Source organism: Leptodactylus fuscus, chromosome 8 (assembly GCF_031893055.1).
Source record: "Leptodactylus fuscus isolate aLepFus1 chromosome 8, aLepFus1.hap2, whole genome shotgun sequence".
Taxonomy (NCBI): Eukaryota; Metazoa; Chordata; class Amphibia; order Anura; family Leptodactylidae; genus Leptodactylus; species Leptodactylus fuscus.
The window spans coordinates 14,160,883-14,231,529 of record NC_134272.1 but is presented as its reverse complement, the minus strand read 5'-3'; the positions used below and the strand labels follow the sequence as shown (position 1 = coordinate 14,231,529).

At 43.3% G+C, this 70,647-nt stretch overlaps 1 protein-coding gene across 1 annotated transcript; it reads left to right on the top strand.

The window, feature by feature from the left end:
* The first annotated feature begins 41,450 nt into the window (after positions 1 to 41,450).
* C1QTNF8 (C1q and TNF related 8) lies at positions 41,451 to 52,547 on the top strand. The gene is made up of 4 exons (XM_075284198.1): positions 41,451 to 42,574; positions 42,708 to 42,770; positions 50,928 to 51,167; positions 51,865 to 52,547. Exons 3-4 carry the CDS (start codon positions 50,948 to 50,950, stop codon positions 52,410 to 52,412), a joined length of 768 nt encoding a protein of 255 aa, XP_075140299.1. The 5' UTR covers positions 41,451 to 42,574; positions 42,708 to 42,770; positions 50,928 to 50,947; the 3' UTR covers positions 52,413 to 52,547.
* Positions 52,548 to 70,647: the final 18,100 nt, after the last annotated feature.

The window sequence follows — 70,647 nt, the reverse complement described above, 5'->3', positions numbered from 1 at the left end:
GCTGCACTCACTATTCTGCTGGTACAGTCTCTGTGTACATATATTACATTACTTATCCTGTACTGATCCTGAGTTACATCCTGTATTATACTCCAGAGCTGCGCTCACTATTCTGCTGGTGCAGTCACTGTGTACATACATTACATTACTTATCCTGTATTATACTCCAGAGCTGCGCTCACTATTCTGCTGGTACAGTCAATGTGCACATACATTACATTACTTATCCTGTATTATACTCCAGAGCTGCGCTCACTATTCTGCTGGTACAGTCTCTGTGTACATATATTACATTACTTATCCTGTACTGATCCTGAGTTACATCCTGTATTATACTCCAGAGCTGCACTCACTATTCTGCTGGTACAGTCACTGTGTACATACGTTACATTACTTACCCTGTATTATACTCCAGAGCTGCGCTCACTATTCTGCTGGTGCAGTCACTGTGTACATACATTACATTACTTATCCTGTACTGATCCTGAGTTATATCCTGTATTATACTCCAGAGCTGCGCTCACTATTCTGCTGGTGCATTCATTGTGTACATACATTACATTACTTATCCTGTATTATACTCCAGAGCTGCGCTCACTATTCTGCTGGTGTAGTCACTGTGTACATACATTACATTACTTATCCTGTATTATACTCCAGAGCTGCGCTCACTATTCTGCTGGTACAGTCACTGTGTACATACATTACATTACGTATCCTGTATTATACTCCAGAGCTGCGCTCACTATTCTGCTGGTACAGTGACTGTGTACATACATTACATTACTTATCCTGTATTATACTCCAGAGCTGGGCTCACTATTCTGCTGGTACAGTCACTGTGTACATACATTACATTACTTATCCTGTATTATACTCCAGAGCTGCGCTCACTATTCTGCTGGTACAGTCACTGTGTACATACATTACATTACTTATCCTGTATTATACTCCAGAGCTGCGCTCACTATTCTGCTGGTACAGTCACTGTGTACATACATTACATTACTTATCCTGTATTATACTCCAGAGCTGCGCTCACTATTCTGCTGGTACAGTCACTGTGTACATACATTACATTACTTATCCTGTATTATACTCCAGAGCTGCGCTCACTATTCTGCTGGTACAGTCACTGTGTACATACGTTACATTACTTATCCTGTATTATACTCCAGAGCTGCGCTCACTATTCTGCTGGTACAGTCACTGTGTACATACGTTACATTACTTATCCTGTACTGATCCTGAGTTATATCCTGTATTATACTCCAGAGCTGCGCTCACTATTCTGCTGGTGCATTCATTGTGTACATACATTACATTACTTATCCTGTATTATACTCCAGAGCTGCGCTCACTATTCTGCTGGTACAGTCACTGTGTACATACATTACATTACTTATCCTGTATTATACTCCAGAGCTGCGCTCACTATTCTGCTGGTGTAGTCACTGTGTACATACATTACATTACTTATCCTTTATTATACTCCAGAGCTGCGCTCACTATTCTGCTGGTACAGTCACTGTGTACATACATTACATTACTTATCCTGTATTATACTCCAGAGCTGCGCTCACTATTCTGCTGGTGCATTCATTGAGTACATACATTACACTACATACACTATAGTCCACCCAGCTTTACCTGCCCATCATTCAGAACTGATAATTGAGCTAATATAAAAATGAGACCTGTTTCCCAAGGGCATAGCAGGCTTCGCCACTAGGGGGCACCGTGTGCTTGCAGCGATCCTGATTGTGGGTATTTTTGTTTTGTCTCATTTTTCCTATTATGTATATTTCTTTCTGCCAATAAAATCCACATTTATTAATATCTCCTCCTAGACTGGGGTCTGTCTTGTCAGTTTCCTGCTATACACCCAGTCTGGCCTAATCACAGCGCTATTGAGACTGAAATAATCGGCTGTTGCTAGACTGGTGGGCACAAGCACACAATGGGTGCAATCTGCCTAATTATTAATCATCTCTAATGCTAATTAGCGCCATTATCAGGAAAGCAGAGATTTGGTGTTTGCATATAATACGAGCGCCGTAACATTCCTGACATAACACTGCAGGATCACTTTGTGACTCCTGGAGAGCTGGGATGAAAATGAGTATCCCTGGGTAGGCACGGCCAGCAAGGGGTTAAATGAAGTAATTAATCTTGAGCCGCCATCATTGATTACAAGTGCTTTACTAGAAGTCACAGGTTGTGCCCAAACTCATTATTTACTTACCCAGCGAAAATGAGTTTGACAGAGCCCGGACTCCACGCTGGAAAATGCGCAGAATTCCACCCTGGCAAATATAAGGACATTGGCCACCATTCCCTGTAGCTAGGTGTATTGGTGCATTGTATGTAATGTAATATGTCAAACCCTCTGGTTATGCCAGGTATGGTGGACCATCTAATGTGTATGGTGGTATGCCAACTCTCCACTGACAGCATTTCGGAGAAAGAATGATTGGGCTTGTTGGATTTTGATATGGTGATCTATTGGTGATCTATCGGATACATCCCCTCTTTGGATTGAGAACATCTGTGTTCAAATGAGTCAGGAGTATGGGGATAGTTGGGAGGAAAATTTGCTACAGAACTTCCTAGAAAATATCACCAAACCAGCCATTGTGTAAGTGACCTCTCGTGTTTATACTTTAACCCATATAATGATCTGGACTTTTCTGTAGGGAGACAACCAGGTTGCTACCTCTTGGAATGGTCCTAGTGTTTGTGACCACTGACCAGGCAAATCAGGGACTATGGTGTGATATAACAAGAGGACAGGCAAAATCAAAGTCTGAATACAGGCAGAGATCGGGGTTGCCAGTATATGTGCAAGATCAGAGACCAGGTGTATAGTCAAGGCAGGCAGAATTTGTTCAGATTAAATAAACAGATAGGAAGTCAGGACTGGCCTCTTGTAGGGTCAGAGGACAGACTTATAGTCAAGACAGGCAGAGTGTGTTCAGACAAAAATAAACAGGAAGGGGCTCAGGGCTGGCAGCGCATGCGCAAGGTCAGAGGACAGACATATAGTCAAGGCAGGCAGAGTTTGTTCAGACAAAAATAAACAGGAAGGAGTTCAGGGCTGACAGTGCATGTGCAAGATCAGAGGACAAACATATAGTCAAGGCAGGTAGAGTTTGTTCAGAAAAATATAAACAGGAAGGGGTTCAGGGCTGGCAGTGCATGTGCAAGATCAGAGGACAGACATATACTCAAGGCAGGTAGAGTTTGTTCAGAAAAATATAAACAGGAAGGGGTTCAGGGCTGGTAGCGCATGCACAAGGTCAGAGGACAGGCATATAGTCAAGGCAGGCAGCGTTTGTTCAGAATAAATATACGTCCAGTAGGTCGCAGTTGGTAGCACAGGTTCAGTAGTCAGGAATAGGCCATGGTGATGGCCGAACAGGTTTGTACTAGCCAGGTTCATTATGAATTTTCCAAAATTTTCAAATTCAGCAAAACCCCAAATTTTTGGGGTTCATCTGTATAAATGGAGGCCTAGGAGAAGTACATATCAAGTAAAAAAGATACCCCCAGGGCGTCTTCTTTCCTGTCTTATGCTCTCCATCCACATGCTCTGGTGGTCCCTTCCAGTCTTCCAACATCCTCTCTGTCTCGGTCAAAGTACGATGACGTCGGTGTACCCCATATGATTCCATGTGGCCATGTACGTTACAGGAAAGGTGACTGAACCCACTGATTTTGGCAGGGTCAGATATATATATCCTATATGTGTGGAGGTGCCCCAACCTTACCTTAATGGCACTTATGGAGAAAAAGAAGGATCAGACATGTTTGATTTCAACGTGTCCGATCCTCTCTTGATACTCTTTGGGGTGGGGCTGTACTCTATAACGTCCTGGAGTCCATTTGGACGCTTTTCTGTCCATTAACTCACCATTCATTGCCGTTGGGTGAACAGAAGAAGGGTCTCCAGTATGGCCGCTCTTAGGGACGCTTATATAAAACCAAAAAGATTTTTTTTCTACTGACATAAATGTAATTTATGAAGTTGATCACACAAGACATTCCCTTTAACCATATAAATGTCCCTTTATGGACGTCCCTGACCTGTGCTTGGACCTGCATCAGATGTAATTGATGGCCATAGTCTATTATGGATAAGCCACAACCTGCGGAAATTCATTCACTGTCAGTGACTAGTTTAATAATGTAATTAGTGTTAAGAACAAGCATGGCCGCCGCGGTGGGAGCCGGACCAGCCGCACATCCGAAAATCCATCCAAGTGATTATAAAGTGTATGAGTGATGACTGGGCCGAGCGTAGAGGCCGATGTATTACTGGAAAACTGATCAGCTATGTCCTCGACGTTTATTAAATATGCAAATCTCCCACTCCCCACCGACTGCAGCGTCCGGCCGCGGTCCATTTACTAAATAGGAAACAGTTAGTCAGTGGTGACAGGAATTAAACTGGCTGCAAGCGCAATGATTTAGTAATAAAAGTCGCCGCCTGACTATTGCTTACAGGAGGCTTTGTCTAGGAATTGGCGCCAGATATATAGGAAAGGTGATATGGCAAATGGCATTATGGGTGAAACCGTGGGAAGGTCTAAGAGAGTTACAGTGTCAGTCACTTATACTACTGCTATCTACAAGAATATAACTACTATAATACTACTCCTATGTATAAGAATATAACTACTATAATACTGCTCCTATGTACAAGAATATAGCTACTATAATACTGCTCCTATGTACAAGAATATAACTACTATAATACTACTCCTATGTACAAGAATATAACTACTATAATACTACTCCTATGTATAAGAATATAACTACTATAATACTACTCCTATGTACAAGGATGTAACTACTATAATACTGCTCCTATGTACAAGAATATAACTACTATAATACTGCCCCCTATGTACAAGAATATAACTACTATAATACTACTCCTATGTACAAGAATATAACTACTATAATACTACTCCTATATACAAGAATATAACTACTATAATACTACCTCCTATGTACAAGAATATAACTACTATAATACTGCTCCTATATACAAGAATATAACTACTATAATACTGCCCCCTATGTACAAGAATATAACTACTATAATACTGCTCCTATGTACAAGAATATAACTACTATAATACTGCTCCTATGTACAAGAATATAACTACTATAATACTGCCTACTATGTACAAGAATATAACTACTATAATACTGCTCCCATATACAAGAATATAACTACTATAATACTACTCCTATGTACAAGAATATAACTACTATAATACTGCTCCTATATACAAGAATATAACTACTATAATACTGCCCCCTATGTACAAGAATATAACTACTATAATACTGCTCCTATGTACAAGAATATAACTACTATAATACTGCCCCCTATGTACAAGAATATAACTACTATAATACTACTCCTATGTATAAGAATATAACTACTATAATACTACTCCTATGTACAAGGATGTAACTACTATAATACTGCTCCTATGTACAAGAATATAACTACTATAATACTGCCCCCTATGTACAAGAATATAACTACTATAATACTACTCCTATGTACAAGAATATAACTACTATAATACTGCTCCTATGTACAAGAATATAACTACTATAATACTGCCCCCTATGTACAAGAATATAACTACTATAATACTACTCCTATGTATAAGAATATAACTACTATAATACTACTCCTATGTACAAGGATGTAACTACTATAATACTGCTCCTATGTACAAGAATATAACTACTATAATACTGCCCCCTATGTACAAGAATATAACTACTATAATACTACTCCTATGTACAAGAATATAACTACTATAATACTACTCCTATATACAAGAATATAACTACTATAATACTACCTCCTATGTACAAGAATATAACTACTATAATACTGCTCCTATATACAAGAATATAACTACTATAATACTGCCCCCTATGTACAAGAATATAACTACTATAATACTGCTCCTATGTACAAGAATATAACTACTATAATACTGCTCCTATGTACAAGAATATAACTACTATAATACTGCCTACTATGTACAAGAATATAACTACTATAATACTGCTCCCATATACAAGAATATAACTACTATAATACTACTCCTATGTACAAGAATATAACTACTATAATACTGCTCCTATATACAAGAATATAACTACTATAATACTGCCCCCTATATACAAGAATATAACTACTATAATACTGCCCCCTATGTACAAGAATATAACTACTATAATACTGCTCCTATGTACAAGAATATAACTACTATAATATTGCTCCTATGTACAAGAATATAACTACTATAATACTGCTCCTGTATACAAAAATATAACTACTATAATACTGCCTACTATGTATAAGAATATAAGTACTATAATACTGCTCCTATGTACAAGAATATAACTACTATAATACTGCTCCCTATGTACAAGAATATAACTACTATAATACTGCTCCTATGTACAAGAATATAACTACTATAATACTACTCCTATGTACAAGAATATAACTACTATAATACTACTCCTATGTACAAGAATATAACTACTATAATACTACTCCTATGTACAAGAATATAACTACTATAATACTACTCCTATGTACAAGAATATAACTACTATAATACTACCTCCTATGTACAAGAATATAACTACTATAATACTACCTCCTATGTACAAGAATATAACTACAATAATACTGCCCCTATGTACAAGAATATAAGTAATATGACACTGCTATAATACATCTTTTCATTCTGTATGCATTGTTGAGATTTAGGTTATTCTCACCTCTCTCTTACTTCAGGCCGCTCCCCACAATATATATTTTCTTACACTACAGATTAGACACTTTTGCGGTAATCTGTCTCCGCCCGTTGTGAGGTGCGCGGCTATCACAGATGACGTTGCCATACACATCCTAGAAATCTCCCTGACATTGTACAGTAGACATCAGAACATACGGAGGCAGCGGCTGATGAGGACCCTCGTGGCTGGGAGGCAGCTGATGGCAGTAAATATAATGCTGCGGTCTGTATATTAGCGAGATGTACAGGAAATCTATACGAGGTGACAAGTCTGCGATGGGGAGTGCTCAGTGCTAGTTATCCTTAGATAGGTCTCCTTAGCCTGGCTTTCACTTCTCATTCCTCACCTGTAGTCAATGCCAAAATGAAGTAAAATCTTTAGATGTGAAAATACATTGAGGACGGACCTCATGGCAGCCTTCAACTTCTACAAGAATGATGGCCAACAACATGAAGAAAGTTCCTTGAGTTATGGACATCTGGAGAACGTGAATTGGAAATCAACGACTCTTGGAACAGCTACATGTTCAGTGAACACTAAGACACGATTCCACCATAAAATTGCCCCTTTGACCTGGTGGTGGACATATCTACAGGGTGGGACATGTACCTTGGTTGCTGTGTCCTGAGGTGGAACACCAATAAGCCATACCAACCAAGGTATTTAGAAACAAGGCTATTGTAGCGAACTATGGAACGCAAGTCATACATACAAACCATCCTAGAAATATTAGAAGGTTCCCCAGACTCTCAGTGGAGAAGGCACATTTCTTGAGTACTGCAATAGTCTTCTGGTCGTGCCCAGAATATTTCTCTGAGAAGCATGACACCTGAAAATTTTGGAAGACTCCCTGAAAAGAAAAAACCTCCTCAACCCTTAAAGGTAAATTTCTTGGACACTGTAGAAGTTTTCTACTGCTGGCTCGAGAACTGTTTTCCAAGGCAGGGCACTTGAAACTTTTGGAAGACTCCCAGAAAAGTGAATACCTCCCGACTCTTGGAGGAATTGGCACTGTAGAAGCCCCCTGGTTCTCCAAGACATGGCCCTGGACTTTCGGAAGGCTCCCTGAAAAGGACAAACATCTGCAACTCTTGAAGAGATCGATAATTTTTTTGGGCACCGCAGAAGCTTTGTGGTACTGCCTGCAAAGCTACTCCATGAGGCATGACATCTGAAACCTTTGGAAGGCTCCTTGAAAAGTGGAGAACTCCCAGACTCTTTGACTAGCAGGCAAATTTCTTGGGCCCACAAAAGCTTCCTGGTAGGGTAGAAAAGCCACTATCCAAGGTATGGCATCTGAAACTTTTGGAAGACTCACAGAAAATGGAAGACCTCCCTCACTCTTGGAGAAGTTGGCAGATTTCCTTGGTCATTAAAGGCTTCTAATGTTGCCCTGAAAGCAGCTCTTCAACTTTTTACAAGGGTCCCAGAAAAGGGAAAATCTTCCAGAGTCTTGAAGAAGCAGGCAAAGTTTGAGGGGTGCCAAAGAAGCCTCTTCTGCCCCAAGCATACCATCGCACCAGAATGCTGTATCAACCAACTCATCTCTGATGTCCACACTCTACATCCTCCCGTAAAGCACTTTACGAAAATTGCCAAGTACAAGGAGGGTCACACTGGCACTCTGAACTTGGTCAAGTACTATAAGGTGGCTTTCTTCCAAAAACAGTGCTGCCCCATCTACAGGTTGCACATGGCATTACAGCTCAGCCCTATGATCTTTGAATGGACAGCTGCAAATTAGACCCCATAGAAAGTTGGGATACCGTTTCAGGAACAAAGCCACCATGTTTTTTTTTTTACCCTTTAAACGCTATGTGGCCCTATTATTTTGCCACTGTATGGCATTATTGTGTAGGCCGGCACTGTAGGTTGCGATTTTGGTAAGAAAATATGTGTGGGCTTGTAATCCCTTTTAACTCCTTTAAGTGTTGGCTTATTGGGGTCCAGTGATGGCAGAATTTTGTCTTTTTACAGCAGACTGGTAACGTCGCCCCTGCTGTCTGTAAAGGGTTAAACATTGTATTACGCCGATAGATGAACACGTGCCTCATAGATTGGTATTCTTACCCCAGAGTAAAGCAGAGACGCTGTTTATGTGTCTTATGTATTGTGTACTTTCCGGATAATGACATATCTAGGCCGGGCCGTGCGATATAGACGGTGATGGATCCTGACTCAATAGTAATCCATCTACTTTTATTACCGGAGGATGTAGACGGGGTGATAAATGGTTCCGAAACTCATAGATAGGGCCCGTCTGGTGTTCTTCATACACGTATATGAGGTGATAATAAGTCATGGAGGCCTCCGGGCACCAGTGGTTGGTGTGGGTGTAACATCAGCGCTCTAATGGAGACTAGCTCAACAGGATCAAAGTCATTGCTAAAAAGTCTTTCACACCATATAATACTGATATAATGTGCGTCACGTGAAAAACGAGGCACAGAAAATCTAACCTCAGTAAGGTAGATAAGTAGTAACCTCTTCAACATGGAGATTGGGTCAATAAAGATAGACCCCAGGTCTGTGCACCATCAGATAAGATGATAAATCTAGTGGGTGAGGTGACCAAAATCCTTGGGGTGAAGGAGAAACTCATTGGATGGCTTCCTAGGATAAAATTTAACCACTAGGTTACCACGGATAGAAAGTAAACAACTAGACCACCATGGATGGAAAGTAAACAATTAGACTACCAAGGGTGGACAGGAATCCACTAGGGTTGAGCGATCGTGTTCGGAAAAGATCGGATTCCGATCGGCGATCGAGAAAATTTCACGATTGCGATCGGAATTCTGAACACGATCTTTTTAGGTGGGATCGAGATCGGTGATTATTAGCCTTCACACTGAGTATATGCTCCACTCATTCAGAGCAGAGTGTATACTCAGTGTGAAGGCTCTTAGTGTGAAGGCTCAGCTGTGGTTCCATAGGAATGAATGGAAGCAGCTGGCACACAGCCTTAACCCCTGTGCGCTGGCTGCATCCATTTATTCTAATGGGAGACTAGCTAACATCTCTAGTAGCTACTTACCTGCAGAGATGGCTGGTCCAGTGCCCGGTGTTCTCGTTCTTCTTCGCCTCGCTGCCCCGCCTCCCAGGTTAGTGTTTAAAGAGCTAGGAAGGAGGCGGGGCTTGTGACTTAGGAGAGTGTGGGCAAGTACAGGGCGGGGAGACGTGACATCTCCCCACCCAGTTCCCACCCACACTCTCCTAACCCGCCCACACTCTCCTAACCTGGGAGGCAGGGGGCAGCGAGGCGAAGAAGAACGAGAACACCGGGCACTGGACCAGCCAACTCTGCAGGTAAGTGGACACCAGGCGGGACTAAGTAGCCAGAGGATAAAAAAAAAAAAATCCTTTGGCTACTTAGTGATCGGATTTCAAAATCGATCCTGAAAAGTCAAGATCGGCTCAACCCTATAATCCACTAGAATATCTGGGATGGAAAGTAAACAGCTAGACCACCTGGAATAGAATGAAAGCCATTAAATCAACTGGAATGGAAAGTAAGACACTAGACCACCTGGGATGGAAAGAAAACCACTTGACCAGCAGGACTGTGAAGGAAACCAAGAGACCATGAGTGGTTTCCAATAGATTATCTGGGATGGAATAAAACGCTTGGCAAGCAGGATTGGTAAGGAAAGCAAGAGACCACCATGGTTGCGAAGTAAACCATCAGACCACCTGGCATGGAAAGTAAGACACTAGACCACCTAGTAGTGATTGTAAGCCACCAGACCACCTGAAATGGAATGAAAGCCATGATACCACCAGGAATGGAAAGTGAATCACTAGGCCACTTGAGATGGAGAGTAATCCACTAGACCACTTGAGATGGTAAGTAACCCACTAAAACATCTGGAATGAAAAGAAAACACTAGACAAGCAGGACTGGAGAAGAAACCAAGAGGCCATCAAGGATTAACAGTAAACCACGAGACTACCTGGGATAGAATGTAAACTTCTAGGCCACCATTGATGGAAAGTAAACCACTAGATCACCAGAGATGGAAACTACTAGATCATTTGGGATGCAAAATAAATACTGTACCACAATGGATGAGTGATGATCACGAAACCTCCTGAGATGAATGACGTGAAGGATTGGACATATTGAAATAATACAGATCCTTCTTCTCTCATTGGGTCCTCCTAGAATCTTAAACACTATTTTGTACTGGAAGATGGGTGATGGAGCGTCCTTAAAGGGATCCTATCATTTAGAAGGTATTTTTTGTCCCTAACACGTCGGAATAGACTTAAGAAAGGCTATTCGTCTCCTACCTTTCGTTGTCTTCTCCGGGTCGCCGTTTGGTAGAAATACCATTTTTTACCGGTATGCAAATGAGTTCTCTCGCAGCACTGGGGGCGGCCCCAGTGTTCAAATATCACTGGGGTGTCCCCAATGCTGCCAGAGAACTCTTTCCAGCGTCGCCTCCGTCTTCTTCAGGAACATCCTCTTCTTGTGTCTTCTTCCAGGATAGGCGATGAAATTTGTAGGCCTCGGGCTTGGGCAGAGTCGACTGCGCATGCCCGCGGCCACAAGAAAAATGGCCGCTTACACAGTAAGTGCCATTTTCTTATGGCCTGTGGGCATGCGCAGTTGGCTCTGCCCAGGCCTGAGGTCTACAACTTTGACTACAAGTGGTATAATATGGTCGACCAAGTCCAGCAGGACAGAAGCCGCCATTGCTTGGCTAGTAGTCTCAACTGGAGAACGATCTTCTCCATGACTCCTAATGGACACTTATCTACATGAGACCTCCTCTTTAATGGAGGAAGCTTTGAGACAGTTGAGCCCTACATTCCACCACAGACGTCCCAATGTAGCCATAGCTATACCGAGAGCGGTGCATGATGGGTAATCCTCTGTCGAGCTTTCATTACATATAAAGAAATTGAGTATTTTCAAGTGTAAGCCTCTTTGGGATCGGAGCCCTCAGCAATCTCTGCAGAACGTAAATTTCACTTTTCTGAGTCTTCAATTTCTTGCTGAACAGAGTCGCCACGCGTTTCGCTTCCCGTCTTGTTTTATTTCCCCTTGGATGGTAATTATCAAGCCGTAATTGGTTTGCCAAACAAATCAGGACACGGGACAATAAGAGGCGGCTAAGGATGAGAAGTGCGGCCGTCACACTGGGAAGACTGTCACGTTTAGGGATTTTCATTAGCAGACTTCTTCCTCATCTTGATGGCGAGAGGGGATTTTGTGCCAGGAATTGAAACGCGTTCATCCTGCGCCCGGAGATTGTTCGCTTTCTGATGACTTCACCTTGTGAATAGGTTAATAAAACCTGCGTCGGGGAAACCATCGCCCTAAAAGGGTAATTGAGGGGTAACCACCGTACCTGCAGTGACTGATCATTTAGGGATTCGACTATAATTCTCAATTATTACATCATCATCGACACAGTGATGTCACAGTACAGAGATAATACACACAGTGATGTCACAGTACAGAGATAATACACACAGTGATGTCACAGTACAGGGATAATACACACAGTGATGTCACAGTACAGGATAATACACACAGTGATGTCACAGTATAGAGATAATACACACAGTGATGTCACAGTACAGAGATAATACACACAGTGATGTCACAGTACAGAGATAATACACACAGTGATGTCACAGTACAGAGATAATACACACAGTGATGTCACAGTACAGGGATAATACACACAGTGATGTCACAGTACAGAGATAATACACACAGTGATGTCACAGTACAGGATAATACACACAGTGATGTCACAGTACAGAGATAATACACACAGTGATGTCACAGTACAGGGATAATACACACAGTGATGTCACAGTACAGGATAATACACAAAGTGATGTCACAGTACAGGATAATACACACAGTGATGTCACAGTACAGAGATAATACACACAGTGATGTCACAGTACAGGATAATACACACAGTGATGTCACAGTACAGGGATAATACACACAGTGATGTCACAGTACAGAGATAATACACACAGTGATGTCACAGTACAGAGATAATACACACAGTGATGTCACAGTACAGAGATAATACACACAGTGATGTCACAGTACAGGGATAATACACACAGTGATGTCACAGTACAGGATAATACACACAGTGATGTCACAGTACAGAGATAATACACACAGTGATGTCACAGTACAGAGATAATACACACAGTGATGTCACAGTACAGGATAATACACACAGTGATGTCACAGTACAGAGATAATACACACAGTGATGTCACAGTACAGGGATAATACACACAGTGATGTCACAGTACAGAGATAATACACACAGTGATGTCACAGTACAGAGATAATACACACAGTGATGTCACAGTACAGAGATAATACACACAGTGATGTCACAGTACAGGATAATACACACAGTGATGTCACAGTACAGAGATAATACACACAGTGATGTCACAGTACAGAGATAATACACACAGTGATGTCACAGTACAGAGATAATACACACAGTGATGTCACAGTACAGGATAATACACACAGTGATGTCACAGTACAGGGATAATACACACAGTGATGTCACAGTACAGGATAATACACACAATGATGTCACAGTACAGGGATAATACACACAGTGATGTCACAGTACAGGATAATACACAGTGATGTCACAGCATAGGTAGAATACATATAGTAACACTGCAGAGTTGGGGTATTATACACAGCAGGGGTAATCATGGACTCCATAGGATACCTTACTAAGGGCCACATTCAGTTTTTCACACCCTTTTCTAACATCCTTAGTCATCATTACTGCAGTGATCTGTCCTAGCTGTTGGGGGCGCTATTGCAGCTGCTTTGTCTATTAGCTCAGTAGTTATGACATGACGATAATAATGGGTATTAGTCCATCAGGATGGGTCAGACAGGGCAGAGGTGACTTGTGACATATAGGTGACCGATAGTATCAGTGATGGAGGAAGTAGCTAACTTCTCCTACATATAACGAGAGGACATGACGGATCTACTGTCCATTGCTCTGATTCTCTGGATTCAGGGTAGAGGTGTTGTAGATGCTCGGCTATAAACTACTTAAGGGTTAACCATAAACCCAGCGTGTACTACCATGCCGAGCCCTCACTCATCTTCAGGAGCCATAAATTACCGCCTGAGATATTAATTCGTCCCCTGAGCTCCGCTGATCTTGTTTCGCCTCCGTTGCAAAAAGTGACTTAGATGAGGAGAGGCTGTCAGGAGCTGACATGGCAGCTTAGTCAACATTATTAATCGCAAGGTTTGTAGACTCTGCAGGGGGTGCGTGGCATCTCCGTGAAGGTTATGGAAAGTGACAAAATTACTTATTACCCAGAAGCCTCTTCGGCAGGACAAAAAGACTTGTAAGCAATCCAGGAGGTGTTCACGTGTGCGGCGGCATCAGCGGTTTATACATTCCTGTGTCACACGTGGAGAGGGGATCGGACTTTTAGTGGTTTCATGTTTGGGGCTACAACTACAACTGTGGAGGGGGGATCACTTGCGGCTCATGGAGGGGCGCAGAATGGCCCCATTCCCAGCCCTTCCTTGCTCATTGTCTATGTACTTTCACGCACAGGATGACTGACTGTAGGATGGAAAGGCCAAATATTTCCCACAATGAACACCGACCTCAGATTAACCTCTAGACCACCAGTGATACTATCATACACCTCTAGACCATCAGTGATACTATCATATACCTCTAGACCACCAGTGATACTATCATATACCTCTAGACCACCAGTGATACTATAATATACCTCTAGACCACCAGTGATACTATCATATACCTCTAGACCACCAGTGATACTATAATATACCTCTAGACCACCAGTGATACTATCACACACCTCTAGACCACCAGTGATACTATCATACACCTCTAGACCACCAGTGATACTATCATATACCTCTAGACCACCAGTGATACTATCATATACCTCTAGACCACCAGTGATACTATAATATACCTCTAGACCACCAGTGATACTATCATATACCTCTAGACCACCAGTGATACTATCATACACCTCTATACCACCAGTGATACTATCATATACCTCTAGACCACCAGTGATACTATAATATACCTCTAGACCACCAGTGATACTATCATACACCTCTAGACCACCAGTGATACTATCATACACCTCTAGACCACCAGTGATACTATCATATACCTCTAGACCACCAGTGATACTATTATATACCTCTAGACCACCAGTGATACTATCATATACCTCTAGACCACCAGTGATACTATCATATACCTCTAGACCACCAGTGATACTATTATATATTTCTAGACCACCAGTGATACTATCATACACCTCTAGACCACCAGGTAAATCAATAATCTCTAAACCACCATTGTTACTATGATACACCTCTAGAGCATCATTGATATCATTAATACCTAAACAACCATTGATATTATCATACACCTCTAGATCACCAGGGATATCATTATCCTCCAGTCCACCATTGATATTATGATTCACTTCTAGATCAACAAGGATACTGTTAACTTCCAGACCACCATTGATATTATGATACATCTCTAGATCACCTTGAACACCATTAACCTCCAGACCACCAGTAATATTATGAGGCACCTCTAGATCACCAGGAATATCATTATCCTCCAGACCACCTCTAGACCACCAGTGATACTATTATATACCTCTAGACCACCAGGTAAATCAATAATCTCTAAATCACCATTGTTACTATGATACACCTCTAGAGCATCATTGATATCATTAATACCTAAACCACCATTGATATTATCATACACCTTTAGATCACCAGACCACCTCCAGACCACCATTATCCTCCAGACCACCATTGATATTATGATGCATCTCTAGATCACCATAAACACCATTAACCTCCAGACCACCAGTAATATTATGAGGCACCTCTAGATCACCAAGGATATTGTTAACCTCCAGACCACCATTGATATTATGATTCCTAAACCACCAGTGATATCATAATACACTTCTAGACCACCAGGAATACCATTAACCTCCAGGGGATTTGATGATAAACCTGTGTTTGTTATCCCCCAGACCACCAGGGATATCATTTCTTTAACCAGTGGGAAAATTATGAGTAACCGACTTCTAGAAAACCCAAGATATCGTAAAAGTCTAGTCCACCGAAGATAATATGATGACAAACCGCTGCGCCAGCACCATTGTTAACCCCTAGAACACCAGGGAATCAGAAACGGATCCACAAGAGAAGGCTCTGAGTCTGCTGAGGTCTTGTATTTCTTATTTTTTGCCTCTTCCCTCCCGGTGTAAATGTACGATGGATCTTTTCTGATGTCTTCCTGATTTGTTATGGACCCCGTCGCTCTATTCTGTGCAATCCCTCAGTGTGTTACTATATTATGCCGCTATGACTTTGTTCCTGAGCCTCATATCAATATACCGTTTTTAGGAGAAGATTTTAGAATCCGGTTTTCTGCTGAGAGCGTGATCACAATGGTAATGGTCGGCAGCGAAGATCTGATAGAAATGTTATATTATTACAAGTGTTATCCTCCATGATTGTAATAGCAGGGCTGGGAAATAATCTGCTGTTTCCAAATGGCTTCTGAATCTGCTGTAGGATGAAAGACGGACAGAAAGATCAGCTAGTAAATGAATAAAATGGAGAATAAACATATCAAACAGGAGCCAATATGTGGAGTGTCAGCCTGATTCTTTAGGGAGCAGGGGAAGTGCTGAAGTATTACACCGCAACTCAGTAATAGATTACAATACAGTCCAGGGAAGCTGCAGTGTAAAGGGATAAAGGACAGATATACTGTATATTCACATTGCACATCTCAAAGCCAGGGTCGGACTGGCCCACCGGGGAACTGGTGAATCCCCCAGTGGGCCTCAGCCCCAACTGTTAAGTCCTCATTTTTTCAGGGGCCCAATCAGGACCTGACCAATACATATGCATTTGCCTCAGCACACAGGGGCCCCATTAGCTGACACTGAAGCTGTACATGGTGTCCTCCTGATATACTGTATAGGGAAAGTATATATTGGAGGACACCATGTGCAGCTTCAGCATCAGCTAATGGCTGCTTGTAATCCTTTCACTGACCTGCTGCAGCTATCCCTGCTTTCTTCCCTGTCTGTGCTGCCTGAACTTTCCCCCTCCCCCTCATAAACTATTGCCTCATCCCTCACATCGTAGCATGTGGGGAAGACATTGAGCAAGTCTTCTACCATCCTTCACTGCTGGCAAAGGTGAGTATATTCTTATGGTAAAATATGTGTATTTAATATGTGTACATTTGTGTAAAGTATGTGTCTTGTATACTGTGTGAGTACTGTATGTTTGTATACAGGTTTGTGTGAGTATATACAGTATGTTATAATAATGTGTGTGTGAGTGTATGTATATATGTGAGTATATATAGTATTAACACATTCATATAAGTATATATGACATATATATGGTATATGAATGTATATAAATGTATAGGTGTGTATATATGCTACAATAATGTATATGTGTGAGTATATATGGTATATGTACAAGGCCTGCTTCACATCTGCGTTCGGTAATCCGTTTTGGGGAGTCCGCATGGAGACCCCCTGAACAGACTTCCAGTGTGTGAGCAGCATAGCTCCTGACATGTTATTAGCCGTCCTGTCTTGGTACTGCTGGTACGGTGGCACCCCAGAAACAATTCCACTGGTGGGCCCTAGACACCCCAGACCGACCCTGCTCATAGCTAACCATAATCACCATGTAAGGTGTATATACTTATCTTATACTAATCCTAAACTACATCCTGTGTTATACTCCAGAGCTGTGCTCACTATCCTGCTGGTACAGTCACTGTGTACATACATTACATTACTTATCCTATATTATACTCCAGAGCTGCGCTCACTATTCTGCTGGTACAGTCACTGTGTACATACATTACATTACTTATCCTGTATTATACTCCAGAGCTGCGCTCACTATTCTGCTGGTACAGTCACTGTGTACATACATTACATTACTTATCCTGTACTGATCCTGAGTTATATTCTGTATTATACTCCAGGGCTGCGCTCACTATTCTGCTGGTGCAGTCACTGTGTACATACATTACATTACTTATCCTGTATTATACTCCAGAGCTGTGCTCACTATTCTGCTGGTACAGTCACTGTGTACATACATTACATTACTTATCCTGTATTATACTGCAGAGCTGCACTCACTATTCTGCTGGTACAGTCACTGTGTACATACATTACATTACTTATCCTGTATTATACTCCAGAGCTGTGCTCACTATTCTGCTGGTACAGTCACTGTGTACATACATTACATTACTTATCCTGTATTATACTCCAGAGCTGCGCTCACTATTCTGCTAGTACAGTCACTGTGTACGTACATTACATTACTTATCCTGTATTATACTCCAGAGCTGCGCTCACTATTCTGCTAGTACAGTCACTGTGTACGTACATTACATTAGTTATCCTGTATTATACTCCAGAGCTGCGCTCACTATTCTGCTGGTACAGTCACTGTGTACATACATTACATTACTTATCCTGTATTATACTCCAGAGCTGCGCTCACTATCCTGCTGGTACAGTCACTGTGTACATACATTACATTACTTATCCTGTATTATACTCCAGAGCTGCGCTCACTATTCTGCTGGTACAGTCACTGTGTACATACATTACATTACTTATCCTGTATTATACTCCAGAGCTGCGCTCACTATTCTGCTGGTACAGTCACTGTGTACATACATTACATTACTTATCCTGTATTATACTCCAGAGCTGTACTCACTATTCTGCTGGTGCAGTCACTGTGTACATACATTACATTACTTATCCTGTATTATACTCCAGAGCTGTGCTCACTATTCTGCTGGTGCAGTCACTGTGTACATACATTACATTACTTATCCTGTATTATACTCCAGAGCTGTACTCACTATTCTGCTGGTGCAGTCACTGTGTACATACATTACATTACTTATCATGTATTATACTCCAGAGCTGCGCTCACTATTCTGCTGGTGCAGTCACTGTGTACATACATTACATTACTTATCCTGTATTATACTCCAGAGCTGTACTCACTATTCTGCTGGTGCAGTCACTGTGTACATACATTACATTACTTATCCTGTATTATACTCCAGAGCTGCGCTCACTATTCTGCTGGTACAGTCACTGTGTACATACATTACATTACTTAGGGTGAATTCACACTGAGTAAACGCTAGCTTATTCTGAACGTAAAACACGTTCAGAATAAGCGGCGTCTAAAGCAGCTCCATTCATTTCTATGGGAGCGGGGATACGAGCGCTCCCCATAGAAATGAATGGGCTGCTTCTTTCACTCCGTGCAGTCCCATTGAAGTGAATGGGGAGTGCCGGCGTATACGGCAAGCTCTGCTCATGCCGGAGCGTACACGCCGGCACTCCCCATTCACTTCAATGGGACTGCTCGTAGTGAAAGAAGCAGCCCATTCATTTCTATGGGGAGCGCTCGTATCCCCGCTCCCATAGAAATGAATGGAGCTGCTTTAGACGCCGCTTATTCTGAACGTGTTTTACGTTCAGAATAAGCTAGCGTTTACTCAGTGTGAATGCACCCTTATCCTGTATTATACTCCAGAGCTGTGCTCACTATTCTGCTGGTGCAGTCACTGTGTACATACATTACATTACTTATCCTGTACTGATCCTGAGTTACATCCTGTATTATACTCCAGAGCTGCGCTCACTATTCTGCTAGTACAGTCACTGTGTACGTACATTACATTACTTATCCTGTATTATACTCCAGAGCTGCACTCACTATTCTGCTGGTGCAGTCACTGTGTACATACATTACATTACTTATCCTGTATTATACTCCAGAGCTGTGCTCACTATTCTGCTGGTGCAGTCACTGTGTACATACATTACATTACTTATCCTGTATTATACTCCAGAGCTGCGCTCACTATTCTGCTGGTACAGTCACTGTGTACATACATTACATTACTTATCCTGTATTATACTCCAGAGCTGCGCTCACTATTCTGCTGGTACAGTCACTGTGTACATACATTACATTACTTATCCTGTATTATACTCCAGAGCTGCGCTCACTATTCTGCTGGTACAGTCACTGTGTACATACATTACATTACTTATCCTGTATTATACTCCAGAGCTGCGCTCACTATTCTGCTGGTACAGTCACTGTGTACATACATTACATTACTTATCCTGTACTGATCCTGAGTTACATCAGGCTGACAACCAGTATGGCTGCCATTACAACTATTGTTAGTTTTGTCACCCAACCTGCTAGTATCCCGCACAGCCATGTATCTGGTATATTGGCCTTCTTCGGTGATGTCTTTGTATATTAGGCCCCTGTTGGTATTGTGCGTCTCCACCTGGTAGATTATTTGCCCTCTCGGTGCCCCCTCTCTCCAGCCCCAGGACCTTATCACAGGGGCCTCACAGGTCACACTGAATGTCATTGCAGTTTTTGAATTCCTTCCCATTTTCTATCTAGATGAATGAAATTCTTTGTCTGTCGCCGCTCGCTCGCCGTGTGTCTCCTTCGCTCGCTTCCACCTCTATAGCTGCGTTTATTGCCTGCAGGTAAATTGAAACTCATAAGTCCAATGTCATGGCCGGGTCAGGAGGATTTGTCATTGTCCGTTATTGTTCAGGTAACAAAGTCTTCTGCGCTTTGTGTTAACAATGACAGCGGTAATTCAGGAGGCGGCCGTACGTCAGGTCACTGCGCAGGTTATACTTGTCTCTTCTCAGCTTAGATCAATACGTGACAACAAAGCGCCTTCACCTGCCAACCACCATACAAAGTCCATAGAATATAGAGGGCCTATAGCAATGATAAACCTCGGGCCCCTATGAGGAGGAGTATAAGGAGGATAAGGAGTCACTGACACTACTGACTCCTTACTGCTTGTAAGAGGAGGTCCTGCAGCCCCTACTCATATTCCTCCATATACTACACCACACAGCACAGATCCTCTATATACTACACCCATACCTCCCAACAGTCCCGATTTCCGCGGGACATTCACGATTCCGGCAACGTGTCCCGCGGTCCCCATTGGAGGGAGGTATGTCCCGATTTCAACTCAGATCTGCATCCAGAGGACGCAGATCTGACTTGAACACATACGCGGCTGAAGCAAGGAGCTGTCACAGTACAGCTCCTTGCTTTGCTGCTGAACGCCGCCTACTGGCTTGTAGACGCGATGTGATGACGTCACATCGCGTCTACAACTGTGCGAGTGAGAGAGAGAGGTGCGGAGAGAGCAGTGGGAGAACGAGGAGAAGGTAAGTGTAATGTGTACACTCAGGTGGAACGTGAAACTGGGGGCAGATGAAGGAGAGGACGGCATGACACTGGGGGCAGAGATGGAGGGGACATGAATCTGGGGGCAGAGATGGAGAGGACATGAATCTGGGGGCAGAGATGTGAGGACATGAATCTGGGGGCAGAGATGGAGAGGACATGAATCTGGGGGCAGAGATGTAGGGGACATGAATCTGGGGGCAGAGATGGGGGGACATGAATCTGGGGGCAGGGATGGAGAGGACATGAATCTGGGGGCAGAGATGGAGGGGACATGAATCTGGGGACAGAGATGGAGGGACATGAATCTGGGGGCAGAGATGGAGGGGACATGAATCTGGGGGCAGAGATGGAGGGGACATGAATCTGGGGGCAAGGATGGAGAGGACATGAATATGGGGGCAGAGATGGAGGGGACATGAATCTGGGGGAAGAGATGGGGGGACATGAATCTGGGGGCAGAGATGGAGGGGACATGAATCTGGGGGCAGAGATGGAGAGGACATGAATCTGGGGGCAGAGATGGAGAGGACATGAATCTGAGGGCAGAGATGGAGGGGGACATGAATCTGGGGGCAGAGATGTGGAGACATGAATCTGGGGGCAGAGATGTGGGGACATGAATCTGGGGGCAGAGATGGAGGGGACATGAATCTGGGGGCAGAGATGTGGGGACATGAATCTGGGGGCAGAGATGGAGGGACATGAATCTGGGGGAAGAGATGGAGGGACATGAATCTGGGGGCAGAGATGGGGGACATGAATCGGGGCAGAGGTGGAGGGACATGAATCTGGGGTCAGAGATGGAGGGACATAAATCTGGGCAGAGATGGAGAAGACATGAATCTGGGGGCAGAGATGGGGGGACATGAATATGGGGGCAGAGATGGGGGAACATGAAACTGGGGGCAGAGATGGAGGGGGGACATGAAACTGGGGGCAGATGAAGGGTGTATATGAAACTGGGGGAGAGATAGAGGAGACGTATAATTTACGGGTGACTGTAGTAGGATTATACTGTGTGCGGGCACATGAAAAATTGATAATGGGGCGGAGTCAACACAAAAGTGGGCAGGGCCACACATTTTGTCCCTCTTTCGGTTCTTCAAAAGTTGGGAGGTATGTACACCACGCAGGACAGGTCCTCTATATACTACACCACTCAGGAGAGAGGACAGATCTGTCTTTATAATGGCATACCTATGTCTTTGTCATGCACCTCCATTTCTCTCTTGATGCATGCCATTGATATATTTTCCTTGGCAGCAGCTGCCTGGCATTGGTTGCCTAAATGTATTTTACCATCCTTCTATCTCTGCGCCTTTCCCAGCAGTGTTCTTACCCCTTGTTATATTATGCAATACGTGATTGTACAACCTGTCTCTGTGGGCCGCTGCATAACTCTGCTTTTATCCATTGAGAAATTAAAATGAAATGTCAAATTTTTAGACTTTTTGCAAAAGTTTTGCAAAAAAAAAAAAGAATGTTGTGCGCTGTGTATACTTATAGATGCGCACACCATGGCGCCACAAGAAACTGAAGATATGAAGGCTTAAGTATATAAATCCTGACACCTCAGCTGCTTCCCGGAGCCCGCAGAGATTAAAATTGTAAATTACAATAGAGGCGAACTTTTCTACCATTCGCTCGCCGCCATTTTTTTTTTCCTCCTGGGGCAGATAGTGGGCACGACACTTAATATTATAACCTGAAAAATAGATTTTTCTTTCCTATTCATTATGGTAATATAATGTAACCGTGCTGTAATCCAGCTGTTTCTGCCTCGGAGCGCGCAGGTTTAATTGGCGATTCTTTCAACTGACTGCAAAGTTACGTAGGAAAGAAAAATATACAACCGGAATGAGAATTAAGTGTAGGAACCATTTGAGGGTCATATGTGCAAGAGGGCAAGGCAAATCTCCATGAAATCAGTTGCTCCTCAGAGAGGCTTATTGCATATGCAGTTCTGTGACTCTCACATTACGCAGCCATAACATTAAAACCACCTGCCTAAGATTGTTTAGGTTCCTTATGCCACCAAGGCAGCTCTAAGCTAACAAGGCATGGACGTTGCAAGACTTGTGAAGGTGATTTGCGATAGATATCTGGACCAAGGCATTAATAGTGGATCTTTTGAGACTTGTAAGTTGTTCGGTGCAGCCTCCATGTATAGGGCTTGTTTTTCTGGGCATCCTTTACTGAGCTGACACCTTGGATATTTGGGAACTTGGAGACCAAGTCAAGATACTGTCATACAAATCAAACCATGATAGATAGATATGACATAGATAGATAGATAGATAGATAGATAGATAGATAGATAGATAGGAGACAGATAGATAGATAGATAGATAGATAGATAGATAGGAGATAGATAGATAGATAGATAGATAGAAGATAGATAGATAGATAGATAGATAGATATAGATAGGAGATAGATAGATAGATAGATAGATAGATAGTAGATAGATAGATAGTAGATAGATAGATAGATAGATAGATAGGAGATAGATAGATAGATAGATAGATAGATAGATAGATAGATAGATAGATAGGAGATAGATAGATAGATAGATAGATAGATAGATAGACTGTTGTTCTGAGGTTCCTTGGGACCCATCTTCTCCAATAGACCATATTACCCTTTTATTTTGAGTGCCTTCTGCTTGACCATTATTGTGTTTGAGCCCAGCCTAGTAGAGGATTCCCTTGTTTCCCTGGTGGGCATGTCCGACACTGGATAGATAGATAGATAGATAGGAGATAGATAGATAGATAGATAGATAGATAGATAGATAGATAGAATCCTACAAAAAGAAGAATTTAGTGTTTCCTTTCATGTCTTCTTTGTCCCACTTACTGTCCATTATGAAAATATCTCTGGAATGGCCAATGCTTATCTATGGGGGGAGCAAGTTGGACAATGAGAAACTTCAAAGCTGGCATCTCCTTCAGGACAGCGGGGAGACGTGATGGACAGCTTTTATGTAATGAGGTTGAGTGGAGGATCAAAGTAGGTTGTAGAACAGCGACTATATAATTGGCCCGTGGGCTCTTTCTGGAGTGTTCTCCCTAGGGGTCTATTTACAAGAACTGCAAACAACTGAAGATGAGGAGAAGGTCGTGAAATGGAAAATTTACATATCATGCCTAAGGATAATAAAATCTAAGGACAACCGATCCCAAATGGGACATACATGAGATATGGAATTAAAAAGGATAGTCAGGGAAATGATAAAGGGAAAATTTCATGGGGCAAGTGAGACCGAGATATCTTATCCTTAAACCTAAAAGAATTATTGAACGTTATCTATGGATGAGCATGATAGAGTTATATGTGAGCACCACTGGGGCTGATTTTCCATTCAAGCATCTAGAAAAGTCTCCATGATCCATAATCTACCTGGTCTTGAGCCATTGCCATAACTTGAGCCATTCATCTGCGTCACCACCATGTAATACTACAGTAGACATGATGGCTACATTTTGGTGATTTTCTTATCTGGGCAACCTCTTCTCTCGGTCTTCGTACCAACCAACTTAGATTCTTCCTTCAAAAAGACCTGGATGAAGAGTATTTTTCGTCCTTTCATGTGGCTTGAATGGTTTTGGTAGGACCTTGTCCTCCTTATTCTGATATTTTGTCTTGGAATCATGACATAGTCACTGTCCAGTGCCATATTCTAACTCATCTTAATGACCTATGATAAAACATACTCCTAAGGGAAAAACCATAATAGCCTTACTGCCTGAGACCTCCACCATTTGAGGGGAGATCTAACGAAAGAATGGCTTCCACTTTGGAAGACTTACAACGCTTATGAGAGGTCACCAGAGTATTCCCCCACAATCAGCTGGTCACATTTAGGTATAGGGTTGTCCACTTTGGATCCATCAAGTTACTCCTTGAGAACCATGATCTACTTCTAGAAGGCCTGCCGCGAGCTCATCGTGAAAAGAAGACATGGTTGGCCAAGCTTTGAGAAGAAGACCATGACTATAGATATCTGGAATGGCTCCTGTGATGAGTTAAGTAGCAAATATTAGACGCTTATCCTATATGGACATGGACCTGGAGGATTCAGGAGATGCCAACGAATGGGTTACTTTTAATTACAAAAATTCATCCTGAAGATGATTTTCCCTGGAGATCTCAGGTTCCTTCCAATGAATTGTTTAGTTCTATAAATTGTGTAATTGGTAATTTCCTACCAGGGATAATCTAATTGTCGTTAATGAATAGCACGGCACATACCCGTATAATCACCGCCTCGTGATAGCATCTCCTCCTCATCTGGTGGTGTCCTGGCATCCAAATGAACCGGGAGACTCGAACATCGCACGACTTTGTATTTTTATTACTCCTGTCAATCGGAAATTGTCATATTAGTTTTCACATTCATAATATGGAGATGAAATTCTAGTTGGGGGCTGACGTGTGACTGGTGGTTTCAGGTTAAGAAAATTTTGTCAATTTTCAAAAACTTGTGTTTTTTTTTCCAAAAATGGAGAATATAGAGATTTTTGTTTATATAAATGGTGTATCAGAATGAATGGAAACCCTAAGCAGAGGAGCTGGAGCGCCTTGTTGATATAGAGCTTGTGGACTGTAGATGTAGATGTTGTAAATTAGCGTTGGCGGTGGTGGTGGTGGTGGCACCCCTCCTCGACTAAATAATGAAGCATAACTGAGCGCAGGGCTGACTTCATCATTCAAGCCTTTGATGAGGTTTTCGTGAATGGAAATGGAAATGGAAACTGAAACGTCAATATACAGGAATGTTCTCCTTTGTATAAGATGTAGTTCATTATCTCCACCACGTCCTGGTACGCAGCATATTCATCAAAACACAGAATTGCAGCCTGGCCTCCGTAATGCGATTCACAGGAGGTAATTGTCCATTCACTTCCATTGAAAAATGTCTTGTACGAAGGTCCCTAGGACATAAACCAGTGCACCTTGACTGATGCGTTGTGCTCCTCTAACAACACTCCTTGTCAATTTCGTATCGACTACTTACTGAATTTTTGATCTTGAAGGACTGCTATGGTGGGCGTTTGGGGAAGAAAATACCAGAATTCCTTAGTATATGTTATAGGTAGCTATAGCAGGTCTATAGATTCCCAGATACCTTCAATAGCTGTCAACCAAGAGGAACTAGGGATTAGACATTAGAAAATTCAACAATAAAACTGGAACAAGACATGGGGGGACATGAAACTGGGCGCACACATGGGGGGACATGAAACTGGAAGAAGACATGGGGGGACATGAAACTGGAAGAAGCCATAGGGGGACATGAAACTGGGAGCACACATGGGGGGACATGAAACTGGGAGCACACATGGGGGGACATGAAACTGGAAGAAGCCATAGGGGGACATGAAACTGGAAGAAGCCATGGGGGGACATGAAACTGGGAGCACACATGGGGGACATGAAACTGGAAGAAGCCATAGGGGGACATGAAACTGGGAGCACACATGGGGGGACATGAAACTGGGAGCACACATGGGGGGACATGAAACTGGAAGAAGCCATAGGGGGACATGAAACTGGAAGAAGCCATGGGGGGACATGAAACTGGGCGCACACATGGGGGGACATGAAACTGGAAGAAGACATGGGGGGACATGAAACTGGAAGAAGCCATTGGGGGACATGAAACTGGGAGCACACATGGGGGGACATGAAACTGGAAGAAGCCATAGGGGGACATGAAACTGGGAGCACACATGGGGGGACATGAAACTGGGAGCACACATGGGGGGACATGAAACTGGAAGAAGCCATAGGGGGACATGAAACTGGAAGAAGCCATGGGGGGACATGAAACTGGGCGCACACATGGGGGGGACATGAAACTGGGCGCACATATGGGGGGACATGAAACTGGGCACACACATGGGGGACATGAAACTGGAAGAAGACATGGGGGACATGAAACTGGGAGCAGAGATAGGGGGACATGAAACTGGAGCAGCGATTGCCTGCATATAAGTGGTTCAGCGCCACCGCCAACCCGCAGACGAAGTCGTGGGTACCTGCTAGTATGATATATGCCCTTCAACCATTCTCACCAACACTTGGAATGTCCAAGAGGCTCCTGAAAAAAAGTAGACCTCACAGAGGAGTCAACACATTGGCATCAAAGGACACATTGCGTGCCATGTCTGTGTAATGAAGGTGCCCTATTAAAATGGGGCCTGATAAAAATAACCATTCAAAAATATCTGAGACAGCACAGTCTAAAAGTTGTCAAGTCTGAATTTAAGGTCCATTCCATGGAAAAATCCCTAAAGAAACCAGACGTTTGGGCAGTAGTCTGCTCTGAGCTCATATTGGAAAGAAGACAGTGGTGGCCAGGCCGCAAGAAGGAGACAATGACTGTAGATTTCTGGACTGGAGCCTATAGTGATGTAAGCGAGGGGAGGGGGAATGGTTGCTCGATTACTGGCACAACTCATTTTTACCTAAAATTTTGCTCGGAATTTGCTTTTGAGGTTCTGCTGCATCTTCACTTGTGCCAGGCTACAGCCGAACACAGAATGTCCTCCTAAGAGATGATGTAATAAATGATATATTGCTGTATCTTGATCTCCAGGGGTATTGGGTTGCACAAAACTTGTAATCTGCTGTAGCTTTTTATGGATGAGGATTATTGGGATTATATAGGGCTACTTATTAACCTCACACATAGTAAAATCCCAAAACATACACGTGCCCTTCCTTAACTTTGCTCTTGGCTGGACACATCTAGATCTGTGTGTCACATGATGACCAACTTTTCAAAACAAGATGATTTTGTGATACTCCGTCACAAGCTATCTCTGGCCACCCAGTGGTTGTGTTATGTATTGCAGCCCATCAGATATTTTCCTAGCAAATCCTTGGATGGCTTTCTATCAGTTTTGAGATATCTGTGTAGGGATAGCACGCCAGCTAGTACGAGATGATAGCCTTCTCTGTGTTGTCTCATCTCTAGGCAGTGAGTTAAGATTGTACGGTCAGTCCCAACACAGCAGCGTAGACAGGCCTTGGTGATTTACCAACCACCCATTAACTATTTCCATTCACGTGGCGATTAACTCTGCAAGGACGAGATGGTGCAGGTTCAGGAACGGAGAGCAGGAGGCCTTGTTATAAGGTTATATAGGGGCACAATGTGAAAAAAAAACTAAAACAAAAAAATGTTACCGCCACATCCACATGATGGATTCTAGCCCCAACACTTATGTGTAACCTACAAGTAAAAAATAAATTATCCTATTAATATTATAAAGGTGAAAGTTTGTGAGTTTGGATGTTTGTTCCCCAATCACAGCCAAACGGCTGAATGGATTTTGGGGAAATTTCACACACACACACATATTTGCCAGGAAAAGGTAATAGGCTACTTTAAATGTGGGTCACTCACCCCAAATCGCCACCGTGAGCCTCCAAACAATCCTCCGGCTCGGCTGCAGCGCTGGTCTGTGCACGCACCTCCTATTGGTGCACGGCAGGCTGTGGGCGGGCTCTGGAGCCAGGGCTGCAGCACCATAGGTTGGGGCTGAAGGTGGGCGTGACGATTCAGCAGGGAAACACTGAGGAAGATGGCGGCAGCCCACATGGTCCCGGCGCCACAGCTGTCCCAGCCCACATACACAGCTCTCGGATGGAGGAGGCTGCTGCACCCGACATACCACAGGTAAGTGCAGCGGGTACTGTGGGTTGGGGTGTCCCGGGGGGGGGAAGGGCAACCACATTCCCCAGCAACATGTTCCCCCCCCCCCCCCTTCGTTGGCCTCAGTGTAGTTGGGCTCACCTTGCCACGCTCCCCCGACGCTCTCTCCACTCGCTCGCTGCACATAGGTGTCCAGCGGCTGGCTGCGTATGGCAGGTTCCTGCAATACAGGCGCTGGTATTCGGCAATGCACTATATGATACCGGCGCCTGGAATGCAGTCTACCTGCCCAGGCTGCAATACAAGCGCACGCCTGACAGGCCAGGGAGGCAGAGCGAGGCTCCGGCTGTCATAGCAACCTGACGCCCTCGCTCTGCCTGGTGGCAGATGAAGGGGGGACAAGCACCTGGAGGCAGAGATAGGGGGGACAACAAACTGGGGGCAGAAATGGGGGGACAACAAACTGGGGGCAGAAATGGGGGGACAAGAAACTGGGGGCAGAGATGGGGGAACAAGCAACTGGAGGCAGAGATGGGGGGACAAGAAACTGGGGGCAGAAATGGGGGGACAAGAAACTGGGGGCAGAAATGGGGGAACAAGCAACTGGAGGCAGAGATGGAGGGACAAGAAACTGGAGGCAGAGATGGGGGGACAAGAAACTGGGGGCAGAGATGGGGGGACAAGAAACTGGGGGCAGAGATGGAGGGACAAGAAACTGGAGGCAGAGATGGGGGGACAAGAAACTGGGGGCAGAGATGGGGGGACAAGAAACTGGGGGCAGAGATGGGGGACAAGAAACTGGGGGCAGAGATGGGGGGACAAGAAACTGGGGGCAGAGATGGGGGGACAAGAAACTGGAGGCAGAGATGGGGGGACAAGAAACTGGGGGCAGAGATGGGGGGACAAGAAACTGGGGGCAGAGATGGGGGGACAAGAAACTGGGGGCAGAGATGGGGGGACAAGAAACTGGAGGCAGAGATGGGGGGACAAGAAACTGGGGGCAGAGATGGGGGGACAAGAAACTGGAGGCAGAGATGGGGGGACAAGAAACTGGGGGCAGATGAAGGGGGGGATATGAAACTGGGGGCAGAGATGGGGGACAAGAAACTGGAGGCAGAGATGGGAGAACAAGAAATATAAGCGGTCCATCGCCACCGCCAACCCCCAGACGAAGTCGCGGGTAACTGCTAGTATATAATAAACGTATAAAAATTTGCAGCCATTCTTTTCATTGTTTCCAAAACTCAATGTCAAGTCCTACAGCAATAGGCTGCACGAGGACAAGACGCTCCACATATGAGGTTATGAATATGGACATCAAGGGACACAAATATATTCACTCAGAACCTTTATAAAAAGCCCCCGGATGACATAAATCCATAACAATAAAGCCGGAGCTCCAGATAACAGGTGATCGCTCAGGTCTTGGTTTACAATGAACTTCAATGGACTGCTCACTTATACATAATACAGCAGATTGTATCACAGCGGGGGATTTATTGGTGGAGATTGGTACATTGTGATCCAGGAGGAAAGTTACCCTGAATCCTCTCCTGATTCATCCCCTGTAACAACCACCAGTTCTATAAATGCATCACTGAGGCCAATATCCTCACAATCCCAGGATGGACTCACAAAACCTTCTGTACTCATTGGGAAGGGAGATGTTCTGCAGCAGATACAAGTCTGGATGTTACATCTGTATGCGTTACTTAAAGGAATATTACAGAGAAACATAGAGAGTTGTAAGGAACACTACTATAATACATAAATATCGGCCGCAAAATAACGATCCAGGCTCCCATTGAAATCAATGGGAGCTTTTACGGCGTGCAAAGTCTCACACGCCGTATACGTGCCAGATCACGCGGCATGTTACTCCGTGTGAATGGACCCTAATACTGCCCCCTATGGTTGATGATATCGTCCTCTCACGGTAGGTATTACATAGTACTGTATTATTTCGGCTTCTTCTTCTCATACTTCTGTATTCTCCGGCCGCTCCTTCTCCTTGTGGATGGAGTTAATATACAATTAATAGATGGAGAACCTGCGGAGAAGAAACATCTCAGTTCAGACCCAGAATTTCCCCCCATGGAATTTCCTCTTTTCTTTGCCTAAATTCTGTCTATTTGTTTTAGATGTAAATGGATAAGGCCGGGTGAGAGTGAGGACATAGAGAGGAGTGGAGGACACCGGGATGTGAGAAGCCGGAACGTTCTGTCTTATATTTCATTGCAAAAACAAATAGAACTTAATGTTTATCAGAGGAGATACCAAGGAATATAATACGTCCTGCCCCTGTGAGGTATAAGACTGTTAGAAGACACAAGATATGTAGTCCACTGACCTTAAAGTACACAGTATCTTGTGTGTGTTCTGATGTTCTGCAGCAGCTGAGATGTGTATTATGATGTTCTGCAGCAGCTGAGGTGTGTATGATGATATTATGCAGCAGCTGAGGTGTGTATTATGAGGTTCTGCAGGAGCTGAGGTGTGTATGATGATGTTCTGCAGCAGCTGAGGTATGTATTATGAGGTTCTGCAGCAGCTGAGGTGTGTATTATGAGGTTCTGCAGCAGCTGAGGTGTGTATTATGAGGTTCTGCAGCAGCTGAGGTGTGTATTATGATGTTCATAACTATTCTGCTGGAATTGAGGCACAACACTTTATAATACATACCACAGCTGCTGCAGAACCTCTTCTTACAATGGACTTGGGATAAATAATGGTCTGTCGCTGTCTGACTGTAGACGCTTTAGTTACAGTCACGCTGGGAAAGATCCATTAAACCCGATATATACAAAGTATCCTAATAGCAGCAGGTCCAGTCATTTACATTATAATCATATACACAGCGCCCCCTCCCTGCCGCTGACACATTCATGACATAGCGGAGCAGCTTTTCACCTTATCTGCCTTTGTCGTGCAGTTTTTTTCCACTGTGATTCACACCAGACAAATAGCAGGCACAATAAATGAGGCCGCACAAAGAAATATGATTTGGGCTCCTGCAGAGTCTCCTGAATTACCAGCCACAGGCGGAGGAGGGGAGCGCTGTCATTTCGTGGTCAGATGGAAAATCTGCATTTAGTCATCTCTCCCGCTGTAGAAGTGTAACAGGTAATTCCCTTTCTTCATCTGGATCCCACCGGGCAGTGCAGACCCTCTCCCCATATTCGGGATGGCCATATTAAGCCCTATAATGAGACAATCCTGTTATGGTGGACAGTCTGGTGGACTTCAGAGCTGAAATCTCTTATCATCTCAGGCAAGCTTGGTCTGCGGTGTGTCGGATTTATACCAGGTACTATACAAAAATGTAATGTTCCATGAGTCAAGCTTGCTGATGGTTTCCAATCAAATTGCAATTAAACCTAAATATAGGAGGGCCTAAGTCATGGGAAGACCCAAATCAAAGTAAAACCTAATGTAGACACAGGTAGGTCCTCATACACGTGCCCGAGTGTGCAATCCAAGTATTTTCCAATGTTCCGTTTCGTTATGATATTTTTAAGGCAGGACCTATTCAGAAATGGAACAGGACCAAGCACCGGAACATTCTCGGGATGACATCTGTCCATTATGGTAACTTCTATCTACACACCCTTTTAGCGCAACCAAAATTGTCCAGAAGCAGAAGATGCATGCTGGTCTGTAAAAGAAGATCTAAGAAATAGAAGGACCTACAGTAAGGGATAGTAGGTCCTAAGACACAGGAAGAACATTGAAGTCATTAAAGGATCTAAGACATTAGAAGACCTGAAAGATAGGAGGATCTTAATAGTAGGACCCAAATCAAAGGAGCAAAGAGATAAGAGAACCACAGTGATAAAAGGATCTAAGTCATAGGAGACCCAGTCTTAAAAGGATTTGCTTTAAGTCATAGGAAGACATAAGTCATGTCAGGACCTATTTACCAGGAATAGATCCTGAGAACACAGAGCCAGAAAACTAATGGAATCACAGGCACCTGAGCAACCATATTAGGACTTTAGTTATAGGAGGACTTGAATGTACTTACCATTGCGTCCAAGTTACATGAGTCTTAGATGGACCTACCATAAACCATAGGAGGATCTGCCCCAAGCCATAGGAAGACCTAATAAAAAAAAAAACACAACAGGAAGACCTAAGTCATAGAAGATCTTAAGTCATAGTAGAACCTAAATGTTAGAAGGACTCAAGACAATGAACTAAGTCTTAGAAAGACCTTAGTCATCAACGAGCTAAAGTGATAGGAGAACCTGAGTGATTGATGGACCTAAGTGGTAGGATGTAGGAGAACCTATATGATAGAAGAACTTATGTGATAGAAGGACCAAAGTGATAGAAGGACCTAAGTGGTAGGACGTAGGAGAACCTATGAGATAGAAGAACTTATGCAATAGAAGGACCAAATTGACAGAAGGACATAAGTGGTAGGATGTAGGAGAACCTTTGTGATAGAAGAACTTATGCAATAGAAGGACCAAAGTGACAGAAGGACCTAAGTGGTAGGACCTAGGAGAACCTATGCGATAGAAGAACTTATCCGATAGAAGGACCAAAGTAATAGAAGAACCTAAGTCATAATAGAACATAAATTATAGAAAGACTCAAAACAATAACATGGACTGAAGGCCCTTAGTCATAAAAGGACTAAAGTGATAGGAGAACCTAAGTGATAGAAGGACCTAAGTCGTAGTAAAACCTACTTGATAGGACCTTCAGAAGAAATTCTCTGAGATTCTCATGGACGTGACACTGGGTTTTCACTGAAATGTCCTTCTCTAGTCTAGGAATTATTGTGTGTCAGTCAATAACTGACGAGATTTTACTATGTTGTGGCAGGAACATGTGTAAGAGCCTTCATTTGTAATAACACCGGGAGGTGTGATATCTGCATATTGTATGTTGTTATAGCAGTCATCTCTGAGTAACACGTCTCCTTCCATCAATATGCTGATTATGTTAGTGCAGAACTTCTCCCGTCTCCAGATGTCACATCCACAGGTTCTTGTTGAACATCTCATTAGAAATCCATAATGTGCTGGCCACCAGAGGTGATGAAGTCCAGTCTACATCTTTACAGGACATGTCTATGATCACATCATCAATACATAGGTTGTATGTAGACGGAACGTTCGATCAGCTGACAGCTAGTCCTCCTGACACATGCACTCTTGGCTCAGCTTGTGTCCTCGGTAGGTGGAAGGGACTGGCACAGCTTCGTAGACTGTAGAGAGAATTCGGGTCAATGGGACCGAGCATGCACATAGAACATCGCATCCCTATGGATGTGGCCACACTGGTGACACGACCACAAGATATACTGGCTATGCCCCTTTTTAGGACGTGACCGGCACATGAAGTGCCCCAGTTACATGTAAAATGTTGGGCCTGGGAGATTTGCCAACACTTCCGGAAGTCCAGGAGGTCACCTCTTTTTTTTGGAGTCTCAAAGACATTCTGAATAGTTGGCGAGTATGAGCTTGCAGTACCTTCCTTGGCCACTACATGATGTAAAGAGCTGTTAGGGTACACTGTGGCCGAAGCAATCGTTTGATCGATGATGGAACCCCCCTATTTGCTATTGGAGACCTTTGATCCCTTGGCCTCCTGGATATATTAGGACATTACCCAGCACAGACTTTTGGCCAGGTCTTCAGCTCATCGATGGGCATTGAGCAGTGAAGCGGTTAACGCAGGGCGCTCAGTAACATCTGTCTTCCATCGCTTTCCTCATACCCCAGATGCACGGCCGCGTATGAAAATCCAGTTCTGTGTGTATACGTCTCTGCTTTTCATTTGATTCTCTCAGCGGAAATGTTTTATGATGGAATTACTGGCAGCGTGCTGGAGCGACTGCTCTGTCAGGGCGCCAAATAAAACAGGCAGCAGAAGAAGGGAGCGGGAGGAGCGCTGCAACAAAGAGCACACAAAAGGCAACACCACGCATACAGCCGAAGGGTTAAAAAAAATGATGTATCAGTGAGGACCCCTGAGATATGCAATGGAGATAAACCAGGACCTAAAAAACTGCTCCACTTGCCCCTGTGGGCTGGGTATGGTATTGCAGCCCACTTAATATCAGTGCAATACCAGGCATGACCTATGGATGAGGGTGGCACTGTTTCTGTAAAACAAAAAAACAAAAATCAGACCTTTTATTTAACCTTATAACCTCTTATGGGTCATTCATGGGACAAATATCGAGCAATAACTTTAACCCTCATGTTAATGGGTTCTACATTTTGGGATTCTGAAGGATATAGTAGCTCATGAGGGTATGATGGGTGTTGTAGTTTCTTAATAGGGTGGAGGTGACCACTCTACTCAGTGACCTGATTCTCCCCCTAGGTCACCATACCCCATATACATCAGCAACTCTTAAAGAGTCTGGGAAAAGTAATGTGGACACTTGGATCCATCTCAATCCAGTTTTCCTTAAGGTTTGGTCACACATTAGATGTTGGCCAAATTTAGACACCAACAATATGAGTCTAAGTCTACCGTAGGCATTCTAGAACCTCCCACAAAGCTGGGACCCAGAAGCCCAAAACAAGGTGCCAAGAAACAGATGCACTTGCAAACTAAGAGCCAATCCAGAAACCCTATTTTGGGCCGAGAGGGTAATTCACACGCCAGGGTCCATAAACAGGAGAGTACGAGAATAACCAAAACGGAAGCAAAGGAATATCAGATGTCCAGGAGGCCACAGATAAAGCTAAATCAACAAGAGAGGGAATAACCAGGAGAGCAAGACGAAATCAGTACACTTGGGAATCAGAAGAAAACAGGGAAAGGTAGAAGGAATATATTCTAAGAACACAGAGCCAGAAAACTAATGGAATCACAAGACCTAAGAAAATATATAGCAGGTCCTAAGACACAGGTAGACCTTCAAGTCATTGAAGGACCTAAGACATTAGAAGACCTGAAAGATAGGAGGATCTTATAGGAGGACCCAAGTCATTAAGACAAACAGAGTCTTAGAAGGATCTAAGACATAAAAGAACCAAAGTGATAATAGAACCATAGTGATCAAAGGACCTAAGCCATAGGAGAACCAAAGTCTTAGAAGGATCTGCTTTTATGTCATAGGAAGACATAAGTCATGTCAGGACCTACTTGCCAGGAATATATTCTGAGAACACAGAGCCAGAAAGCTAATGGAATCACAGGCACCAGAGCAAGGGAAGTGTCAGGTTACACTACCCAGTAAGCTAGGCCTAGGGCAAGTTTACAAGGTGGAAGATAAAGAGGAAGTTGAGGTGGACATCCGATATCGAAGCAGAGTAGCTTTCCGCTGCAACTGTCTTCTGCTGACTAGACTCATATACATGGGTGTAATCTGCAGGATATTTCAAGCCCCGGATTCTGTGGCTCCATGGCAAGATTGAGTAGGACACTTAATTTTTTCAGCTGAATACAATAGGAGGCAGAATTAAGGCAGAACCTATACTAATTTAGGGAACGGAATTGTTTCAAAATCCACATCAGATTCTGCAGTGTAAATGGGCCCTAACTTGCTGAAGAGGCCCAGCCAAAGCTTCACAGACAGGCATAGCGACCATAAAGCAACAGCTATGTAGCAAATGAAGATATCGTACAGACTCTCCCCCAGAAGTGAAAGATAACTGCTGTGCCGAGACATAGGAGCGTGGATATTTATATTCCTGACACCGATGCACCTATAGAATATCCCTTTAATATCTATTCTATAGAACATATTAAAACTCCTGCATGGAGAGCAAGTAGAACCTTGTAAACTTCTATAGGTTGCACAATGGTTATGTGTGTGGACCGTTACACTGATTACTCAGCAGAGGGCGACAATGAGCACTAACTCTCAGAATCTCCTCCCACTGAGTATGAAATCTCTGCGCTGTTCTGAGGCACGATGGGAGTGATGTTTACTGTAAAACCTATTATTTTGTAGCGTCTTCAGTCCTGAGCTATTTTCTGCATCCATTGATGTTACTATCTATGGTAAATAGAGTTGCCCTTTAATTGATGCACTGAGTTAATTAGCTTCTTAGTTGATACTATGTGTATTGTGTACTGGACGCTTTGTGCTCTATAGAATGAGTGGCTCTGGCAGGGTATTTGCCGGTGTGCTGTGTATTAGTCACATATTGCGCTCTTTCTTCTCTTTTGTACGGCGGTGGATGCTACATTTCTGCAGTCTTTATCATCAGCCGGGTATTGTTGAGTGCTTTGCCCTGACTTGTGCTATAGGCTATTGTTCCTTCATGAATGCGAAAATACTCAGTTTTCCCTAGAAAATATCACCAGTCCTCGCGTCGGCTATGGGAACGTATTCTGTATACCAGAGCCAAATAGTCTGTTTATATATCCATCACAATGGGGTTAGACCAGGCTGCTATATATATAAGATACTGTTTACTGAACAGGCCATTCAGGGGGAATTCCACACAGTATAATGGCCCCCTATATATGGACCCAATACAATATAATGCCTCCTCCTTATGGACCCCATACAATATAATGCCTCCTCCTTATGGACCCCATACAATATAATGCCCCCTCCTTATGGACCCCATACAATATAATGTCCCCTCCTTATGGACCCCATACAATATAATGCCCCCTCCTTATGGACCCCATACAATATAATGCCTCCTCCTTATGGACCCCATACAATATAATGCCTCCTCCTTATGGACCCCATACAATATAATGCCTCCTCCTTATGGACCCCATACAATGTAATGCCCCCTCCTTATGGACCCCATACAATATAATGCCCCCTACTTATGGACCCCATACAATATAATGGTCCCTACTTATGGACCCCATACAATATAATGGTCCATAGTGTTGAAGCCACAATGAGCAAGCATTACATTGTATGGGGTCCATAAGGAGGGGGCATTACATTGTATGGGGTCAATAAGGAGGGGGCGTTATATTGTATGGAGTCCATAAGGAGGGGACATTATATAGTAGGGGGGTCAATAAGGAGGGGGCGTTATATTGTATGGGGTCCATAAGGAGGGGACATTATATTGTATGGGGTCCATAAGGAGGAGGCATTATATTGTATGGGGTCCATAAGGAGGGGGCATTATATTGTATAGGGTCCATAAGGAGGGGACATTATATTGTATAGGGTCCATAAGGAGGGGACATTATATTGTAGGGGGGTCAATAAGGAGGGGCCATTATATTGTATGGGGTCCATAAGTAGGGGGCATTATATTGTATTGGGTCCATAAGGAGGGGACATTATATTGTATGGGGTCCATAAGGAGGGGGCATTATATTGTATAGGGTCCATAAGGAGGGGACATTATATTGTAGGGGGGTCAATAAGGAGGGGCCATTATATTGTATGGGGTCCATAAGTAGGGGGCATTATATTGTATTGGGTCCATAAGGAGGGGACATTATATTGTATGGGGTCCATAAGGAGGGGACATTATAGTGGTGGAGCCACAATAAGGGGTCATTATCTCGACTGTGAGTGTGGCCCTTATTGTGGCCCTACCACTATAATGCCCAGTCCCCTGTTGTTGGCACCTACAGTAAAAGAAGGAATACTTACCTCGCCCCATTCCCATCGTCCTCCAGAGATAGAGATAAAGCTGGGTCATGTCTTCTACTACCCCGGATGGTGGGACTCAATACCTCCTTATATCTGGGACTATCCCGCTGACTGTACTACTGGTGGAGGCTTCATGTTTTGCTCTGACTTTTTACATATATTTAACATATTAAAAACCAAAACATTTTGATTTTTTTGTAGTCTATGCATAGACAAGGGATATGTCCGCATCAGCAAAAACATGATGTGAACAGGGCCTAAATCTTATGAGGTGAGGAACACACTTGACCTTTAAAGGAGCAAACAATACATTGCGGCCATTGAGATGTATAGAATACTCGAGTCTCGCACGGCTTGTCCATGCTTGTCCTCGCCTGCTTGTACTAGGCTTGTGAAGGTTGCTTTGTAAATGCCAAATCTTCCATTTAATAGGTCAGTCCGGTGCTGACCTGCATACTAACATGTAGTAGTAGGTCACAGTAGGCTTAAAGGAACATTCCAGGCAAAACTAATGCACAGAATTATGTCTAGTGCAAGAACCGGGCACGGCAAAGGGATTCTCTGTGAGATGCTCCAGACCCGTTACTGGGGACTCAGTGTCTCATTTCTATCTGCAGGGTTGGACTGTTCTACCAGAACCTGGGCTTAGGCTCTAAAACATAATAATAGGCTCCATCAGAACAATCCAGAAGTCCATCAGAATTCAGAGGGTCTACTTCCTAGGAGGATGTGTAATGGTGTGTAGTGGCGGCAACAGACCCTGGCGGCAACCAACTCATAACTATTCCTAAACTTTCCCCAACAGTACAAATGATAGAACTTGCAATGAACGCTAACAGGGAGTAACTTGCTCTTTGTAGATACGCCATCTTCGGTGGCACACCGGTGGGGAGGGAGTCTCCTTCTCCTCCTACATGTAATCTCCCAGGTCATTGACGTACCTGCCACATCTAGTCTCCCATGATACAGACAACCGATATCAGCCTATTATGTCCAGGTGCGGATGTACTCAGGCACCCTGACTGTGAGGGCTTGCAGGCCCACAATACTGTAAGCCAAACATGGGGCCCAGAACACCAACTTTCTTGTGCTCTGCTGCTCGCAACTCAACAGCATGCATGGTTGTATTTCTCAAGCAGACGAGAACCAAGGGCCCGTGTCCCACCTGTTCTACATGGCTCCTTCAAACAGGGGGGTGCAGGGAGTTGGACCCCACCAATTTGAGGACAGACCATCAGTCTGGCATCAGTAGAGGCCAGGAGGGATTCCTAGACATGGTCCCCTTGGTCGCCCCATTGAGACAGATTTCTGCATGCACTCTATACAGACTGTATTTCCACACATATTTTTAGGCTAATGCAAGTATGGTAACCCCTGTCCTTTTGCTAAATCTGAAGAAATCCCCCTGTAGTTCTCCGCTATCACAGCTTTGGCCCCTTCCACCAGTGTCTCCGCAGCTTTCGTCCTATTATCATAGCTATTTATAACATAACAAACAATTACTGGAGGCGCAGCCGGACGTCCCGAGTGACCTCGTGTGAAGATACCGCCCCCGGCCAGCCCTACCATGTAAAACTACATCAACATTTTTGGGGGATGAAGGAATTGTGTTCCAGCCGCCTGTGGAAACAAGGCCTGAAGATCTGCTCCTGGTCCTCAGGTGAGTCTGACAGCGCAATGCATGCTGGGTACGGCAGAGTCTGCTGGAAAACAAGGCTCTAGGAGCAAAACCTAACACGTATGATTTTAGAAACTTCTGTTTTCTTAGGGAGTGCAAATATTTGCAAAAGCTAACATCCAATAATATCCCCGCTGTTCCTTTGCCGGGTCTGTTTTGCTCATTATTGAGCTTTTCCTAGACATGTTCTTCTTCCAGCCTATGGTTGCATTGCACTATATGAGGTCCAGTAGGTAGACAATGACATGCACTGTCTGATGTGATGTCCCTGCTCTAATAACGGGCTCAGATTAGTTGTCACTATACCCTTTACAACAATTGCCAATATAGCAGACACTGTTCAGAAGGGGGCGACAATGAGCACAGGAGAACACTTTCTTCTCCTGGGCTACTTCACAGCATCTGGTGCACATTGCCCGGGGTCTTACGGCCTCTTCTAGGATGTCACAGGCTCCAGCCGTCCACTGAGGTCTGTGATTGGGCCTCAGTGGTCATGCGACGTCCACCAACTTTATGATATTTTGATGTAAGGGTCTTTGGACCTCTTCCAGCCTTCTATATGCGTTCATGGACCACTGTGCTGATATCATGATGCTTTGACCCATCATGACATTGGTGTCTCCAGTAACTGGAGATACCAAATCACAGACCTCAGTGGTCTTCCGGGAGCCTTGAAGTTGCAGAAGATGTCGGGAACGTTCACTGGATGCCACGAGGAAGCCCAGGAGAGGTGAGGGAAGGTGAATGTCAGTGTTTATTATGTTACCGCACCTACCCTGGACCTCCACTTATTACACTCAGGATATGAACAGGCCCCACAGTATAGTGATTCATGGGTAGCAACCCCCCTCCTCCCCCCCAAAAAAATCTCAGGTTCAGTTTAACCTGTGATTTTTGGAAAGTTTGTATTGAACCTGAGTTCAGGTGCGCTCCTCTCTACATTTCATCTGTTTTCCCCTCTGCGGGCTCTCTCTCTAATTTTTAGTTTTCCCTGAGCTGTAGGTGGAGACTGACTGCTATTATATCTCCCATAGACAGTACATGGAGAAAACAGGAGATTCTGCTCCCTAATTCCAACTCACTTACTCAGAAGCAGCATGTAGGACATTGTAGAGAAGTACTGAGCAGTATCTATTTGTATAAAGTACTTGGGGTGAGATAGAAACATACTGATAGCAGCAGCACAAAGTCTCTGTGTGTTTCTGCTTTTCTCTCATTTAGCTCCTCCCCCCTACATAGACTTCTACGGGCAGCTGTAATCTGATACCTCAATGAACTGACAGTCCATCTTGGGAGACCATTTTAAGGTAAGTGAGCAATTTAGGAGGGTGAAGGGGAGTTGTGTATCCCTATGTGGAGTGCAGGGCCTCTCATCCATCATATTTGGAGCAGTTGTTGTATATGACACCAGAGTCACCATTTTAGACGGAATACAGCCTGAGATCAGGGTAAGGTTCATCAGTCACATTGGGTTGAGCTGTATTACCAGGAACAGCCACTGTATAATGTATGGTGCTGTCCTTTCTGTGAAGAGGTCTTAGTGCTCACTTGAGGTCCGCAGCCTCTTCAGAGAGGGGTCTGGGTGTCTTATCCCCAACGACCTTCAATGGATGACCTATCCTATGGATTAATAAGCCTAGAAATGGACACTTGCCTAGTTCTGGGAGGATGGTGTGCCTAGTGAAGTCAAGCCACACTCCTTTAGAACATGTCCCATATGTTCTGGCCATGCCCCATAATCTGCCCAGCACATAAACTGCCCAAGCCACACACAAAGTGACCCATACCCTGGTGGCCTGGAAGGTTTGCCACTTCTTCCAGGAGTCGGGGAGTTCGTCCCTTTCCACGGAAGCCTCTCGAAGCTTCTGGAAGAGTTGCCAAGTAGGTTGAAAACCCCTTTAACTTATAGGTCACATGACTGACAGCGGCTGGGGGTTTGACTGTTGTCTGTTTCCAAGGGCAACCAACAGAATTCTGAAGGAATCCTGAAAAACTGAAACTTGTAGTCTTAGAAATCCCTCGCAATCTCCGTGTATGGATGAGGTCTAACGGTTGTATAATCTGTCGCGTCTTATGAGATAGATATAGATGTCAAGTGATGAGCATGCAGGGACAAGCGCGTGAGTGGGTGTGTAAATATGTACGTAGGGGCGGCCGTGCCCTTGGCACCAAGTTGGCCTTTTATTACTGTCAATGTTTATATCTCTGACTCTGTTCTTGCCCCGGGCTGGCGGTGAATGGGACGATGCTCCAAGAAGCAGCAAATTCACAAGTGAGAGCCAAATGTAACACTTTTCATTTCACTTCTCCTGGAGGACTCTGCAATGTGTCTGAAGGAATCTCTGGCAGCCCAATCCTGAGTTCCTGGAGAAACTTCAGACCTCGAGCAGCCGGCAGAAGACGGGGGAAAATCTCTAAAGTGCCCTGCAGAGGAGCAAGAGGTAAGAGCAGAGACCACAGGGTGGGGACATCATCGTGGACACTTCATGTAGTAGTAACATAGGATGCAACTTTTTTTTTTTCCAAGCCACCAACAAGGGTGGAGTCCTAAAATCTGACAATGTCTTTTGTTAGGAACGAGGCAAACTGCAAACACGGCACGGATCAGTTCATGAAAACAGCGGGGGTGTCCAGACCGTAAGTTATTATATTATTACTATCATCTACTTGTAACGTTCTGACCCAAAAACTTCTTCTTGACCTCGTCAGCTTCTTCGTTCTTTTTGTTCTTCCTTGTTATGGCTGAGGAATGTTTGGGCTTTGTTGCTCTTTGTTTACACTGTTGTTGCTTTAAGCTTTTTTTGTTCCTTAAAGGAGCTGGTCTAGGAAACGTCCCCTTAAAAAAAAAAGTAGCATACCCTAAAACTTCACGATTCTTAATCCTGTAATGTGAACTGGATTTTTATAAGTCTCATTGCATGTTATATATAATGGGTCTATTCTGTTTTTAATGTATTATGTACAAATGGCAGCAAATCGAGTTTGGGAATGTAAAAGGGACAAACAAAATTCCGCAGAAGTGCCCAGTTTTGGGTATAGTTATATAAGCATTGCCCCTTACGTCCAATTTGCATGGCAATCCCATGAAAAAAAACTGAATGTTATAAGTAGGTCATGACTAGGGTTGAGCGATCGGGATCGGAAAAGATCGGATTTCGGAATTCCGACCCAACCTTTTCCAGTGGGATCAAGATCGGAGGTTATCTCAAGATCGGCTCAACCCTAAAAGTGACTTTTCCCATAGAAAAGCATTGACTAGGGTTGAAGATCGGGATCGGAAAAGATCGGATCCCGATTGGCGATTGAGCAAATTTCACGATCGGGATCGGCTTGAAAGTGATCAGAAATTGGATTTTAAAATCGATCTTGAAATGTCAAGATCGGCTCAACCCTAGTCAAGACTCAAGACCAGTAGGAAACCAAGGAGCAAATTTCCCAAAATTGCCCAATTTGGGACATAGTGTCCTAAACCTTGCTCCATAAAATCCAATTTGCAAGACAGTCCCATGAAAAACCGGAATATTATAAGTTATGACTCTTGTCAAGACTGAAGATCAGTAAGAAAACCAAGGAGCCTTCTCCATAAATTTCCCAAAAATACCCACTTTGGGGCATAAAAAGATGGAACGTCACATGTCAGTTGTGCAAAGTGTAGATTTTTTATTGCGTAGAGCTCTACGCAATAAAAAATCTACACTTTGCACAACTGACGTGTGACGTTCCATCTTTTGCTGCATCTTTGGGTTGGGACCCTACACTCACACCCAATAGTCATGTCCATCTTTGCATCCCTCTACTACACTTTGGGGCATAGTTACCTAAGCAATGCCCACTAAATTCCAATGTTCAGGACAATCCGATGAAAAACCAGATCGTGATAAGGAATGGCTCATGTGTCAAGAGCAGTAGGAAAATTCTCCATAAGTTTCCCAAAAACTCCCACTTTGGGGCATAGTTACCTAAGCACGACCCTCTAAATTCCAATTTTCAGGACAATCCCATAAAATCCCGATATGGCTCATGTGTCAAGACGAGTAGGACACAAAGGAGCTGTCCCTGTAAGGGTGGTGATGAATTTCTGGGAGAAGTCTACAAAAAGATACCTGGGGACTACTTAGGTGCCACTTTTTGGGGTTGGATGGGCTTTAGCACATGTAGATCTAATGGCCGGTAAGAGTGAAACAACCTCTCACATTTAGCTCTTGTCTAACTATGGGGCCAAAACTGGTACAGGTTCTCCATAAATTGGTTTTGCCAAAAATTTGTAGTACATGTAACAAAACGAGACTAAAAATGGCCACGTCTTTGATAAATTTGTTATCCTAATGCCCTTATTTGTACCGTTGTTCCTTCTTTAGAGCTAGCCGTAGTTGACTTCTGCCACTCTTTGCCATTCTAGAGTTAACATCAGACATGACCGCACTCGGCAGTCTGTTTTATATTAAAGTCTTCAGCTGTATAGAGCAGTAGACACTTTCTTTGAAGGTTGTGTACAAGAAATTCTTTCCTGCTTCTGCTGAGAGCGTTTTATCTTCTAGTATAAAGAGCGGTGAGTGGCGGGCCGCCGTGTCCTTGGTTGCCGGCTACAGATTAGCAGCCATGAGGAGACAATACTAAAGGTACAAGCCATGAACCCTCAGGCTAAAGCAGTGGTCTCCAACAAGTTGTTCAACGTCAACTCCCTCCCAGAATCCTCAGACTATTAGTCCATGCTGGGAGGTGACATTTATAAAAAGTTGTGTTCCTTCAAGTTGTTGGTTAAAAACTTTAGGAGTAACTTGAAGATGCTGGGCCTCTGTTGCAAGAATAAAAGCTTCTCCATGTTACATTATAGTCCTACTGTTTTTGGTAAACTGGGTCATCTACAACTTTTTGTGCTTGTAGATTCTTCTTGAATAGTATGAGGGCGTATCATTCGACTCTTGTGTCGTCTAAAGGGTTTTCCAGCATGGTTGGGGAACCAGTGGATACACGACCACCAGTGAAGGCCACACTTCCTGAACTTCTAGTCTGTAGAGTTCACCTATTGTCTTCACTCAGTCTGTGTTATCCTATTGTTTCCCTGTAGATATGAGGTGCCCAATTTATTGAAAGTGAGTAATGTCTGATGGTCACCACACGAGAAGACATTACGTAGACATTTCCACCACATGGCTAGCTCTCTATGGTCATAGGCTAACCACCCGATCTACCTTCCACCACTAAATCAATGCCATATCCCACCATAAATATATGACCTTCTGTAGTCAAGACAAAGAACTTCATAAAAAACAACAACAAGCCTTTACAGTCCCTAGACGCATCTTCTTGGTTTGGAAACTTATGTTCATCCATCTTCCTGAGGTCTTTATAAGTCCATGGTTGATCTTGAACGCCCATCTCCTCTGGATGACTCTTATTACATCTGTATGTAATTGTAGCCAGGGGAATTTTTCCACATGTCAACAGCTGGTTACAAGAGCTGGCCTAGAAACTGTTGCATCGTAAACATGTTTGGAGACATATTTGTAGGTCACCATGTATTCGTGTTTGCACTGCATTAGGGTAAGGGCACACGTCAAGTTTTTGTTAGTGCAGGTTTTGAAGCCAAGTTCAAAAACTGAACATGTGTCCTCACTGTTCAGGCTGTGAAAGTCCTACTAGATCATTTAATTTGCTCTGGTGATGCCTCCAATTCACCCAAAGTATGGTCTAGATCGGTGGTTTCCAATCTTTGGTTCTTGTATAACTGCAGCTTCCAGCCTGCCTTGACAGCCACATGCCATTAGGACATGCTAGGAATTGCTGTTCTGCAGAAGCTTGAGAACATCAAGTTGATGTCGATACCACTGGTGTAAACCCTGTTGGTACAGTTTTTATAGAAGAAACCAAGAGTGGATTAAAAAAAGAGGAATATGTTCGTTCCAGGTTCTTACACTTTATGATCCACACATGGTTCAAAAACTACACCAGAAAACCTGGTAATGTGTCCTTACCCTGAAAGCTGTGGAACTCCTACTAAATGCTTTAATTTGTACTGGAGATGTCTCCAATTCACCCAATGCATTGTCCAAACCAGAGCTATCCAACCTCTGATCCTCCAGAGACATGAGAACTTGTTGTGAGTAATTTTGCAGATGCTAGAGGACTTCAGGGTGGAGACCAATCAGTGGTTGAAGAGAGACTGGTGACGTCACTCACGTATGTCACTAGAGATGAGCGAGTAGTGTTCGATCGAGTAGGTGTTCGATCGAATACTACGGTATTTGAGATACTTGTACTCGATCGAACACTACTAGCTGTTTAAGGTTCGATGTAGAACCAGCGTTGATTGGCAGAATGCTATACATTCTGCCAATCAACGCTGGTTCTTCTCTTACCTTTAGAAGTCTTCTCCGTGCAGCGTCCCCTCAGCGTCTTCCGGCTGGAATTCACTCTGCCTAGGCATCCGGCCTAGGCAGAGCCGACTGCGCATGCGCAGGCATGCCCACGCATGCGCAGTTGGCTCTGCTCAGGCACCAGGCTGAGCAGAGCCGACCGCGCATGCGCAGTCAGCTCTGCCTAGGCCCCGATGCCTAGGCAGAGTGAATTCCAGCCGGAAGACGCTGCAGGGGCGCTGCGCCGGGAGAAGACTTCAATGGGAATCCAGCCCGACCGTCACTCGTGGACTTGGTGAGTATAATGTTATCGAATTTTGCATACCCCTGAAACGAGCATTTACCCCCATAGACTATAATGGGGTTCGAAATCCCTTTGAACAGCCGAACAGTGTGCGCTTGTTCAAATCGGATTTCGAACCTCGGACATTTTAGTGTTCGCTCATCTCTATATGTCACCAATTCTTTACCAGCGACCCCCAAGGCCAATTATTGGTCTCAACAGTTATATGAGACCATGGAACACCAGGATAGGTGAGCATGTCTTATTTTTTTGCTCTACATGCTGCCTGACCAACCCTGAAGTTACTCCAGATCCTGGGCAAACCCTTTAATCATGGAGGGTGCTCTATCCACATTGCTTAGTCCTTATGGATAGCCACTACAGAGTGTCAATCTTTCTGGAGGACCTGTCCTATCTACTAATTCTTCTAACAAGTGGAGAACCGCTTTAAGCTGTCTATCCCAATGCCGAGTTCCCTTTAATTTCTGTTTGGTAAACACATTCTTGTACGATAACATCGATTGTCTCTTAATCATTTTGAATGAAGGTTGTGAAATCTTGGCACCACTTCTTGTGTCTCAAGGGCATGTTTAGGGTGGATCATAAAAGTTAATAACTGAGTACATTCTGCCGTTTGGAGCGATCGTCTTATTATGTTGTGTTCATACATCTGTAAGACAGAAGGTTACACGTTGTTATTGCTTGAGAAGGCGGTTTAGTAGCAAATCAGAGAACACATTGTGGTCTGGAGGACTTGGCGTGATCATGACCTGCCATGACCCATGACCGCCATATTTATCATGTATTAAATATCCTGGCCATAGGAAAAGGCTTGTTGGTGCCCCCTTGGCACACAGCACCCAACGCATATTCCCACCTCCTCTCACATCAAGGGTAGATTGGGGACATCTTCAGATGAAGTTGAGGTCCTCCAAACTTCAGAGGTTCTCGGGATAGATCCTGGCCATGGAGGAATTTTGGAAGGAAATGCGTTGTACTTGGAACATGTAATCACATTACTGCCATACTGGATGCACTGGGTTCATGAAGAGAATTTATAGGTCACAGCTCAGGCCACATGTTAAGGATCTTGCTGTTCAGCAGAACAAACCTAAACAAAAATGTGAAGTCGTTGACCTTGGGTTCAGAAAACCAGAGACGTCCTCCCGCTTCCCTATAATTAGAATGGCACTTCAATATCACAGCAGCTTAAGAGGAGGGCCGCAGCCCTCTTACTCGTAACCACAGAATATTATTGGTATTTAAAGGGTCTGTCCACTTTTGATGGCAGGGGCTTCTGCTACTGATATCCGTAACAATGGACTATCAACAGTGGAGGAACCAGGCAGAAATGTCTCTATAGCATCACCAGAGGAAAATATACAGTTTGGACATTCTGGCCCTCTAGAACCAGAGACACTCTTTGCAGCTACTGTTTCAGTGCACCCTGCCCCTCTCTTGACTCACCCTCGCCTCTGTAGAGGCATCTTGTTCCCAGTCGTTGATATATTCCTGTATCGTTCCTCTAGGGTTGTGGTTTCTAATCTCTTAAAGAGCCAGTCCTTGCTCAATGCCCCTGACTCCAAAGTGTCCAAGGTTTCTTCAGGACCCTTGTCATAGTCTTTAGGGTTTTACGTTCCCTTTGCTTCCTCTGTATTTGTGTTCCTGTTCTGTTTGGTATCATCCTGGCTTGACCATGTTGTCTTTTATACTACCCATTTTAACCTCTGCCTCAACCAAACTCTGCTTGCCTCAAGCCCTACACTATCTGACTACGACTACTGATGCCAGTCATAGCTAACGAAGACCAATCCAAGAGTAGTGACCTGGAGATTCCTTGTTGGAAAGCTCCTACCGGTAAAGAACTCCCAATCCTTCGACTTTGAACTGGTTTATCTCTAATCCAAATCCATTGTTGATCTCCTACTGGCCATGTTGCGAGCCGTATAAATATGCCCATAGTAGCTTTCACTAGTGGTGGTTGTTGCACCCAAAATTTTATCATATCTATGGACAGTGAAGCTTCTCCAAAAGACCACCTCTTTCAGAAGATCATCTTCTTCTTCTTCGTTTTTCCATGTTCTTTGAGAAGACCACCTCTCTCGAAGATTACCTTTTCACGCAATTTTGGGTGGTCGTCTTAAAGACGTTTCGCTGCATTTTGGATGCTCTATTTGGGCTCATGACTAAACATAGACATGGACCTGTTCCTGCTAAATCCCATTGACAAATTCCCACAACTTTGCGTAGGAAGTTTGCAGAAAGTCTTCCAGGCAGCTTCTCCACTCTCAGCTGTCTAGATTTTCTTAAGCATCTTCATTATTCTAGCCTCCTTCTGCCTCTCTCCAGGAATTTGAGGCCACATCAAAACCATCTTTGGTTTATAGGCTTGTGTTAGAAATTCAGCAAATGGAAGAAGGGAGCAGCAGGAAGAAGGAACCACCTGTTTATCATCCTCCGGTTTGTTTTATTCACATACCGCTGGCGTGTGCAGCAAGCGGAAATGGGACTTTAAAGGTTGTCTTCTGAAATTCTTTTTCTTTCGGCAAACTCAAACTTTTCCTGACTCAACTTTGAAACACACATCCCATACCAAAGTGGAGGATTATCTCCTGGACTGCGATGGCGCAAATGCTTTAAAGGATCCCGGCAAGAGTGGATGATGCATTGGCTGATTTCAAAGGAATGAATCAAAAGCAGATGGGATCTGAGGGAACTTGTCCTCCAGCTAAAAGGTTTGGATGGTGTTTGAACTCACACAGACTGCTCTTGTTAGTGAGCGCAGCCGCCCCGGGGCAAATAATGGCTACTATAGAGAAAATGGGAATCTACTATGAAAGGGCATTCTTAACTGAGGCAGGTGGGATGTTAAATATTTATCTCCTGCATGCCAGGGCGTTTATTGATGAACGTCTTAGAATGGATGGAGGTCGTCAAAACAAATCACTTCTTAAGTACCGCTACTGTGCTGTGGTATATCAAGAGAGAAGGAGATAGATTCGATGTAGCAAGAAAGACTAGTAGGATTAATATAGTCCACAGACTGAGGAATTCTGTATAGTTCTCCAATACCATTCCAGCCCCTCAACACAAATGGAAACCATGACACCACCATTGTGTTTCAAGATGGGCTCTTCTAGGTTTTCATTTATGGTCTGTAGTAGTTATGGCTTTGGTTTTCCCTTGTATTCCCACTTGCTTTGACTCTGACAGACAACTCAGTTCATATGCCCTGATGTTTGGCCAGTCACACATTCTGCATCCATGCCATATAGTACATTCATCTCCCATGGTGGTGAGGGGACATTGCTCTGCCTAGTCACTTTCCCAGAGTCTTTAATAAAAAGTGACTGCGCCTGTATCCCTACTGAAAACCACACACGGGGCATGAATGTAAAGTGTGGCCCCATGGATGGGGTTAAGGGTCATATGTGAGCCCCCCATAATGTGATAAGGTGATCACTTAGGTCTATAGGATTTACTGTGGACTTCAAAACCTTATATTATATTTTGCAATGTTTTGTGGCTCCTTGGGGGCGGTACTTGACATGCAAATGGATAGAACACCAATAGGAAATATTCTCTGCCATGCACCGCCCCCACAGAGCTTCTCATAGACAAATAAAGATTCCTTTAGATGCAATAGAAACAATTTCTGCTTCTAATAAATCTAAAGGTTGATAAAATGTGGACGCGTGACACCCTTTCAGCATCTCTAACTGGCTTCTTGAGATTTTGGTCATTTCAGTGGAGTTCTGTTGGTGGGGTAATTTCTAGTGACAAATAGGTCATAGATGTATCCAAAGGGTTCAGAGACTTCTTCTCCTCTAGTTTTGGTCCAAGTTCATAAACCTATGTCATGAAATATCCAAAAGTGAGTGTCAGTGGAGTTCCCCTTTAAGTTGAGCAATCTCCAGAATGATGTTTGTTTGATATATTTCTCAACTAACAATTTCTGTTCCGAAATCTTTTTTTAACCTTGAAATAAACAAAAAAAAAACAACTTGTTCGCTGTCTGGATCTTTTGTGCTTTATATAGCTGATGTCCTTTTGAGCTTGAATTATTTCAACATGTCCTTGTAAAAATTAAAAACAGTCTTGTCTTCTGGAAATATCTGCATGAGATTCACGTCAATATAATTTTTATTATTTCAGCCAAGCCATAAGGACCAGTGATGCATCTCCCAGTGGTCATCCTCTTGGTATCTCTAGTGTCTGTTGATTCTGCTGCACCAAGAACGTTTTTGTGGCAAGAAGTTGGTAACCCCTCATGTGTCCGATGCTGTGGAGCCTCAGAGGAGCCTGCAGAGCCACCCAAGAAGAGCCGAGTGAAGGAATATGTTGTCCACCCAATGCCAAGAGTCCAACCTCGTATAGAGATGACAATTCTCAAAGGTGAGGTTACAGTTGGTCGAATCAAATCAAATCAAATCAAATCAAAAAATGCTTTATTGGCACGTCCGAATAGGTATTTGGCATTGCCAAAGCTAGTAAAGTGGGTGGGTGGGTGGAATCCATGATTAGGACATGGAGTGTCCACCATATCAACCAAATGTTTATAGTCTTATCAAGACCATTCAAAGGGATGGTTGACCCCAAAGCTGCTGGATGGTGGGTTTGCCTTCTATGATGTCTATAAGCTATGATGGCCATACACGCTAGACTATCAGTATTCGGTTTCAGGAGGACAACCATCTATGAGTGGTTGACGTTCATTTGATGTACATCAAGGAACCAAAGGATGGGACGTGTTGAATTTTAACAACACCTATCCTTAGTCCACATGGGAGAAAAGCGTCTGCCAATGGCTCAGTCCTCTTAGCACTGAGAACACATCCATACTTGGCCAAACCAAGAGACCATGTATATAAGGAAGTCGAGAGAAACATCTGTCAGCTGCAGAAGGTCTATGGCCACCTTAACAGTCTAGATCACTAAAAGTAGAGTTCTCAAAAAGTTCTTCATATGTTCCAAAGATCTCTGTCCTTTTACAAAGGTCTATTGATAGAAATGATCATTCGTTATGTCATGTCTTTAAGCCAAAAAAGAGTAAAAACCAAAAAATTAACAAATTCAAACCCATTTTTTTCAGGTGAAAAGGGTGATAATGGTGGAAAAGGACCTCCAGGAGTTTCAGGAAAAGAAGGTGAACGAGGACCTCAAGGAGCCTTAGGTATGAAGGGTCAAAAAGGTCAAACGGGACCACCAGGGTTTTCTTGCAAGATCCGATATGCAGCATTTTCGGTGGCTCGCCGTAAATCGTTACACAGTACCGAATACTACCAAACTGTGGTATTCGACAAGGCGTTTGTGAACCTGTATGAACACTTCAACATGTTCTCAGGAACTTTCGTCTGTTACATTCCTGGGATTTACTACTTTAACCTCAATGTACATACGTGGAACTTAAAAGAGACCTATCTACATATCATGAAGAACAATGAAGAGACGGCCATTTTGTACGCGCAACCAAGTGACCGCAGTATCATGCAGAGCCAAAGTCTTATGCTCCAGTTGAAGGAAAAGGATGAAGTATGGGTGCGGATGTTCAAAAGAGAGCGAGAGAACGCACTATACAATGACGAGACCGATATCTATCTTATATTCAATGGGTACCTGGTCATGCCCATGGACGACTAAGTATTTATGGCAGCAAAATAACCTTTCACCTCCATTTTGGGCAAAATCCTAGGAGAAACATTTCTACCTAAATTCAGTAATATTATCTGCGGTATAATTGTTCTTATAGAGACAATTGTAAATAATAAATATTTTATCGAGATTATTCAGATTTTATAAAGTTATCATTTATGGTCAACTCAAAAGAGGAAATACAGAATATAAAGGAACATGAAGGTTGTGATAATAGTCAGGTTATAAGAAGTTACCGTATATTCTTGTACATAGGAGCAGTATTATAATAGTTATATTCTTGTACATAGGAGCAGTATTATAGTAGTTATATTCTTGTACATAGGAGCAGTATTATAGTAGTTATATTCTTGTACATAGGAGCAGTATTATAGTAGTTATATTCTTGTACATAGGAGCAGTATTATAGTAGTTATATTCTTGTACATAGGGGCAGTATTATAGTAGTTATATTCTTGTACATAGGAGCAGTATTATAGTAGTTATATTCTTGTACATAGGAGCAGTATTATAGTAGTTATATTCTTGTACATAGGGGGAATATTATAGTAGTTATATTCTTGTACATAGGAGCAGTATTATAGTAGTTATATTCTTGTACATAGGGGCAGTATTATAGTAGTTATATTCTTGTACATAGGAGGCAGTATTATAGTAGTTATATTCTTGTACATAGGAGGTAGTATTATAGTAGTTATATTCTTGTACATAGGAGCAGTATTATAGTAGTTATATTCTTGTACATAGGAGCAGTATTATAGTAGTTATATTCTTGTACATAGGGGGAATATTATAGTAGTTATATTCTTGTACATAGGAGCAGTATTACAGTAGTTATATTCTTGTACATAGGGGCAGTATTATAGTAGTTATATTCTTGTACATAGGAGCAGTATTATAGTAGTTATATTCTTGTACATAGGAGGTAGTATTATAGTAGTTATATTCTTGTACATAGGAGCAATATTATAGTAGTTATATTCTTGTATATAGGAGTAGTATTATAGTAGTTATATTCTTGTACATAGGAGCAGTATTATAGTAGTTATATTCTTGTACATAGGAATAGTATTATAGTAGTTATATTCTTGTACATAGGAGGTAGTATTATAGTAGTTATATTCTTGTACATAGGAGCAGTATTATAGTAGTTATATTCTTGTACATAGGAGCAGTATTATAGTAGTTATATTCTTGTACATAGAAGTAGTATTGTAGTAGTTATATTCTTGTACATAGGAGTAGTATTATAGTAGTCATATTCTTGTACATAGGGGAGCAGTATTATAGTAGTTATATTCTTGTACATAGGAGCAGTATTATAGTAGTTATATTCTTGTACATAGGAGCAGTATTATAGTAGTTATATTCTTGTACATAGAAGTAGTATTGTAGTAGTTATATTCTTGTACATAGGAGTAGTATTATAGTAGTTATATTCTTGTACATAGGGGAGCAGTATTATAGTAGTTATATTCTTGTACATAGGGGCAGTATTATAGTAGTTATATTCTTGTACATAGGAGGCGGTATTATAGTAGTTATATTCTTGTACATAGGAGCAGTATTATAGTAGTTATATTCTTGTACATAGGAGCAGTATTATAGTAGTTATATTCTTGTACATAGGAGCAGTATTATAGTAGTTATATTCTTGTACATAGGAGCAGTATTATAGTAGTTATATTCTTGTACATAGGAGCAGTATTACAGTAGTTATATTCTTGTACATAGGGGCAGTATTATAGTAGTTATATTCTTGTACATAGGAGGCGGTATTATAGTAGTTATATTCTTGTACATAGGAGCAGTATTATAGTAGTTATATTCTTGTACATAGGAGGTAGTATTATAGTAGTTATATTCTTGTACATAGGAGCAGTATTATAGTAGTTATATTCTTGTACATAGGAGGTAGTATTATAGTAGTTATATTCTTGTACATAGGAGCAGTATTATAGTAGTTATATTCTTGTACATAGGAGCAGTATTATAGTAGTTATATTCTTGTACATAGGAATAGTATTATAGTAGTTATATTCTTGTACATAGGAGGTAGTATTATAGTAGTTATATTCTTGTACATAGGAGCAGTATTATAGAAGTTATATTCTTGTACATAGGAGCAGTATTATAGTAGTTATATTCTTGTACATAGGAGTAGTATTATAGTAGTTATATTCTTGTACATAGGAGCAGTATTATAGTAGTTATATTCTTGTACATAGAAGTAGTATTGTAGTAGTTATATTCTTGTACATAGGAGTAGTATTATAGTAGTTATATTCTTGTACATAGGAGCAGTATTATAGTAGTTATATTCTTGTACATAGGAGCAGTATTATAGTAGTTATATTCTTGTACATAGAAGTAGTATTGTAGTAGTTATATTCTTGTACATAGGAGTAGTATTATAGTAGTCATATTCTTGTACATAGGGGAGCAGTATTATAGTAGTTATATTCTTGTACATAGGAGCAGTATTATAGTAGTTATATTCTTGTACATAGAAGTAGTATTGTAGTAGTTATATTCTTGTAGTAGTTATATTCTTGTACATAGGAGCAGTATTATAGTAGTTATATTCTTGTACATAGGAGCAGTATTATAGTAGTTATATTCTTGTACATAGAAGTAGTATTGTAGTAGTTATATTCTTGTACATAGGAGTAGTATTATAGTAGTTATATTCTTGTACATAGGAGCAGTATTATAGTAGTTATATTCTTGTACATAGGGGCAGTATTATAGTAGTCATATTCTTGTACATAGGGGAGCAGTATTATAGTAGTTATATTCTTGTACATAGGAGCAGTATTATAGTAGTTATATTCTTGTACATAGGAGCAGTATTATAGTAGTTATATTCTTGTACATAGGAGCAGTATTATAGTAGTTATATTCTTGTACATAGAAGTAGTATTGTAGTAGTTATATTCTTGTACATAGGAGTAGTATTATAGTAGTCATATTCTTGTACATAGGGGAGCAGTATTATAGTAGTTATATTCTTGTACATAGGGGCAGTATTATAGTAGTTATATTCTTGTACATAGGAGTAGTATTATAGTAGTTATATTCTTGTACATAGGAGCAGTATTATAGTAGTTATATTCCTGTACATAGGAGCAGTATTATAGTAGTTATATTCTTGTACATAGGGGGCAGTATTATAGTAGTTATATTCTTGTACATAGGAGCAGTATTATAGTAGTTACATTCCTGTTCATAGGAGTCAGTATAATAGTAGATATATTACTTTTGTACATAGTGGTCAATATTACCATAATTAAGTTCTCTTAGCCTCTCTTGCCCTTCTTATCAGTACTATAATAATAGGGGCGGTATATTATTTTTTCTAGTGTTTACTCTTATTCTTTCAGTATTTCGCATTGATCATGTTCTCATAGGACATTTTTGTTTTGTCCACTACGATTGCTGAGAGGATTTATTGTATAAAAGTGCATTTATATAAAAAATAACCACAGTCACAAATTGCAGGAATCCACATAATAGCGTATAAGTGCTCTCAGATGAGAACAAACAAGGAGGTAAATAAGCTGGTTGTTGTTTACCTTGTGTATTACACATTATATAGCCCATCCAGACAGGCCTGTATATGGGCTATAGCCTGGATAACTTGGGATATTGTAATATTTTCCCTTTCCTTTCCATGTATGTGCAAGGTGTATATATTATTGTGGTGGGTCAATGAGCTGTGTATCACTATGTATGTGACTATTGCCATATATTGGTTCTGTGTCCAGCAGTGTTTTTAGATTCTCTTTGCACAGCCCTTATACTTACCTATGTGTCTCCATTGTTACAGACTACAAACAAATTCTGTGTAGTCAGACTATCTCTCTTCTCATCTCCTATCTGTAGGTTGGGCCTTGGGAGAAGAAGGGTTTAGTAAGACATGACTGCGACTGCATGGTTTATGGAGACAAATACTTCTGTTTCGGAGCTGCATACAAAATCCGGAAGTGTTTTAGATAAAAAGTTACCGACTTTCTCGTTTCAAAAAGTTGCAAAAGTGTGCACATCAGGGTTAACATATTGGTAATGTATCCTAAGGGCTGGTCTTCAATATCAGATCGGTGGAGGTATGACACCTGGTGCCATATTGATTATCTTTTGTCAGCAGCAAATTGATCAGGAAGCAGACACTGCCGTTCTCTGTGTAGTGGCTGAACTGAGTTACTGCTGCTTAGCTTCCTTCTCAGTAACTGAGAACTGATGTGCAGTACCTGGTCTGGCCACTACACAGAGAACGGAGCTGTTTGCTTCCTGCTCCATTCTCAATGTATGGAGTGCCAAGAACGACTGATCGATGGGGGTGTTGGTTATTGGAGCTGATCTCCATCAATAAGTATTCTCTTAACACCAACAATATCTGGTTAAAGCCTCATCTAGGTATACATTTGCCCAGCTGTCATATGGAAGCAGCGGGTCAGCCAGAGCAGTAGAGATCTCTCTCCATTCTGGCCTATAGAGGGCGTTGCTGAGTGGGTTACCCTCCTCTGTGAAGTCCAAGACGGCAAAAGAACATCTCTAAGACAGAGCTAACTTTCTAGAAGACGCTACTTTCTGCCTGTCAGGGTCCTTTAAGTCTCCGGCTGGTCACGAGCACATTCTCCACGAGATTTACGACCTGCGAATATTTTTGATGTATGCAGAAAAGAAATAATAACATGATTTTGTAAGACGTGGCAGGGCACAATAACCTGCGCCTGAATGGTTCGGAGCGCCTGGAATCACATCTCCTAGACAATGAGGCAGATGATTATATTATTCCACCGCCCTGTGCCAGCGTACCGCAAATGTGTTTAAAAATAATTGCGACGAAATGTTTAACTCGGGTGGCGGCAATTTTACATTCTATAGAAGGAATAACTCCCGACAGGTGGAAACGTTCGCAGACAATCATAAGAACATTAAGGTTAAGGCCCCACATAGCGAAACGCAGCAAAAAAGTGTTGCGCAAAAAACTTGGAGGGAAACGCATCTCAGTTTTTTTCTGCAACGTTTTCATTGCGTTTTCACATTTTTCCTTTTGGCTGTGGTGTTTCGGCCAGGGGAGGGGGCAGCTTTCTATAGTTCACCCCTGACACCAAGTGAAATTAGACATCACACCCCAATCGGATGACGCAAACCATCAGGAGGCGTCTGCATGATCCAGGCATCCGGCTGACCTCTCCGTATACAGTGGAGTTGGTCCATTGACTTCACATGGCATACAATATGAAGGAATCCGACTGCGCAGTCTTCTCTTAAAGAGAAGGAAAACATGTTTGCTTTCTTACCTGTTCTATTCTCGTCCTCTACACCCCCTTGTAAAGGCCGAGACCATCGTGTGCAGAGGCAGCAGCATTTTCTCCATCGCAGTGCAGGGTCATGGTGTTCAGATTCATTCATTCAGGGATCTGTATCATATATAGACATAAAAGTTAGACTATTCTAGGAGACAATACAAGCCAAGGTTAGTCACGGTACAGAACAACCACGACTACATGGGGAAAATATTCCCTGGCAGCTAGAAAGAGCAGTGAGAGTCGCCATATTGGGAGAAGAAACAGGATAAATGTAGTCACTACACAGGGACACGTAACACTAAAATACACCAATACTGCAGTGCTGAGGTAGGCCGGAAGCCTGAGCCAGACACACTGCTAGGTTCAGATGAGAACAGTCTTGCAGACCTGATTCATCATTCATATCTAGGCGGTATACATAGGATTGAAGGTGGTGTACACAGTATAGTGCTCTCCTTAGTGCTCCCACACAGTATAGTGCTCTCCTTAGTGCCCCCAGACAGTATAGTGCTCTCCTTAGTGCCTCCACACAGTATAATGCTCTCCTTAGTGCCCCCAGACAGTATAGTGCTCTCCTTAGTGTCCCCACACAGTATAGTGCTTTCCTTAGTGCCCCCAGACAGTATAGTGCTCTCCTTAGTGCCCCCAGACAGCATAGTGCTCTCCTTAGTGCCCCCAGACAGTATAGTGCTCTCCTTAGTGCCCCCACACAGTATAGAGCTCTCCTTAGTGCTCCCAGACAGTATAGTGCTCTCCTTAGTGCCCCCAGACAGTATAGTGCTCTCCTTAGTGCCCCCAGACAGTATAGTGCTCTCCTTAGTGCCCAAACACAGTATAGTGCTCTCCTTAGTGCCCCCAGACAGTATAGTGCTCTCCTTAGTGCCCCCAGACAGTATAGTGCTCTCCTTAGTGCCCCCACACAGTATTGTGCTCTCCTTAGTGCTCCCAAACAGTATTGTGCTCTCCTTAGTGCCCCAACACAGTATAGTGCTCTCTTTAGTGCCCCCACAAAGTATAGTGCTCTCCTTAGTGCCCCCACAAAGTATATTGCTCTCCTTAGTGCCCCCAGACAGTATAGTGCTCTCCTTAGTGCCCCCACACAGTATTGTGCTCTCCTTAGTGCTCCCAAACAGTATTGTGCTCTCCTTGGTGCCCCAACACAGTATAGTGCTCTCTTTAGTGCCCCCACACAGTATAGTGCTCTCCTTAGTGCCCCCACAAAGTATATTGCTCTCCTTAGTGCCCCCGGACAGTATAGTGCTCTCCTTAGTGCCCCCACACAGTATAGTGCTCTCCTTAGTGCCCCAACACAGTATAGTGCTCTCCTTAGTGCCCCCAGACAGTATAGTGCTCTCCTTAGTGCCCCCAGACAGTATAGTGCTCTCCTTAGTGCCCCCACACAGTATTGTGCTCTCCTTAGTGCTCCCAAACAGTATTGTGCTCTCCTTGGTGCCCCAACACAGTATAGTGCTCTCCTTAGTGCTCCCACACAGTATAGTGCTCTCCTTAGTGCCCCCACAAAGTATATTGCTCTCCTTAGTGCCCCCAGACAGTATAGTGCTCTCCTTCGTGCCCCCAGACAGTATAGTGCTCTCCTTAGTGCCCCCACACAGTATAGTGCTCTCCTTAGTGCCCCAACACAGTATAGTGCTCTCCTTAGTGCCCCCAGACAGTATAGTGCTCTCCTTAGTGCCCCCAGACAGTATAGTGCTCTCCTTAGTGCCCCCAGACAGTATAGTGCTCTCCTTAGTGCCCCCAGTCAGTATAGTGCTCTCCTTAGTGCCCCAACACAGTATTGTGCTCTCCTTGGTGCCCCAACACAGTATAGTGCTCTCCTTAGTGCCCCCACAAAGTATATTGCTCTCCTTAGTGCCCCCAGACAGTATAGTGCTCTCCTTAGTGCCCCCACACAGTATAGTGCTCTCCTTAGTGCCCCAACACAGTATAGTGCTCTCCTTAGTGCCCCCAGACAGTATAGTGCTCTCCTTAGTGCCCCCAGACAGTATAGTGCTCTCCTTAGTGCCCCCACACAGTATAGTGCTCTCCTTAGTGCCCCCACAAAGTATATTGCTCTTCTTAGTGCCCCCAGACAGTATAGTGCTCTCCTTAGTGCCCCCACACAGTATAGTGCTCTCCTTAGTGCTCCCAGACAGTATAGTGCTCTCCTTAGTGCCCCCAGACAGCATAGTGCTCTCCTTAGTGCTCCCACACAGTATAGTGCTCTCCTTAGTGCCCCCACACAGTATAGTGCTCTCCTTAGTGCCCCCACACAGTATAGTGCTCTCCTTAGTGCCCCCAGACAGTATAGTGCTCCCCTTAGTGCCCCCACACAGTATAGTGCTCTCCTTAGTGCCCCCACACAGTATAGTGCTCTCCTTAGTGCCCCCACACCGTATAGTGCTCTCCTTAGTGCCCCCAGACAGTATAGTGCTCTCCTTAGTGCACCCACACAGTATAGTGCTCTCCTTAGTGCCCCCACAAAGTATACTGCTCTCCTTAGTGCCCCCAGACAGTATAGTACTCTCCTTAGTGGCCCCCACACAGTATAGTGCTCTCCTTAGTGCTCCCACACAGTATAGTGCTCTCCTTAGTGCCCCCACACAGTATACACAGTATAGTGCTCTCCTTAGTGCCCCCATAGTATAGTGCTCTCCTTAGTGTCCCCCACACAGTATAGTGCTCTCCTTAGTGCCCCCACACAGTATAGTGCTCTCCTTAGTGCCCCCACATAGTATAGTGCTCTCCTTAGTGTCTCCCACACAGTATAGTGCTCTCCTTAGTGCCCTGCACAGTATAGTGCTCTCCTTAGTGCTCCCACACAGTATAGTGCTCTCCTTAGTGCTCCCACACAGTATAGTGCTCTCCTTAGTGCTCCCACACAGTATAGTGCTCTCCTTAGCGCCCTGCACAGTATATTGTATATGTATAATGTCCCCCACATAGTATAGGGCCCCATGAACATTATGATACCCTCTTGGGCCTCCACACAGTATAATCTTACGGTATATGGTCTCTAGCCAACATACAGTATAATAACCAAATTATGGGTCCTCCTTAAAGGGATACCTGAGACATTTAGTGGGTAGTAACTTTCTGAAAAGAGCGAGAACTTCCCGGTCGGTTTATCCTGGGATGTTTCTCTAATACACAATGCACTGGAAGGAACGGAGGGGAGTAAAACCTCCAATTTTTGTTTTATTACTTTTTTCTCGCTTTCTAGCCCAGTGGTTGGATAAGATACTGGAAAAAGTCTTAAACCTGACAACTCCTACAGTCAAAGGTCCAGTAATTAAGTTGTAGTGTGCTGGGGGTCTATCAGGGTCAATAGAAGGGTACTGGGGTTTATCAGGGTCAATTGAAGGGTGCTGGGGTCTATCATGGTCAATTGAAGGGTACTGGGGTTTATCAGGGTCAATTGAAGGGTGCTGGGGACTATCCAGGTCTTCTGAGGGGTGTTGAGGATCTATCAGGGACAATTGAAGGCTGCTGGGGTCTATCAGGGTGAATGGAATGGTGCTGGGGTCTATTAGGGTCAATTGAAGGGTGCTGGGGTCTATCAGGTTCAATTGAAGGGTACTGGGTCTATCCAGGTCTTCTGAAGGCTGCTGGGGTCTATCGGGGTCAATTGAAGAGTGCTGGGTCTATCCAGGTCTTCTGAAGGGTGCTGGGGTCTATCAGGGTCAATTGAAGGGTGCTGGGTCTATTCAGGTCTTCTGAAGGCTGCTGGGGTCTATCAGGGTCAATTGAAGAGTGCTGGGTCTATCCAGGTCTTCTGAAGGGTGCTGGGGTCTATCAGGGTCAATTGAAGGGTGCTGGGTCTATCCAGGTCTTCTGAAGGGTGCTGGGGTCTATCAGGGTCAATTGAAGAGTGCTGGGTCTATCCAGGTCTTCTGAAGCATGCTGGAGTCTATCAGGGTCAATTGAAGGGTGCTGGGTCTATCCAGGTCTTTCTGAAGAGTGCTGGTGTCTATCAGGGTCAATTGATGGGTGCTGGGTCTATCCAGGTCTTTCTGAAGAGTGCTGGTGTCTATCAGGTTCAATTGAAGGGTACTGGGTCTATCCAGGTCTTCTGAAGGCTGCTGGGGTCTATCAGGGTCAATTGAAGAGTGCTGGGTCTATCCAGGTCTTCTGAAGAGTGCTGGTGTCTATCAGGGTCAATTGATGGGTGCTGGGTCTATCCAGGTCTTTCTGAAGAGTGCTGGTGTCTATCAGGGTCAATTGATGGGTGCTGGGGTCTCTGGTGCTCCAGTGTCTCCCAGCATGGTCCAGTCCTGTGTCCTTTCCTTACGCCACTCATTGGTAAGTTAATGGGTAATGGGATCTCAAACAATGCTGGACTATTCTGGGGTCTATTGGGAAGTTCTGGTGTCTTTTGAAGGGTTTTGGAGTCATCTGGAATGTGTTGCAGGGGATTAAGTTCAGTTGGGGAATACTAAAGTATTTTGGGGTACAGTTGGACTTGTTGAGCTTTGTTTGGGGGTAAAATCAATGGTAATGGGGTTTGTTGGATAGTTCTGGAGACTGTTGATTGCCTGGGTAAGGTAATGGGTGATGGGGTCTTGAACAATGCGGTGTTTTGTTGGGGTCTATTGGGAAGTTTAGGTGGGCACTGAAGGGTTATTGGATCATTTGCAGTGTGTTGTACTGTACTCAGTTTGGTTGGGGCATAGTGAAGAGTTGTTACGATTCTGGTAGACATGACTGGAATTCGGTAGCTAGATGGAATAAGCCAGGCAAAGTTGTAGACCGGGGTGAAGCTTGAAACGTGGATTGCAAGGTGATAGTTTAGTGAAGAGTAGAACAGTCTGGGAAAGACAGTTGTGAGGAGCAGGAGCCTGGAACAAGTCACAATACTCCAGCAATGGCCCCAAAAGAGAAAACAAAATGGCTTCACATTGGCACAGATCGGTCATCTTTGTTAAAGGAAATTCCATAATAAACACAGCAGTCTCCAGTGGTGAGGAGTGGAAGTGCAACACAATAGTTCAGAGTGAGAGAAACAGCGGCCACTGGTGGTAGATTAGCAAAATACACCAGGAGTTGTGTTTGCGGAAGGGTTCAGGGGTCAATTCAAGAGTGCTGTAGTTTGGGGTGTGATGACTCTGTATGAAGGTTGCTGGGGTCTCTTGAACAGTGCTTTGTTGGTGTTGGTGTCTGTTAGGGTTAGATTAAGGGATCTGGGACAATTCTGGGATCCCTTGAATAATGATTTGTCTTTGGAGGGTGTTGGAGGGTTTTGGGGTGCCTTCAAAGGTTTCTGGCTATGTTGTAGTAGGTTGGAGTCTTTTGAAGGTTTTAGGGGTCTTTAGGAGATATGTTGACATATGTTGTGTACTGTTGGCATATATTGATGGGTTCTTTCTTTTGGTGCCCTTCACAGGGTTTTGGTGTCTGTTTCGGATCACTCACAAGTAATTTAAGGGTAGTTGGGGGCTGTACCTTGGTGTGCTCCTCAATAATAACCTGGACTGGGATGATCTGGGTGCACTGCACAGAAACGGTCACAGCAGACTCTACCTGCTCAGGAGGCTGAGGGCCATTGGAGTCCAGGGGTCACTTCTTAGGGCCTTTTTCAACTCTGTAGTAGCGTCAGCCATATTCTTCGGAGTAGTCTGCTGGGGGAGCAGTATATCAACCAGGGACAGAAATAGATTAGAAGGGCCAGCTCTGTCCTGGGGAGCCCCCTGGACCCAGTACAGGTGGTGGGTGACAGAAGGATACTGTCCGTGGTGAGCTCCATGCTGGAGAACAAATCCCACCCCATGTATGAGACCATGATATTACTGGGCAGTACTGTCAGTGATCGACTGCTTCACCCCAAGTGTGAGAAGGAGCTATTGGAGATCCTTCCTCCCAACCCTGGTCACACTGTATAATCTACATTAGGCCAAGCGGAGATCACTCTGCACAGAGAACTAAATGATCCCAAAGTTGTAATATGTCTTCTACTATCTTCTTTCCTTTATCTTTTATCTGAGTTTTTGTATGTTGTATTCTTGTACCGTATTTTACGGACTATAAGGCGCACTGGACTATAAGCCGCATTGCCCATGAGTGCCTTATAGTCCGTCTCGGTTCATATATAAGGCGCACCGGACTATAAGCCGCAGTCCGGTGCGCATTATATGTTATTGAAAGCGGCGGCAGGCAGACTTTGCCAGCGGCCGCTTAACCCCCCGCATGCCAGCCGCTTCTATTGGAAGCGCTCGGCAGGCGAGGAGGGGCTCTATCAGCAAAATCATGTTGATAGAGCCCAACCGTAAAAGTTATATTAAACTACCCCCCCCGTTTTAAAATAAAACCCTGAAACAGAATGTGAAACTTACCGAGCGGTGCAGGGTGGGCGGGCATTCAGGCCTCCTCTTCCTCCGATGTTCCGTCCTCCTCCTCCGGCGCTCGCTAACTGATAATGGCCTGGGCGCATGCGCAGTAGCCGTAGTAGAAGCATTATGATATTGCGCATGCGCCCAGGCCATTATCAATTCGCGAGCGCCGGAGGAAGTGGTCAGGACATCGGAGGAAGAGGAGGCCTGAATGCCCACCCACCCGCCCTGCACCGCTCGGTAAGTTTCACGTTCTGTTTCACGCCGGCGTGACAGCAGGGCTGCCGGACACTTCCCATTCATTGCTATGGGAGCCGGCATGCGAGCGCTCCCCATAGAAATGAATGGACTGCTTTTTTCCATTCATTTCTATGGGGAGCGCTCGCATGCCGGCTCCCATAGAAATGAATGGGAAGTGTCCGGCAGCCCTACTTTAACGCCGGCGTGTACGGCTGTGATACACGCCGGCGTTCCGTAGTGTGAATGCACTCTTACGGTGCCTTTTATGTATGTATGGAAGCGGCACGCAGACTTTGCAGCCGCTTCCATCCATATATAAGGCGCACCGGACTATAAGCCGCACTTACGATTTCTGAGGAAATTGTAGGTTTTTATGTGCGCCTTATAGTCCGGAAAATACGGTATTATTATTGTATTATCCATGATGCTGAAACACACTGAATTTCCCCATGGTGGGACTATTAAAGGATTATATTATCTTATCTTAAAGTGTTAGGGCATATCAATATAACACCATGCCAAGCTATAGGGGCCACTGATGGTTTCTTGAAACTAGGTTACAATCAATATACTAGGAAAAATCCGAAGATGCTACCTATGATTTCCACCTCTTTCTCCGCTCATCCTCTTCCTCCTGACATCTCAGCCCTAATAAATGATTGGAACGATCCATATACTAGTCAGAAAGATCTATAGTTCTAAACGTTTTCTAATTATTCTTACCTTAAGTCAATTGGAGTTGAATATAAGTGCGCTCTTCATCTCCCCAGTGGGTTTATTGGATTCTTGACTCGTTCACCCTCCATGAATCATTGATGGAACGTTCCGCCCTCCTTTATATCATATTCATGTTAATAGTACACAGAGCTGCTGAGAACTCTTCAGAATTTATGGAGCTGTCAAGGAGAACACACAAGACCTTGAAGAGAAACTCCAAAAACATCAACTATCTGTAAAGCTTCCAAGTTTCCATGAAGTTCAGAGAACGATTGACTTGCGTTCCGTCCATCTAATGGACATATTGTATGGACTCTATTAGCAAATGCCAAAGTGCTGTCGATGTAGTCGAGAGATGTGCACCTGGCTGCGTAGGCCATCTTTGAGTTAGTATAACACAGGGGATAGGACCTGAAACATCGGTAGTAGCTGAACAATCAATGCCGTCCCTGAGTTACAACCACCCAAAATTTTTACAACACATGGGCAGAAATTTGCAGAAATTGCTTTGTTGTCCACAGACAAGGACCATTATTTCTCCGACGGTGAGAGGGTAGACAATGGGTCCATCACCCACATATGAGGTCAGGGACCCTCTTATACCTTCTGACCAATCATAATAGGGTGCAAGTTGAAAAAAAGACCTTCTCCAACAACTAGATTACATAGTGGCATGTACATTGGCTCTACTTGGATTTTGATGACCTCTTCGGACTAAATTGGTCTACTCTACATGGATTATGTAGAGAATTGGATCATAGACCTACTAAGATTAAGAGAGATCACTATTTCCAAAAATATGATGAATGTTACATCTTATCACCCAACTGGTTGAGTTGGACTTGTGGTTGATAGATGTCCTACTAAAGCCCACATGTTTTAGGTCATGCCTTTTTAAGGGTCACAATTTTTATTGATCTAGACCTCAAAATGGGGCACTTGGTAGACTACCGATTTTTGGATTTCTATCTCGTAAGATCTGCTGCCTGGGTTATGAAATTTTGAACACCCATATAGATTTAGCCAGTGGTTGGATTACCGCACCATCTTGCATATGTTGTATTTTTGCTTTTTGTGTCCATACCTTGTGTCATGCCACCAGACTATCACCACCTGTGCCCATTTGGATAGAGCAATGACATGAAGATAATACAGCCTGATATTCCATCGCCAACCGGCATCACTTAACTCAAGGCTTCTGTATTCTAAGCATAAGGTCATGGCGGTGTTTGCAGATGTCGCTTGTATGTAAAACAAAGAGTGGTTTCAATGGTACCGTCATAAAATACTTCAAGGAAACAGCAGTGAGTACTCAAGTGTATTATGAGCTTGTCATACGGGAACAAAAAGCATCGGATGCAGGGTCAGATAGAGTGGAGAATCAAATATGCATACAAGCCCTTCCAAGTTTCCATCATGCTCAAGTAGACAATGGCTTTTCTTCTGTTACAAAGATGGAGGATAATTCAGACAGGTAATATTACCAAGCTTCTTATGCCGTCAAGGCTGGACCAGATGGTGAGCAGATGGGAGATGTGTCTAGAGACGAATCCAAAATCAACCAAATTTCATCGTGCCCTGACCAAGTCACACCAAGAACCTTCAACATTTACACATCTCCCAAACCAAAGAGTACATCGTACAAGTAGTACACAAGTCAGAGAGTGTCAACCATAGAGTAGCTCCATAAACAGTGCCTTAAAAAGAGTGCCCCTATACAGTGCTCCAGCTTGAGAGTGACTTCCGAGTGGCCTCAGGAGGAGGACAATCCCCTATAAATCGTGCCTTAGGTTACATTCATCTGGAGTAGAGTCCTTCAGAAATCCTGGATGATAATGTCCTGCAAGCCCAAGTTTTTCAACGGACGATGTAAAATGAAACATAACGGGCACCCGACAGACCCCATTAAGGTCATTTTTCCCTTCTGTTCTGGACCAGAAGAATGATGCAGATGTGAACACACCATTAACCAGAAGACTGTAACGTACAATGTTCCAGCTAGACAGTGACCTCATAAATTGTGCCCCAAGAAGAGGTGGCCCACATAAATGATGTCTTAACCAGAATATCCCCATAAACAGTGCTCCAGTTTGAGAGTCCCATCATAAATAGTGCCTTAGGAGGAGAATTGGTCGAAAACTAACCCATCATTCACGGAGTACCCCCATATGCTCTGATTCAACCAGAGATTGCCCCATAAACAGTGCTCCAACCAAAAGTGACAGGTGACAGCTTAGAGAGTGACCACACACATAGTGCCCCAGTCAGAGAGTGTCCTCAAAAATAGTACTGAAAAGAGAGAAAGACTCCATAAATGGGGCCTTGGCCAAAAAATGCTGACATGAACAGTGCCCCAACCAGAGAGTGTCACCACAAATGTGTTCGGCAGAGAAGACTCAATGGCTTAACCAGAGATCACCTTCTTATATAGTACCCCAGCCAGAGAGTACCCCATACACATGTGCCATCCAATGTGCCTCCATACTTTTGTGCCTCCATTCACGTGCCACCCAAATTGCCCCAACAGACCTCCTCTCTGCTCCAGAAGGTGACCATGTAGACCGCTCCTGAACCCCAATGTAGATGAAATGTTCTCGAGGAGAGTAGGCGGCTATGTTCAAAGGGGTTGCCTGAAATTAGAAAAACATGGCTTCCTTCTTCTGAAAGTAGATTATCTCTTGTCCATGGGCTGTAACCTATGAACCCATGGTAGCCATGTTTTATAATCTCATATACAACCCTTCAAAGTCCAAAATCTGTTCAGTTTCTTTGGATTGAAGATACAATAAATAACAACGCCCCCTAGCGATGAGCCGATCGCCTCGCTGAGCGTTAGCATTTGCGTCTGTATTTTTTTAGTTTGTTTACGTGACACTGGATAAATGAAGGTTCTTGGTGACCCCGAGAGCCCCGTTCCCACACCCACTAGTAGAGGATGCGCCCCCACACTCTCCGTCCCATAACATGTAAACATATCATTAGCAGGTAATGAGATGTAATGACCCGCTATCTCATAAGCTTCTTGTTAGGTCCTGACCTGATCCACCAACACGAATCCCGAACAAGCAGAGATTTTGGTAACAGAAGATCGAAGATTCTTCTACTTAATTAAAATAAAGGCCTCGAGTCGTGTCGAGTACACACAGATTTACCTCTTCTGAGGACACCAGATCATTATTCCGTGGTATACATAGAAGATGGAATGGTGGATAGCAATGATATAAATATGGCCCCTTTCAGCAGCTGCCTGACACCACCATACTCCTAGTCACCAAAGGTAACGTTCCCATGATTCGAGAAATTTGTCTCTCTCCTTCTTTGATAATCTGGCACCTGTGAAGATTATTGATGGACAAGCCTCGCAAGATTTGTTTCGATAATTTTGGCAAAGTTCGTCTACTTATTTTGTTAAATGGAAGTGCTATTATTATTTTCTTGGGTCACCTTTACTGGACTCCCTTGTGACATCCAACGCCCCCCTTGGGGTCCTCCTCAGTCATCTTCTTTCCTCCAGGAGGACATTACGGGCCCTGGAAACCTGTGATTCCATCTCAGTGGTCATGTGGGGCTTGCTGACGGCATATCACTTTAACCCAAGCTTTATGATGTTGATGTGCCCCATGTGACTGCCAAGGCCCGTTCACGTCACATCAATGGTCATGTGAGTCACATCAATATCATATCACTTTAACATAAACTTTGTGACATTGGCACAACCCGTGTATCCACTAAACACAGGCCTCATTGGTACCTTCATCCAGGAGGCCAGAAGACGACCAAAGAGGAGCCTAAGAGGGGCTTAGAAAATAATAATTCATGGGTTGCAAACCACAAACGTTTCAGGCTCAGTAGAACCCAAAACTTTTGGTTAGTTCTGAACTGATTTGCTCCATCCCTAGTGAGGACGTAGGTTCTCACCCTCTGTTAAAAAGTCCTACTCACCTGAGGGTATCATCCATATTCATTGTGAACAATAGGACATATATTTGGGAGCGTTCAGGCTTTTCTTCGGAAATCCATTCAGTCCCTTGTAGACAATTCATTTGAGAAAACACAATTTATTTCTCTATGGCAACCGGGTGGAATTAATCACCGACTGCAAGACTGCAACGGTTAAGCTTTAGCGAGCGCAGACTCTCGCCGAGCTGATAAGAGTCCATTGGAGTCTGATTTTTTTACCCGTGAGATAAGTCATGTTGTCTTAATCAGTCCTAAGTATCTAATGGAGTAGATTGGGTGATTCGTCACCTTACCAAATGGAAATCATGGAAGTCATGGAAGTCATGGAAGTCATGGTGGTTACAAGGAAGGCAACTTTTTGCTTAAATAAAAACAGAATTCTGAGAACCGTAGGAAAAAAAATCTGTCCAATTTGCTCCCCCTTTGTCCTTTTTGATCTAAAATATTTTATGCTTTTTTTTAATTGTATTTTGCTTTATTTTCTTTATCTTCTATTTTTTTACATTGTCGTCTACCTTTTCTCCAATTTCTTTAAAAAATTTTCTGTAAAATATTATAAAATTTACTTACATTTTTGTGGACTATATTTTAGTTTATCTTAACTTCTATATTTTTTTTACATTCTTGTGTTGTTTATTTTTTTCCCCAATTTTTTCACTTTTTTTTCTGTAAAATATTATAACATTTCTTTACATTTTTGTGGATTATTTTTTAGTTTTTTTGGTTTATCTTCTATTTTTTTTTTTTACATTCTTGTTTATTTTTTTTCTCAAAAATACTTTTACAATTCTTCTTTAAATTTTTGTGGATTTATTTTGGATTTATTATTTTAGATTGGTTTTATTATTTTTACTGTTTATTTTGTAGTCAAATTTTTTTTAATGATTTTTTTTAATGTGTTTTTTGATCAGTTTAATTAGCGAGAGGAGAAGTTTACATTGCCTGTTTTTTCCTCCATTGTTTTGTCCAGGCAGAGAGTTGTGCTCAGGGGTGCAAATAAATTACTTCCCTACGATACAACATCTTATTAGGTTGTCCCATTTGTAAAATTACATCAGTGGAAACCCATAGGACATGTTTTGATAAGTTTCATTTTTGATATTTTTGATTTACCCATTCGGTAGACTTCAGCGTTTAGAAGAGTTCATGAAGGTGAATGCTACGATCTTGGACACCACTCATACATGCATGGGTTTTTTTTGTGGCCACAAATATCTTTATTTAGCAATTGTCATCGGGATTCGGCAAGTGAAGAAGGCCGACCACCACAGTTTGTGATCAAATTGTTTCCAGAATTTGAAGAACCTTTAATTTTTTCAGACTGCCATTATACTGATGGTGGTCATGGTGGACAAGGGTCACCTACAAAAATTTCATTATATTAATTCTCAGGACAGAGACCCCTATACTAGCTTCTTGGATGGAAGCCTAAATATGATGTTGGGTTACCCAGATGGATTGTAGACTAGGCTACCATGGATCCACCAGATGAGATGATTCTGACCATTCCAATTGGGGTTGTCTTCTGCCAGACCTCTGAGGCTCAATGTTGCATCAAGTCCCACCAGGGAATCCTATGGTTTTCCGTTGGATTACAGCCTAATTATCATGTTGGGTTACCCAGATAAAGAGATGGATTGTAGACTAGAGTTCCGTGTATCCACCTGA

Coding starts and splice junctions, on each gene's coding strand:
- C1QTNF8 (XM_075284198.1), top strand. CDS start 50,948: ATGCATCTCCCAGTGGTCATCCTCTTGGTATCTCTAGTGTCTGTTGAT. Junction 51,168..51,864: donor AGAGATGACAATTCTCAAAG/GTGAGGTTACAG, acceptor CATTTTTTTCAG/GTGAAAAGGGTGATAATGGT.